At 42.9% G+C, this 72,089-nt stretch overlaps 3 protein-coding genes across 4 annotated transcripts in view; all 3 read left to right on the top strand.

Annotated features, from left to right (window-relative positions):
• Positions 1-4,070, top strand: part of dcp1a (decapping mRNA 1A) — a 13,193-nt gene extending 9,123 nt beyond the window's left edge. The window contains exon 9 of the mRNA XM_083974794.1: positions 1,906-4,070. Coding sequence (XP_083830920.1) covers positions 1,906-1,986 — 81 coding nt within the window. The 3' untranslated portion in view covers positions 1,987-4,070. The remainder of the gene's footprint in view (positions 1-1,905) is intronic.
• A 5,097-nt stretch (positions 4,071-9,167) lies between these two features.
• On the top strand, positions 9,168-58,188 carry LOC310989028 (galactose-specific lectin nattectin-like). The gene is made up of 7 exons (XM_083975880.1): positions 9,168-9,235; positions 9,369-9,436; positions 10,273-10,303; positions 10,630-10,715; positions 11,814-11,948; positions 57,306-57,417; positions 58,077-58,188. Exons 2-7 carry the CDS (start codon positions 9,371-9,373, stop codon positions 58,166-58,168), a joined length of 522 nt encoding a protein of 173 aa, XP_083832006.1. The 5' UTR covers positions 9,168-9,235; positions 9,369-9,370; the 3' UTR covers positions 58,169-58,188.
• Positions 58,189-67,299: 9,111 nt separating this feature from the next.
• Positions 67,300-72,089, top strand: part of LOC310989170 (rho-related GTP-binding protein RhoA-C) — a 7,331-nt gene continuing 2,541 nt past the window's right edge. Inside the window, exons 1-4 of one of the 2 annotated variants that reach the window (XM_083976127.1) lie at positions 67,300-67,354; positions 68,743-68,898; positions 71,363-71,483; positions 71,580-71,710. In XM_083976127.1, coding sequence (XP_083832253.1) covers positions 68,743-68,898; positions 71,363-71,483; positions 71,580-71,710 — 408 coding nt within the window. In that variant the 5' untranslated portion in view covers positions 67,300-67,354. Of the gene's footprint in view, positions 67,377-68,742; positions 68,899-71,362; positions 71,484-71,579; positions 71,711-72,089 lie in introns of both variants that reach the window. The other variant, XM_083976128.1, reaches the window with a different exon arrangement.

The raw sequence follows: 72,089 nt of genomic DNA on the forward strand, positions 1-72,089 counted from the left end.
CGCCGCTGCAGCCGCCCACCACACACACACACGAGCACTCACTCACTCACTCACTCACTCAAGGTGAGTTAGTAGTACACGTGTTCTCTCTTTTCTCTCTCTACCTGTCTTGTCCGTCATCAAGCGGCACCGGTGTAGCCCCCCACCGTCCCTCCCCCCCGCCGCCGCCACCACCGCCACCGCCACCGCTCCTCCCTCTCTCCCTCTCTCTCTCTCTCTCTCTGTGTGTCATTTTAAATGAGAAGCGATACTAGGAGCGGTACCGCCGCTCCACCGTTTTAAATCACGGACTGAAAAACAGCCGTTCGTCATTTAAAAATAAAACCGCGGACTTGTATTGGAACGTTACCGTGTCTGGTCACAGCGGTCCTGGTCACGTAATGAGCGCTCATCTTAACGAGGAAGTCTTCTATCCCGGCGTAAATCTACGTCAATATTTTTCGGTAGCTTCTCATCACAGTCCGCACCTTGCAGAGTTTGAGCTGCACCTCAGTTTCACTTGTTTTCATTTGACAGAGTTTCACACAGAACTTTGAGTCTTTCCATGTTTCTCCTTCTGTGACAGTAAAAAGGAACATTTACATTTCTTCAGACAAGACGATTGTCTTATAAACTATTCAATTTTTTTTTAACAGAACGACTATTATTTACACTGTGAGCACAAGTTATATTTGAATGATAGGCCTACCAAAACTTTATTATTGTGAATAATTCCTTAGTTTCAGGTGTCTACCTCATTTTATTTAAATGTAGCTATGTTTAATGCCAGAGACAAATGAAGGAAAGAAAAACCTAAAAAACCTTTAAGTATTTATTTTGGTGTTGTTTAGGCCAGTGCCTTATCCTTATTTTACTCAGCTGTTTGCACTTTATGCTACAGTTAAAGCTGCATATTTCATTAAAAGTTTAATGAACTATCATCTTAATTGTCTTTATTTTTTAGTTAGCATACCTTAAACACTTCAAGCTGAAAGCTATGGTATGAGAGCAGCTGCATGCTGGTGCGATAAACTGTATGTTTTACATTCAATTTACGTATGATTCGATTAGTCGACTAATCGAAAAAAATAGTCGGTGACTAGTCGACTATCAAAATAATCGTTTGTGGCAGCCCTACTTGTGGCCAATTGAAACCCATGAAATCTACATCTTTTTAATTCCTAGTTATTTACAGTATTGAATCATACAATTTAGGTAAAATTACTTTCTTTCTAAATTCAACACTTGGAAAGTCATTCATGTTTTCTACCAGATTGTGTCATTGGTCCATTTTTGGCCAAGGGAGCAATTTCATGTAATGTTCTTAGTTTCCAGTAGAGGGCGTATGATGGCTTACTGAATGATACATACATTACAAGCCTCAATTGAATCAGTTGCATGTAATGAAAACATTTATGGGGATTCCAAAAGTTATATTTTTGTCAGAACTGATAGTAATTTGAATCCTTAAGAGAAGTGCTTTTTTTTACAACGTGGACCTTATTTCTGGCATAAAATATGGTCATTTACTCAACCATATAACCTTTAGAATCCATTCGAGAGCGCGTATATCCATACAGTGGAAGTGATCGGGGCAACGAAATGCAGCCTCTAAATAACGCACTAGCGAATCATAACAAAATATTTGTGAAATGAATGAGTTTCGCGGCAAATAATGTGTTATTTAGAGGCTGCATTTTGGTGCCCTGATGACTCCAACTATATGGATATACGCGGCTCTCGAATGGATGTAAATATGGTAGGACTCCTGGTGAATCCAAAGTTATATGGGTGAGTAAACAACTGTATTTTATGCCAGAAATAAGGTCCAGTTTGTAAAAAAAAAAAAAAAGACACTGAAAACTGAACCATTGCCCTTGTGCAGTTTGTTGATGAATTCCCTTTCTTTCCTTCCTCTTTGTCTAGAACGACCCAGACTTCCTCGGTGCCATTCACGATGCTTACCTGCAGACTCTGTCCAAGGACTTCAACTCTATGAAGCTATAGTCCTGCTTCACCCATCGCCACTCTCACTTTTAGTGCCACAACCCCTTCATGACTTTTGAAAAGAACAGTGTTAATGGGGTTCAACAAAGTGCAGCAGGAAGGATTTTGACAGACTGTGCACTGCCAGTGTTCTATGGGGCATTCTAGCCATGCATGTGTTTCATCCTCTCTGTCCCTGCCTCACAACCTGGATTTTGAGTCTGTACCTGAACAGTGATGCTGGCCTGCTCCTCACACGTACTTTGACTTTTTGTCAGGGTACATCAAAGAGATACAACTTCAGATGCTGCTAGTTTTAATATCTAGAGGAGGGGGGCCAATGTGGGGCTTCATAGACCTCAGACCCTTTCGCTTCTGACCTTTGGACCGGTGAAACTGCAGCTCTGAACCACTGACACTGCTTTTCTCTTCGGAGTTCTTGCATTGCAGAATGGGAACACTTCAAACACCTAAAGTCCGACCACTTCTGAAGACAAAGACCTCGGTGTTTGAGACTCCAGAACTGTCTTGGGATTCCTCGCAGACCTCTGTAGCTTCACGAGGGGACCTCTCAACTTATTGAACTTTCTCCTTCAAAGTAATGAAATGAAATCGGCACTGGCAGCAGCACAGACTCTGATCAGCACCACAGCCGTTGTGGCATTTTGTGTTAGTCGTTTGCTCTCGACAGTGAGGATGCTGTTGGAAAATGGAGAACTTGCATTATTGTTTAGAGCAGCACCTGCAGCTAAGACTTGAGTCCAAGAATCAGTTTTTTGTTGTTGTTTTTTTAGTCGCAGTACTGCCTGTATCATGTTCTTCACACAAACTAGCCTCTTTGCTACCTTTCTCCACATTTCTCCTTTTTCCCCTTCTGTGTTGTTGAGCTGTCCTCCAGATGAGCTCGGAGCACCTGATGTTGGAGGGGAATGTGCACTAGATGGTTGCTGCAGTACCTTCAGGGATATCAGCATTTTGGAGCATGTAAGAACGGTACGGAGAGAGAGAGAAAAAGTTTATCTGAACATCCAACTTCTGCAAATGATATTTAATTTTAATATCACAAACAAAAATCATATTTCTCTTAAATTTGGACCCTTCTTTACACCCCTTTTTTAATATTGAATGGCTACAATGATAGGTGGAACTGATGCTTAACAGCTTGTAATGATCAGCTACCTCAGTTCCTGCTTCTTGGTGTATATTTTCAAGCCACAATTAAGTCAAAGACTTAAATACAAAACTAAGTTGTGGTAATTTGGCGTTCTTTGCAGTAAAATGCTACTGCAGCACAGAGACTTCAACTCAGTGCACTGTGCTTTGAACAGGAAGAAGCACATCTGTCCCCTCACTATTTGCAGTGCTGAGCAGCCTCACTCACCAAAGACAGACAGAAAATCGGCATTTGAAGATTTAGACGGGGGGGAAAAAAAGTTTATTATTGGAATGTGTGCATTTCTGACCACACAACGGGTACTAATAGGTTTCATTTCCCAATATGTTCAGCACAGAAACAAAGGATCAGGAAAACTGTCGAAGCTTGTGAAAGTATGAACATGTCTGTAAGGGCCCAGTGACACTTAGATGTCACAGATTATGGGACCTCTAAGGTTGGAAACTGGGAATCTTCTCCACCTTTATGATTCAAGGTATCTGAATGAGATTGAATGGGACTTGATGATTTTGTATTTGGTCCTGCTGTTTCAGTGGATGTGATGTTTACCCTCAGTAACACATGCCAGTCTCTTTCTCTCATTATCAGACATGTTGGAGTTGAGCTCAGTTCCAGACCGTTCGCCATGGGTTTTCTTTCCACTTTCATTTGGTAGGTTTTTACATTTAGAAGTAAATCAAATCCATTCCCCTTTTCATTTTTTCATTTAGGAGGTGGTTTCTTCTGGCATGTGATAATAAAATAAAGCCAGAAGAGCGAATGAAACACAGAGATTCTTTTTAATTCCTGTCACATATTTAAGATTTTTAGATTGTACATTTTGGTCAAACATCTTTTATTGACCAGATATGATTTTGGGAAAAAAGTCTTTGAAATTGCATTCATTTTCTAAAGTCATTCTGCATAATTTGGTTTCCTACTATTTTGTAATATTAAAGATTTGAAAATAGATATATATTGTTTTGTTTTGTTTTATGGCTGCCTGGAGAACCTGCTGTATTTTTGCTAAACTGTGAAAAAAACCTACAAAGATTAAACTGGAATATAATTTAGAATTATCACTGGATGATTTTGTATCAGTATTAAAATTATATCAAACGCCCTGTGAGAGTTTCCATGAAGATATCCCACTTTAACCTCGTGGAGGCAGACGGGGTGGGGGTGGGGGTGGGGGTGGTGGCTCAGTTTCAGAGAGTAGGTTTAGTGAAAACTCGCAGTTGGTCGACTCAGAGTTCTAGGAATCTCTTCAGTTCAGCTTTGATGATGATGAAATTCTTTATTCAGTCACATCACATAATAGCTACGAACATTTCATAATAGTTACAAACATTATCAACAAGGTAGTGACTGAAAAGGCACAGGCAGAAGCATAATGCTTATATATTAATGCCTGTCCTACATATGAAATTAAGCTACCCAGCATTCTTACTATATGAAAAACAAACAAGCAAACATACGTGAAAGCAAAACTAAACCAGAAAAGGACCAGAACCAATAAGGTTAACAGTATTTAAATCCAGTCTATGATTTAAATATGTAGTAGTAAAGATATTGTTAAATATCAGAGAAAAAACTAACAAAAAAAACATTAACATTTTCACTACATACCATTTTTTTGAAAACCGAAAAACACATTTGTAGATCCAGGTTAGCGTCATTCCGTAGTTTAACTCCAACAATAGATATACATCTCCTTTTAGTCTCTTTTCTAGCTTTTTGTCCAACAAATTTACAAACATCTCGCAAATTATATATTTGGACTCATGTATTGAGAAAAACCTTTGTACACAGACAGGGAGTAACTTTAATTTAGCTTTATACATTATTTTCACTATTTTATAATAAACCAAGTCATTACATTTGATAACATGGGATTTCATAAACAATGGATTCGTATGTTCATTGACTCTGTTGCTATGGCAGCATATTCAGTGAATCTAACCTGGTTACTGGCAGGTTTTCTTCAACTCACCCTGAGTTTCTCCTCTTCATCTGAAGTAGACTGAAAGCAGTGACAGACATGGTGTGGAAGAACCAAGTGATATCCAAGCACAAGGCAGGATTATTACACTAAGACCCTCACATCGACTGAGGGAAAACTCCCAGAAAACCCTTAACGGGGAAAAAACAGGAGAAACTTCAGGGTGAGTAAAAGTCCCTACTTAACATTAAAGAAGGATTTCAGCGTGAACCTGTCTCATACTTAGAGTTTCATACTAAATACTTTTAGAACTATGATCAACACACTTGTCTTGTGAAATATGACATGGCAGCAGTATGGCTCAGAGGAATGGCCAGAGGAATTTCAAAATAAAGTCTTGATATGTATGGATGTCTGATCAAACGGTTCACGCCTCCGCATCATTTCAAATACGGACTCACCAGAGACTAACATCACTGATTACAAAAGGTCCCAGCAAAGACTCCATAGCTGTGTCTCAATTCCAACACTTCCATGAGTACATTGTCATGTAATATAAGTACACGTACTTACTTCATTAGTGCTCAAATTTCGACAGTTAGTATTGTCTCAAATCCATTTCGGGGATGAAATTAAAAGGACGGACTGGCAAGAGATCATCTCCTCTAAAAATACAGAGGAAAACTGTAGGCTGTTCTTAAAGCTGTGGTAGATTGGTAATTATTATTAACATCGCCTATACGGTGATTATGGTCCTGTAGTCCGATCTACACAATATGAATAGCAAAAAGAACCAAAAAAATCCATCCAGTCTATCAGCCATAGGCCTGCATAGAAATTGACCAATGCTATCCATCCGTCACGGTAGGCTCGCATTGGCTCGTACCCTTCGTCCAATCCCCTCGTCTCCCCTGCTCCTCCTCGTCCCGACTCGACCCGCCTCGTCCCCACCCCTTTCCGCTTAGAAACTACAAGTAGTTTGTAACCGCCCTGAGCTACCCAGCCACAGACACACGAACCCATGAATTCAGCGCCTGGATTCAGAGAAGCACAGTACAGAAGCACAGAATGTGTTGCCGCCGTTATTACCGGTACCGGTGCCGCGTCAAGTCTCCCTGCTCCTCTCCCCGACACGCAGCCGCAGCTGCAGCTGCAGCCTGAGCGGGGTCGCTCTGCACACTGCACAGCCACACCGTGGCTCCGCTTGGCTACAGACCCCGGTCTTCCTGCTCCTCTCCCCCAGACACAGCACCCTGTGCTGGGCCGCGCGGCGAGCAGCCTCCCTCCAGCTCTGGAACTTTGCTCGGTGCCGCTAATGGCAGCGGTCCCCATACCGGTGGTCGCTGCGGTCCCGTTGCCGCCACCAGTTAGGCTATTGGTAGTTACGGCGACGACGGCAACTGGCACCGCCGTCATTACCGGCAGCTGGTTCACAGCGGCAGCAACAGGACCGCAGCAGGTACTGGCGCCACCGCCATTAGCGGCGCCGAGCAAAGCTCCAGAGCTGGAGGGAGACTGGTCGCGCCGGGCGACCGGGCACAGGGCGCTGTCTGTCGGGGAGAGAAGCAGGAAGACATGGGGGCTGGAGCACAGTGGAGCCGCGGAGCCGCAGTATGCAGAGCGACCCCGCTCAGGCTGCAGCGGCGGTGCTGATACAGCAGAGTTTATGTTGAACAGGTAATCTTTGGTTTTATTGTGGAAGTTGTGACTGTGAATCCGACATTTTACTCCACATTCAAAGCCGTGTTTGGTTTCTGCTGGCAGCAGGCTTGTTGCTCTGTTCTGCTCTGCTGAAGGGGGGCGTGCCGTCAGGAGGCTCCGAGGGGAGGGCCTACGAGCTCGGAGGGGGGTGCTCATCGTCTTTCAGATTGTAGACCATAGCTAATATAGTAATATATACAGTATATATATATATATATATAGTAAGATTGCTGAGATAAAATCTGCCTTTAGCAGAAGGGGGCGAAAGAGAGCAAAAAACACATGTCATCTTCCATGGTTAGATTCAAACTGTAGATCCACAAGGCTACTGAGATGTACTGGTCAGGGGGCGAAACATCCATTAACGGTGGCTCCAGCTGATGACCCTGCAGCTGACCCAAAGTGCACCGGAGGAGGTGCGACAGGCAGAGATGCCAAGCAGATACAACACCATCTGTACATCACAATTGAAAAAGGGGCTAAAGGGAATGGCAGAAAAGCCTGGCAACTTAACTATCTAATAAGTTACTAGGTAAAGATAACAAGCAGGATGACACTGCCCTAGAACTAAAAATGTATAATATCCTGGTGAAGGACTCCTCAGTGTTGGCCCAAACTTTTAATGAATACCAGAGGTGGGAGAAAGTCCCTATGTTGCAAGTCCAAGTAGAGTCTCAAGTCTTTGCTCTCAAGTCTCGAGTAGAGTCTCAAGTCTTTGCTCTCAAGTCCCAAGTCAAGTCCAAGTCCTAAGATTTTTTTTCAAGTCCCAAACAAATCGATTATAATTAATGATAAGTAAAGATCATGACCACGCCTCAATTGTTAAGTTGTTTATATTTTATTGTTAATGTTCTGCCACTTATTCATCTATTTATTTTTATTAATAGGTCTATTCTATTGTGATATGCTTTGTCAATATATAGGCACTGCCTTCTCATGCCAATAAAGCTATTTAAAATTGACGTACAGTAACACACCAGAAATCTTGTGTGATCAAACGTGATCTGACGTACTCTGTTGATGGTAGCCATGGTGCATGGATGTATTATATAGATCCATGCCATGGAGCCGTTAGCCACACTGGTTTGTTATGCTATGTGTGCTGCAGTCAGCTCGCTTCTTTATTGGTTACATTAAATTTCACGTCACATTCCACAGAGCCGGTGACTCGAGATGGTCGGCTTCCCCCACACACACGCTTCGACTTTTGATCCAAACGGTCACGATTGTTGCGACTAACAATCGTAAATACTGGACATGTTCAATATTTACGATTGTCGCCGCCGACCGTTTTACGAGCCGATCATTGGGAGAATTTAAATCTTAACACACCACACACTACAGGAGAATCTCATAAAATACTCTTAAGAGCCAAGATAATCAGGCGATTTTTGTCTTTGGTCCGAAGGGGGAAAATCGGGGCAAAATCAGTCAGATTATCTTTATGTGTGTGGTAGGAATTAGTGTGTTGGCATTAATTATAGCCTACACAGCCAAGACTGATAACAGGAGTGGGTTCTATATAGAATGTCTCTGGCTGGCTGCTACAGTATAACATTGATGTCAAGTCAAGTCTCAAGTCTCAAGTCCAAGTCCACACCTCTGATGAATACTTCCTAAACAGTGTAAAATACATAAAGCTCTTTGCCCCCTCCAATGTTCTGCCCAGACCGCTTATAAATGACCATCCTGCTTTTAAACTGAAGCAAATCACTGAATCAGAGGGCTACAAACGCACACACATTAAAGGGCGCCGGGGGGGGGCAAGGGGCCATTGCCCCCCCACACTTTACGCCCCTGCCCTGCTCTGAGTCCGGCTGCATCAGGTCCAGGCTTCAACACCTGCGGATCGGACCGGGTCGGGTCGTTGAGAACCTAGCAGTTTATAGAAACTGCTCAAACGGGCTTTTTAACTGGTGTATTCACAACATTTTATTTACTCAAGCCTGCAGCCAGACCAGCACAGGAGACCGGAGTACAGGGCGTTCTTTTTTTCTTTTTCTTTTGAGAATTACGGTAGGCATGACAGCCTGGGATTACGCAAAATGCTGGTATTACGCATCACGGCCGGACGCTACAATATGACTATTGCACCGACAGTGAGTGTGAAAATCTATGCCCCGTAACAACCCAACCTCTCCATGCCCCCCCCCCCCCCCCCCCCACCTCTAAAATGAATCCGGCGCCGCTTTCGTAACCCCCCCCCCCCCCCCCCCCAGTGACCTTCCCGAAACAGCACCTTCTTGGTGTTCCGGGACCTACACATGGACAATAAACACTTACCGTACATGCAGTTTGTTTAACAGTCTGACCAAAGGAAACTGAATCGATTAGAAAGTTGTTTCACAACACATCAAGACAAACAACAAGTTTCCCATTACACTTTGCTATAGGTATAAAAGGAATAGGACAGGATGAATATCCACCTCTCAACAACCTGCCTGTTCCTCCTCCTGTGTCAGATACCTCTACAGGTAAGTTTACCTATCAACTGAAATCCATAATAATAAATAGATTGTTCTCTTAAATCATTCAGGCTTACAATCACTGAGGTCACTACATTGCTGCAAAAGACTACACAGTCAGCTTGTTTTGTTGTCTTTCCAGAGATGGCGTCACATTTTCAGGTGGTTTTCCTCCTCTGTTTCACTGGTGGACTCTTGTTTGAAGGAGCTGTGAGTAAAACTCTCTGATCCTGCAGTTACAATGAAAACAAACAGTGCTAAAGAACATGACCCTGGCTTTACTTCCAGACAGCTGCATGTGTGGTAAACAGTGAGGTGAGAAAATCACTCACAGAATTAAACATTTTGAGTTTGGTGTAACTTTTGAGTTTCTTCAACAAATGCCAAATAAATGTCTATGGACACAATGAAGACATCTCTGAGTAGACCATGGCCTCCCTCAAATTAATACATGGAATGTATGTGGTCACACTTTTACTTGAGCTCTAATTACTTTTGCATTGGTTTAATGTAGTGAAATCATAATGTGGCAAAGTATAATACCTGAATCAAAGGAGCTGTTTGCCATACCAGGAGCTGCACCATACCATCCATCATCATTGTGTCATAAACGTCTAGTAGGCTACTTCTACCAAACAGGCATGGGCCCTTAGTCTCTTTGTAGAGACTAAGGGCCCATGCCTGTTTGGTCCAGACTCCAGAAAATAATTTAAATTATCATATTTCTCTGAAAATGGAAAGCAATTGATGTGTCAAAACAATTGACAAATGATGATAATTTCCATTTCCATATTTCCGTTAGCCCTAGATTAATGATGCCTGAATGCAACAGTAGAATTGCACAACTGCTCATCTCAATGAACCAGCTCCTAAACCAGATTCATTCAATTAGGTTAAAAATGACAACACACTGAGAAAAGCACTAAAACTGATCTTGTTGCTTTTCCTGAAGAAATGTTCACCAGTTAAACAGACATCATATTAGTCTCAGCACATTACAGAGGGACTGTTGACACTGATAATCAATCTGCTCTCTATGTTCTCAGATGTCCACCTCCAATCAAGTCAATATACCAGGTTTGTAGCTGCTTTTTCACTAGAGGTCTGGATTTACAATTATGCTACATGGCAGAAGTTTACTTTGTGTGTTTTGTTCATATTATTCATCACCTTATATTGTTTGTGTCACCTCTGTGATTATCTGTGAAATATTTACCATAAATAGACATTTACAGCCATGTAAAGTGGACTAGAGGCAGAGTCCAAGTGCACTTACATGTAGCCTATCACTGTACTTTACAGGTGCTCTGTCAACCATTAATGAGAGTTGTTAGCTTTTCTCTACCTCAATGAGATTTATTTTCGATTCACCATAATTATCTAACTATGTAACTGTGTTACAGTTCCTGGCTGTCCTCCTGGTTGGACTGTGTTTGGCTCTCGCTGTTTCATGTACCAAGCCGATGTCAAGGATGCAGCTGATGCAGAAGTAATGTTATTAGAACAATATGATCACACAGCGCCTCTGGTGTGGTTTTAAAACGGTTGATGTCATGACGACTACAATATCAGTGGGCTTTCTGGTTTACACCATGAAGCACTTTGTGAAGAGTTTTCTTTAGGATGTTGTTTGTTTTGTACCCGGCACCAGATCTAGGGTTACACAATGTAAGCAAGTAAGCACTGTGTTACCATGACAGCTTGAAGGATGTACTCAACAGCATATTATAGGAATTATAATTTCATATAATATAATATTATGTAATAATTATAAGTTCTTGTAATACATCCATGCTCCACAGAGACAGAGCTAGTACCCAGCTCTGCTTGTGCAATAGCGCCATCTACTGACATAAATGTGTATTTCTTCAATACAGAACAATGTGTAGTGTTGTGTGTCTGTGTACTATGTTAGAATGGTTCAAGTATTTCAGGGGAGCTGTTTACAGTGAGAAACCATGCGCAGCATTTTCCAACCCACTACAGTTTTCTGCTGGTTTAAGCAGGGTTCTTACCTTAAAAAGTCTTCAAAGGCATTGAATTCATTAATCTAAAAACAAGGCCTTAATTGGCATTAAAATGTCTTAAATCAATTTTTCAAAGGTCTTAAAAATGTTAACATTTGGTAAGTGGGATTTTATAATTGTAATTAGTCTCAAATCTCAAAATAATTGGTAACATTCTGACATAGAGAAGTTAGTGGCGGCCGTCAACGCTAAATTTCTCACCGCCACCAGCTCCCGAGTCAGTGTTTTTTTTTTTTCCAGACTTTTTATGCATTTATTTTGAAAGGACAGCTGGAAAGAGACACAATCCAATGTTCATGTAGCAGTCACTTTACCTTGGATCACATAGGAAAGTGGGTAAAATTGTCCCTAACCCTATGTAATTGATGTGGTGTTTTTTTTCTGCATTTGTGTTTATTATGAAGTCGGTCTTAAATTTCATTTCAAGTGGCTTTAAAAAAGTCTTAAAAAGTCTTAAATTTAACTTGGTTTAAGCTGTAGGAACCCTGTTAAGGCGATGCCTGTGTTTTTGCTGTTCAGACCCAGGTTGTATTTCTCTCATTTCATATCTTGGTCATCAGGTCACCTGCATCAGTCTTGGTGGGAACTTAGCCTCCATCCACAGCGCTGAGGAACACAAGTTTGTCAGGGACCTGATTCGGGAAAAGAGTGGCGCTGATACACGTTCCTGGATTGGAGGCCATGACAGCATGAAGGTGAGACATTTAAACACAGGATCTGATGTGCCCTGTGCTTATGGTAACCTGTGCTTTCTCTTCCAGGAGTCCATATGGATGTGGACTGATGGCTCAAAGTTTGACTACACAGACTGGAGCGGAGGGCAACCTGACAACAAACTACATTCAGATCAACGTTCAGAGCAGTGTTTGGAGACTAATTATCTTGGTATTTATGTTTTTATGCCATTTTACTGGTGATGTGTGTTCTCTGAAGGGAACTTGATTTCTGGAGCCTTGTAACAATGGACAGATCATAATTTAACATGTATTAAGAACAACCAGTAAGTTCATACAGAGTCAGATAATGACTGCTGACTCTGCCCTGTTCAGAGATCAGTCATGTTTGATGTCCAGGTGGATGCCAACAGATATCTGCAAGTGTGCACCACCTGAGTCTGATGTTGTCCCTGTGTCAGCATGGGTTCTCTCCAGGTTCAGTCCAAACACATGATGCACATTAGATTGACTGTTGGTCCACACCTCTCTCTCTCTGCTCTGTGTGGTGACCTGACCAGGGTGAACCTTGTCCTCAGCCTATGTTAGCTGGGATTGGCTCCAGCCCCACTCGACCCTGTACATATGGGCTGATTGAACACCTTTGTCAACAGCTCTCTCATGGCTGCATCTCCATGACAGCATAGCAAATGAATCCTAGGAAAATGCACCTATCAGTTCAATATGATTCATCTTTTGCTAACAGATACTTTAAAAAGAAAATTAATTATTTAAACTTAGATGTCCTAATGTCTGAGTGCATGTTTGGGAACATGTGTGTAGGAACTGTGCACGTCTCTTACATATTAGAAATATTTACTGTAAATAAACTCTCTCTTCTTACAGGTCCGCAATGGAATGATCAGCCATGCTCCGATACAAGACCTTTCGTCTGTGCCAAACGTTTGGCCCTGACAGTGTACTTCAGTACTAACTGATCATCACATCAGACTTCAGTGACTGCAGTGTGAACTCTCTCACACACACACACACACACACACACACACACACACACACACACACACACACACACACACACACACACACACACACACACACACACACACACACACACACACACACACACACACACACACACACACAGTGTCTTCTGAATTTATGATCAAACTAATCACAGCACAGTCTGTGTTCAGTAATTTTGTCAGGGGACATGAGGGATATAAAATCAATCTATAACTACAGGCAGGTCAGAGATTTGACCTGGTCTTGTCCTCTTTCTTCCCTTCATTTAATCGGTTCTTGTTCTTTGTTCCTCAGTGGTGGTGGAGTGTTGGATTTTGATCCTTCAGTATAAACTGTATTTCTGCTGAATCCAACAACTTTTGAAATAAACAGAGCATGAAGCAGTAGTCATGTCCATTTACTGTCACTGCATACACTTTGATACAAACAGGGAAGTGAAAACAACACAGAACTGAGCATGAACGGAGGAGAGAAAAAAATAGATACAATTATTAGCTTTATACATCCAGCTCCACTTAGGTTGGCACAGTGAGACACACACACAGTAATATAAAAAATAATAATTAAATAAAATGGCTGATAATATCATTAACTGAATGATAATTGAACTCGAAAGGGACATTATAGATTATAAAAGGAAAGTGGCCAAACGGGAAGATACCATCAAAGAAAAAGACGAAACAATCAAACACAAAGAATGGGAAATCGTTTCTTTAAGGAAAGGAAAGGCCGCTGTTGTGGAAGAGATGCTGAACGATAAAAAGAAAATCGCTCTTTTAACTGAGATGAAGAAGCTTATAGAGGCAGAACGTGAGGAGCTCCAACAGGAAGTCGAAGACCTTACTTCGTTTTTAGCAGAAACAAGGAAACAGTTAGATAACACCAAGCGTGTGAATGGACTCCTAAAGAAAGAACTTCAAAAACATAGGGACTACGCACGGTCCATTCAGCCTGAACGTGAACATATGAGGGATGACGTGTCTAAACATAAGACACTTCTGCTTCGTGTGAGGGAGGGTGTACAGACGTGTATGATTGATGTTGAAACCCCCACGGAACTAAGGCAAAGAGTGCTTGACCTGCAAAAACACATCATAGAAGAGGATGAAAGGACAACAGAGAACAGGGGCATGTGCCAAAAGGCTGTTGAACACCATAAGCAAAAACAGCAGCAAGCCGCTGAGTGTTGTAGGAAGAGCAGAGTCAGTCAGAGCCGCAAGAGGTTTCACTTAGAGGGGCAGCTGAATAAGGCTCACACGAATGTGTCGTCGGTGAAAAATCATTACATCAAATTAGTCAACCAATACATTGTGACAGAGCACGAGTTGAAGCAAGAGCTCAAAGACGTGAAAGAAAAGCTTCATAAGGCCGTTTTGATGGACTATCTCAACTAAAGTGTTCTCCTGCTGGGGTGTGAACATAAGTGTCCTCCAACCCCAGTTGGCAGTCTTGCAATTCTACAAAACGTGAACGCGCAGGTAACATTCTTATATACTATATATATACAGTATTTATACAACAGTTAGTTCCGACCGGTCCCAACCGAGCAATTTGATTGGACAACGAGACATTCCATAGTGCTGATATACAGTATAACAGCACTGGGACTTTTCACCAGTGTTGCCAACTTGGCGACTTTGTCGCTAAATCTGGCGACTTTCCAACCCCTCTTGGTGACTTTTTTTGTCAAAAGCGACTATCGACAAATCTAGCGACTTTTTCCCGTGATATTACAAACGTTTCTGGACCTGAAATCACGTTATCACAGCTGTTTTCAACGAGCGAACGCGGGCACTCACAGGTAGTCAGCATACACACAGTAATGTCACGGAGCTGCCTCCGCTGCATTCAGGGACGCTCTGCTCCACGCCACAGACATAAAGAGCGCCGCTGGCCGCTGCCGCCGACACCCCCCCCCCCCCGCTGAGATAATGACGTCATTTAGCGACTTTTAGCGACTTTTACGGCAGCCAATAGCGACTTTGCTTACTGAGGAGTTGGCAACACTGCTTTTCACAGACATAATCACTCCGCTGTTCAGCTGGACTGGACAGGAGCTAAGTCAGAGCCACGCTCCCCATACAGGAGCTGCCCCATCTCTCTGCTGCTGCTGCTGCTGCTGCTGCTGCTGCTGCTACAGTTATAAACGGACCTGAACATTAAAACCTGGACCTGACCTGGTCAGTCTAATTGGCGATAAATCTCTACTAAACCCGGCTGGGGAAAAAATCGCCGCGGGGGCAACTACGTTTTGACGGTGATGTGTTTTGATATTAGCGTTAGCTGTTGTTAGCCACGTAGCTCAGCTACTTAGCTTCAACTGTGTTTATATTGATTACATAGATGATAAACAAATGTAATACGGTATCGATAACGTCTCTGTGTGTCTTCATGCTGGTCCTGTTGCTGCGGTGCTAATCAGACACGGGCTCAGAACCAGAACCAGCACTGGAAGCAGCTCGGTGGAAAACCTAGTAGCTAGTAGCAAGCTAGTATAATGTTTATGTGTTGCCTGGCAACAGCCTTGTCTCCCTTCCAGTTGCGGAACTATTTCTGTTGGCGGAGCCAAATAAATGATTAAATAAACAAACAAATCATAATCTCTTGTAGTTTATTACTGTTCTAAAAATGCGCTGAGGTGCCGGATCTTGTTCCGGCAGGATCCGGCTCAAATTAACCCCTGCCTACTGTTTTTGAAAGTAATTGAAAGTTACTGTATGTTTGTGTACATATATGTGGCAAGGTGAAGAGGGCCCGGGCAGGCTTCAAACCCCAGACTCCCGGGTAATAGTCATCGCGCTAACCATTCAGCCAAAGGGACATTCCCTTGGCCAAGTCGCCAGGGCGCATGATCAACTGGAGGCATAGTTACAGGACTCGTCAACTGTCACATATATTTAAGCAATATCACACTCGAGGTCGTGCTGTTGTACTGTATATCAGCACGGTGTGATTATCTGCGGCACTCGGCCTGCGGCCTCGTGCCTACGACCGATTCACAGCCGTGCTGATATACAGTACAACAGCACTCCCTCTCGTGTGATATTGCTTAAATATATGTGACAGTTGACGAGTCCTGTAACTATGCCTCCAGTTGATCATGCGCCCTGGCGACTTGGCCAAGGGAATGTCCCTTTGGCTGAATGGTTAGCGCGATGACTATTACCCGGGAGTCTGGGGTTTGAAGCCTGCCCGGGCCCTCTTCACCTTGCCACATATATGTACACAAACATACAGTAACTTTCAATTACTTTCAAAAACAGTAGGCAGGGGTTAATTTGAGCCGGATCCTGCCGGAACAAGATCCGGCACCTCTTAATTTTGGCCTCCCTGTGTTCCGGTACCTATTTCGGCAGATCCGGCACTTCTCATAAAAAAAACACATAAAAAAATGTTTAAAATAAAATTAAAATAAAATAATAATATGCATGTATTAATTTACAGAACAAATCCCAAAAATTATATGTTTTTTAAGATTTAACGTCATTTGAAATCAACAAACCACGCCCCCGTCACTATTACAGAAAAAATATTAAACATTTGAAATTCGCCGCATCTCAGGAGAAGGAAGAGAGAAAAAACCGTTAGGCATTTCGCAAACATGTCAAAGAGACAGTTGAATTTACTGTCCTTTTTCAAGAAAAAAGAAGAGTTGCATGACTCAAAACGAGTCAGAAAAGCCGGCGACGAGGGCAGCTGCAGCGGTCACGTTGAAGGTAAAAACCGGCTGCAGCAGGAGGCTAGCTCCGCTAGCTGGGTTCACCCACAGCTAGCCAAGCCGGGGCAGGAGGCTGGCACCGTGGCAGCAGCTGGTCAGGTTCACCGCCAGCCGGAGCAGGAGCCAGCTACAGCGCTAGCAGTCAGCCAGGTGGACCACCAACAGCCGGAGCAACAGGCGGGTACCCTGGCATCAGCTAGCCCGGTACAACAGCCGGAGCAAGAGGCGGGAACCGCCGCCGTGACATCAGCTGGTTCACAGGAGGATGGAGAGGGAAGCGCACTGAGCGGAGATGGGACGTCCGGGGGGATGGGATGCACAGTTTGGACAGCTACTCAGTTCAAAGTTAAGCAGAGCTACTACCCCTGGCTTCTTATGAAAAATATAGGTTTTGGCTGCACAACGTGTAAGGCGGTGGGGACTTTGGGGGCAGAGAAGACGGGGGGGATGAAACTCGCAAAAGAGTGGGTTTTATGCACAGTAACCTCATCTGCTCCAGATATTAAAAAACAGCAACGCGCAATCAGAAAAAAAGTATTTGAACATGCCCGTACCAAGGCTCACCTAGCAGCAGCAAGCATTCTTGAAAAGGCAAAAGTGGACACTTTAGGACAGTCTATAATTAATAGTCAGTCTGAACAGATAACCACTACAGCTCGCGTATTTCGCACGGTGTACAAGGAGGCTAAACGCCACCGTCCCGCATATGGGTTCGAACATGAGATTGATTGCCAAGAATTAAATGGACTCGATATGGGGAGGATTTTACATTCCAATGTTGCGTGTGTAAACATACAGAAACATATTTCTCAAGAAATGAAAAGAAAACTGTTTGAAAAAATAGTACAGTGCACCCCCAAACTCAGTTTAATGCTGGATGAGTCAACCAGTTTAAGCAAAAAGAGCTGCTTAATAATATACCTTAGGGCTCAGTTGCCTGATATGGACAAGCCTACAAACATTTTTACTGAACTCGTAGAGCTAGATGATCTAACTGCTCATGGTATTGTCCACAAACTGTTGTCTGCGCTGGAGCGCCTGCATTTGACACAGGATTTTCTCTCTAAAACCCTCATTGGAGTAACTTGTGATGGTGCTTCTGTTATGTTAGGGCGTAAAAGCGGAGTGGCGAGTCGGCTCCAGGCCATTTTCCCTAACATTACTGTGTGGCACTGCTCAGCCCACAGGCTTGAACTTGCAGTCGCAGACGTAGTGAAAGAGATGGGCGCCATAAATCACTTTAAAATATTGATGGACAAGTTATACGCAGTGTATAGCACATCTAACAAAAACCGAATGGAGCTGAGAGAGTCTGCTGAGAGCCTGGATGTCCAGCTATGCAAAATAGGTCGTATTTTAGACACTAGATGCGTGGCATCGAGTTTTAGAACCGTTGAAGCAGTGTGGAAGAATTATCCAGCACTTTACAAGCATTTCAAAACTGCATCAGAAGATCCCTCCCGTGATAGTGTCACAAAGCAAACATACAGTGGGCTTGCTATTGTTTTGTATTGTGAAATGAGGAGGCTTAGCGTATTCATTGGCCTAGCTTTATTGTAGCCCACAACCAGAAAACAGTCAACACATGTCTGACTCCCGCTGGTAACTAACATTCTCAATTTCCTGTAATACTACAGCCTGTAGCGCCACCTGCTGGCAGAGTGTTCTCGTAACATCTCTCTTTACATAACAAATGAAGATGTCTAACCAAATTAGAAATGCATCACAGGTTATTACTAGAACACACCTGGTTAATATGAAACTGTAATCTGAAACTCACATTCCGGTAACCCTTTAATTTCCAGGCCGTTAATTACGTCATAATGTCAAGAAATTACCAAGAAATAATAATTAATTGCATAGTAATGTCAAGAAATAGCCTAGAAATAACGGTCAATTTCATAGTAATATTGAGAAATATAGCCAGGAAATAACTTTTAATTGTGTAGAAATAGCCCAGTAATAATGGTCAATTGTGTAGTAATGTTTAGAAATATAGCCCAGAAATTGCATGGTAATGTCAAGAAATATAGCAAAGAAATGGCAGTCTAGTAAAATAGACAAGTTGTAGTAGTAGAATTGCTGTGAATTACTGCTAAGTATTGGGTAATTACAGAGTAAATAGCCTGTCGTTTCCATGATATAGGCAAGTACTTTCAATGTGATTAACCTGATGTAATTGTAATTTCCACAGTTTTACCTTAAGGTTAGCTGCAATATCTGTTTCCCAAAAGCAAATGGTAGATGTGGCAACTGCTGGAAATGTCACCGTAGTTAACCCATAATTACCTTTCTGCTGCCTGCAAAGTGTAGTGGACTTTGTTCCTTAGAAACATATGTGTAGTTTCAGCATAACTAACATGGTTATGAGAACTTCCACTGTAATAGTCTTGCCCATAACCCATTTGGATGAAAGATGGTAGATGTGGCAACTGCTGGAAATGTCACCGTAGTTAACCCATAATTACCTTTCTACTGCCTGCAAACTGTAGTGGGCTTTGTTCCTTAGAAACGTATGGGTAGTTTCAACATAACTAACACGGTAATAAGATCTTACACTGTAATAGTCTTTCCCAGTAACCCATTTCAAATGTGTAAATATTTTCCAACAAAGATAAGCTACGTACCATGAAATGTCACACTTTTTAGGAACATAGAAGCCATTTCCAAATGATGGAGGAGATAATTACCTTCACATTTTATATCAAGTGTACAATATTCCTGCTATAACCTATCCACCTTTTTCTGAACTTCACAGAAGAAAGGCAAAGTAGATTAGACTACATGAATGGGATGTTGTCCTGTTAAATCTCAAAACTCATATTCACATGTTCCCATGAAGAAAATACAATGAAACTGTTTTAGGGCTGCCCCCGACCAAGGATTTTCTTGGTCGACCACTGGTCGTCATTTAGAGCGATTAGTCGACTAATCGACGCATATATATTGTTCCGCCCTTCGGCGTTTTGAGTTTAGTTCCTAGTCGGACCCGTTTTAGGGACGGACCGACTCAAGCAACAACAAGGAAATCAACACAAGGCTGGCTGCTTCAAACAGCGCTGGTAAAATCTTTGTCTGTGAGTAATTACACGAACACATCATAGTTATTGTGTAGTGTGTCTGTTTACTTTAATTAATACAGTGAATTACGTTTGTTACTGTATCAATTTGTACGAGTTTGACTCGCGGTGAATGTGTTTCGTTCTGCCGATGTAGTATCGAATTTGCCCAGCAGAGGGCCGTGGCGCTACACAGATTTATTTACATCTGTTGATTTTGTGAATGTATGTTCATATTTTATTGTCTATAAAGACAACAGACGTTACATTTTGTAATGTTTATTTTTCTGTTTGTTTACAGTCTTACAAAAAGTATGAGAAGAATTCTGTGAAATAAAACTGAGGAAAAAGAACGACAAAAGACCAAACCATCCTCAACAAGACTTCCAGAGTGACTCCATTATTGTTAACTATCTGTCTAGCTGTAGCTGACATATAGCGAGGGCAGAATAGTAAGAAGACAGTAATACACCAAGTTCTTCACGAAGCAGCTCAACACTGATTTCATCATTGCTTATCCAACGTCATCCAAGCAACCAAGATGGATGAACGGCGTAACTCAGAAGAAACACATCAGTCCTTGGCGACTAGATCCATCGCACAATCAAGTAGCAAATCATCAACAGCAAGCTCTGCTGCACTGAGGGCTCGAGCCAGAGCCGAAGCTGCTCGCACGCAGGCTTCATTCGCTAAGAAAGAAGCGGAGATGATGGTTGAACAGGCAACGTTAAAAGCAAAAATGCACATTCTACAAAAAGAAAAGGATGCAGCTACAGCCACCGCAGAAGAAGCAGTGTTTGTGGCTGCTGTGGACAATGCAGAGATAGACTCTCGTCATGACATTGACCTACCTCTCTCACCATCCAACGCTGCACAAAGGACAAGTGAGTACGTTTTGCAACACAGCTGTGGCTCATCAGGACACATGTCTATGCACACATGTTCACAACCTGCAGTAGAGAAAGTTAAACAAGAAATTAGCAACCTCAAAATTGAAAATGAAGATACTCACCTGCAAACAGCTCATAAAGATGTGAACATCCAACCAGCAGTGAACGCCACACAACATACTCCTGCAAACGTTCCTCCTGTGCAGAAAAAGAGACATTTAGATCCAACTGTAAATTCAACTTACCTGAGACAGCCTGCACAGCAGAGGTGGGATCCTGACAACTCCGTCAAGCAGACAGCACCCACACCAGATGTTGCAAAATACCTCATGCGAAGAGAAGTAGTCACATCTGGTCTAATGGAGTTCGATGAACACCCAGAGAACTATTGGGCGTGGAAAACCTCTTTTCAAAGCGTCATTGATGAACTCGCATTAACTCCAAGAGAAGAGTTAGACCTCCTGATTAAATGGCTCGGGCCAGCATCTAAGGAACAAGCAAAAAGAATCAGAGCCATACACAGCCACAACTCAGCTGCAGGGCTAGACATGGTCTGGCAAAGACTAGAAGAGACCTATGGAACCCCTGAGGCAGTTGAACATTCACTCCTGAAGAGGATCGAGGAGTTTCCCAGAATCACGAACAGAGACAATGTGAGATTAAGAGAGCTTGGAGATCTCTTGCTTGAACTTGAATATGCAAAGGAAGGAGGATTCCTCCCTGGACTAGCATACCTCGATACATCACGTGGAGTGAACCCCATATTAGAAAAGCTTCCATTTAGTCTTCAAGAAAAGTGGATTTCCCACGGGTCAAAGTATAAAGAATACAACCATGTTCCCTATCCACCCTTCTCCTTCTTCTCACAGTTTATTCGTTCTGAAGCTAAAACTAGAAATGATCCTAGCTTTATGATATCTCAAGCTCACTACACAGGTCCCGCCAAGACAGAGAGACCCACAAGATACAACAACAAGGTGCCTGTGTCTGTGAGGAAGACTGGTGTCCTTTCTGAAGCTACAGCAGCTCCTGCAGGCTCTGTCGAAAAAGGAGCTATAGATCCAGACCGTCTATGCCCTCTGCATAACAAGCCTCACGCACTCATAAAATGCCGCACCTTCCGCAGCAAGCCCATGGAGGAGCGTAAAACCTACCTCAAGGAGAAGAACATCTGCTTCAGGTGCTGCAGCTCGACCAAACATAGAGCAAAAGACTGTGATAAAGAAATATTCTGCAGAGAATGTGGCAGCAAGACTCACACATCAGCTTTACATCCTGGTCGCGCACCTTGGGTCTCAGAAGTCCCAGCAGATCAAGGCGAGGAGGAGGAGACCCACGAGAGTCCCCCAAGAGCTCCCCCTGCAGTAACATCAAAATGTACAGAGGTTTGTGGGGGAAACACCAACGCCAAATCCTGCTGCAAAATATGTTTAGTTAACATCTACCCTGAAGATCAACCAGAAAAGGTCATTCAGACATATGCAGTAATAGATGATCAGAGCAATCGTTCACTTGCTCGCCCTGAGTTCTTCAACCACTTTGGCCTCTATGAAAAAGCATCTCCCTACACATTAAAGACGTGCTCTGGTGTTATGGAAACTGCAGGAAGGAGAGCAACAGACTTTGTGGTGGAATCCTATGATGGAAAGATCAAGGTCAAGCTTCCAACTCTCATTGAGTGTGAAATGATTCCAGACGACAGAGATGAAATCCCCACACCTGAAATAGCCCGCTATTTCCCCCATCTGAGACATTTGACAGATAAGATACCACCTCTCAATGAAAAGGCTCAGATCTACATCCTGCTAGGAAGAGACATTTTACAAGTGCATAAAGTGAGGCAGCAGCACAACGGTAACCATGACGACCCCTACGCCCAACGTCTTGACCTCGGGTGGGTTATTGTAGGAGACGTCTGCCTGGACCGAGCTCACAAACCACCCAGTGTCAGAGTCTACAAGACACACACACTGCCTAATGGACGGACATCCATGTTAAGTCCTTGTCCTAACAAAATACAAGTGAAAGAGACACTGAACACAAAAAACACTCACCAACCAAGTACTGTGGACTGCACATTCCAAGGCGAGGAGACGGAAAAACTTGGAGCTACAGTCTTCGACAGCCACCCTGATGATGAAAAGATAGCTCTGTCAGTCGACGATCAAACATTCTTGGACATCATGGACAAACAGGTTTACATGGATCAAGCGAACAGCTGGGTAGCACCGCTGCCATTCTGCAAACCCCGCCGCCGTCTTCCAAACAACGGAGACATGGCTCTGCGACGACTCTTGTCTCTCAAACGAACATTAGACAGACGCACAGACATGAAAGAACACTTTCTGGAGTTCATGAAAAAAGTGTTTGAGAATGACCAAGCAGAGCTGGCACCAGAATTAGAGGAACATCAAGAAAGATGGTACGTACCTCTATTCGGAGTCTATCATCCTCAAAAACCCAATCAGATCAGAGTGGTTTTTGATTCAAGTGCCAAACATGACGGTGTATCACTGAATGACGTGCTGCTCAGCGGGCCAGACTTAAATAACGCCCTGCTGGGTGTCTTAATGCGCTTCAGGAGAGAGAACATTGCAGTCACCGCTGATATTCAGCAAATGTTTTACGCATTTGTTGTTCGAGAAGATCATCGTGACTATCTACGTTTCCTTTGGTATAAGGATAACAACTTCAACAATAACATCACAGAATACAGAATGAAGGTGCACATATTTGGCAACAGCCCCTCACCATCAGTTGCCATATATGGTCTAAAAAGAGCTGCACAAGAACATCAGGATGAATACGGCACAGACAGTAAGGAGTTCGTCATGAGGAACTTCTACGTGGACGACGGATTGGCGTCGGTTCCGACAGAGGAGGAAGCTATCGATCTGCTAAAGAGGACTCAAAAAATGTTAGCAGCATCTAACTTAAAGCTCCACAAAATCGCTTCCAATAGCAACAAAGTCATGACAGCATTTTCCCCCGAGGACCTTGCAAAAGACTTAAAAGACCTCAACTTGGGAGCAGATCCTCTCCCGCTTCAACGGAGCCTCGGACTGATATGGAATCTGGAGAGTGACAGTTTCAGTTTCCAAGTATCCCGCGAGGAGAAACCGTTCACAAAAAGAGGCATCTTATCAACAGTTCAGAGTCTCTATGATCCACTGGGCTTCGTGGCTCCCATCACAGTCCAGGGAAAAGCTCTGGTCAGAGAACTGTCGTCTAAAGAATATGACTGGGATGATCCTCTCCCATCAGACAAGCAAGTGTCCTGGAAGCTGTGGAAAGAGTCCCTCCTGGAATTAGAAAAGCTACACATCAAAAGAAGGTATGTGCCTATCCCTCTTGCATCATCTCAAAGTCGAGAGCTTTGTTTATTCTCCGACGCCTCCACACAGGCTATCGCCGCAGTAGCCTACCTACGTGTCACCAACAATGAAAACATGTGCCACGTAGGATTCATCATGGGAAAAGCGAAGTTGGTGCCGCATCCAGCCCACACAGTTCCACGTTTGGAGCTGTGTGCCGCTGTCCTGGCAGCTGAGATGGCAGACGCGATCTGCAGTGAGATGGACATTGAAATACAAGTCGTGAGATTTTTCACTGATAGCAGGATTGTTCTCGGCTACATCCATAACACCTCAAGAAGATTTCATGTGTATGTTGCCAACCGAGTCAATCGCATCAGGAAATCGAGTCAGCCTCAACAGTGGCAATATGTTGCCACCGAACAGAACCCGGCGGATCACGCCACCAGGCCCAAGTCTGTAGACATCCTCAGAGCCTCAAACTGGTTCTCAGGACCTGGATTCCTGAAAAACACAAGTGAGTCTCCACACAACAACAGTTTTGATCTTGTGGATCCTGAACATGATGTTGAAGTCCGGCCTCAGGTTGCTGTCAACTACACCAAAGCTACAGAAGGTCAGTTCAGCTCAGCACGCTTTGAACGATTTTCTAGCTGGAAGAGATTACTGCAAGCTATCACAAAACTTATTCAAGTAACAAGAACATTCTCAAAGACTCACAAAGCAGATGCTGTCGATGCACGGTGGCAAGCTAAAACAGTTGTCATTCGTTGTGTCCAGCAAGAATCCTATGGAGAACTGTTTGAGAGACAGGATTCAGCTCTCAAAGAAGAGTCCGCTGAGAAAGTTAAATCCTTTCATCGACGAGGATGGACTCCTTCGGATCGGAGGACGCCTTACCAACGCTGACTTACCAAGAGATGAGAGACATCCCGTCATACTGCCAAAAACACATCACATCACAACTCTCATAGTGAGACATTACCATGAAGACATCTTCCACCAGGGTCGTCACCTTACTGAAGGTGCCATCCGGTCAGCAGGAGTGTGGATAGTGGGAGGCAAACGGCTGGTGTCAAGTGTCCTCCATAACTGTGTGACCTGCAAAAAACTGAGAGGGAGGTTAATGGAGCAGAAAATGGCACCGTTACCAGCTGACAGGCTCACCTCAGAGCCACCTTTTACCCACGTCGGACTGGACGTCTTCGGGCCGTGGAGCATTGTCACTCGCCGCACTCGTGGAGGCAGCGCTGAAAGTAAGCGATGGGCAGTGTTATTCACATGCATGAGCACGAGAGCGACACACATCGAAGTGTTAGAGTCCATGTCCACTTCAAGTTTTATAAATGCTTTAAGACGATTCTTTGCAATTCGTGGACCATCAAAACAGCTTCGCTCTGACAGAGGCACAAACTTTATTGGAGCGTGCAGAGAATTAAAAATCAACACCAGTGATCCAGAGCTGACAAGTTACCTTGACAAACAGGGCTGCACGTGGACTTTCAACTCTCCCCATTCATCCCATATGGGAGGTTGTTGGGAAAGACTGATAGGAGTTGCACGTCGGATTCTGGAGGGGATGTTGCTGAGGTCGGACACCAAACACCTCACACACGAAGTGTTGACAACACTGATGGCAGAAGTCATGGCCATTCTAAATGCCAGGCCGTTGACTCCAGTGTCAACTGATCCCGACAATCCTACTATATTGACACCTGCAATGATTCTCACTCAAAAGATGACTCCAGTGACAGCTCCTCCAGGTGACTTTGATCAAAAGGATCTACACAAAAATCAGTGGAAACAGGTGCAGTGTCTGGCAGAGAGCTTCTGGAAGCGATGGAGGCAGGAATATCTGGTGACTCTCCAGAAACGTCACAAGTGGACTGATGACAAGCCAAGCATTCAAGTGGATGATGTAGTTCTGATGAAAGACAGTCAGGCTCAACGGAACGACTGGCCAATTGGACTTGTGGTAAAGACATTGCCTAGCAAAGACAACAAAGTCCGCAAGGTTGAAGTTAAAGTTGTGAGACAAGGGGCAACAAAAACCTACATCAGGCCCATCTCAGAACTTGTTTTTCTTATGTCTAAAGACTCATAAAGTGATGGACATTCTGATAAGTAACAGTAGTGTTCATAAATGGTGATTGATTGTATATTTGTTTGATCTAATCATTTGGTTGATTAACATTTGAGTAATTAAGATGTTTATAGTGGTATAATAATATACCAGGCGAGGAGTGTTCCGCCCTTCGGCGTTTTGAGTTTAGTTCCTAGTCGGACCCGTTTTAGGGACGGACCGACTCAAGCAACAACAAGGAAATCAACACAAGGCTGGCTGCTTCAAACAGCGCTGGTAAAATCTTTGTCTGTGAGTAATTACACAAACACATCATAGTTATTGTGTAGTGTGTCTGTTTACTTTAATTAATACAGTGAATTACGTTTGTTACTGTATCAATTTGTACGAGTTTGACTCGCGGTGAATGTGTTTCGTTCTGCCGATGTAGTATCGAATTTGCCCAGCAGAGGGCCGTGGCGCTACACAGATTTATTTACATCTGTTGATTTTGTGAATGTATGTTCATATTTTATTGTCTATAAAGACAACAGACGTTACATTTTGTAATGTTTATTTTTCTGTTTGTTTACAGTCTTACAAAAAGTATGAGAAGAATTCTGTGAAATAAAACTGAGGAAAAAGAACGACAAAAGACCAAACCATCCTCAACAAGACTTCCAGAGTGACTCCATTATTGTTAACTATCTGTCTAGCTGTAGCTGACATATAGCGAGGGCAGAATATATATATATATATATATATATATATATATATATATTTTTTTTTTTTCTTTTTCTCCCCAAATTAGCCTGAGCCACTGAATAAATAATTAACCATTAATTTTACAAGTGCGCACAGCTGCGCGCTTTCAGTCTGCCGCCTGTTAATGACACTGGCAGATTATTTCAGATTCTAATTATTAATGTGTCAGAAAAAATCAGCAAGGGGACTGTCGGAACATTCTGAATATTTATTTAAACACGTCACACACACACGCACATCGTTGATGTAACAACATAATTGTAACAAACAAATAATACAGCCTTGAAAACTAAATTAAACAATATTTTCGTTTCTTTTGAAAATGTAGATAACGAAAAAAATATATAGGCTGTCAGATTCGAAAGATAAATATAACTAGAAAAAGCATTTCCAAGAATGGAAATGGTGTGAATGCTGAAAGCAGCTGAACGCTGTTGCAGAATTAGCAAATAGTGCAAGCAGTGACTGATCACCATACAAATGTTTGACCGAGGTAGGAATCGAACCCACAACCTCATGGTCAGTAGACTTTCACTCTGCCTCTAGGCCACAGTGTACACACAGTTGCAGAGACTGTTGTCTGTTGATGAACTGCACTCTGTCTCACTCTGAAGTTAACGAGCCCAAAGCTGTAGTTCCAGTGCAAATCAATCTTAGTGCAGTGGTAACAAGAAACATGTTAACACAAACCAAGATTGAAAGAGGTAAAGAGAATAGGTGGGGGCGTATATGCATTATCAAGTTTGATCATGTGACCAGACCAAGTGGTATTGGTTAAAGTTCAACGTGGCTGACACACTAACAAGACTGCACAGGTGGGATTTGAACCTGTGACCTCATGGTTGGATGGCAGGAACCTTATCCTCTAGGCCATTCCAACACTTCCAATGAAGTAGAGGTTGAGACTTCGATGAATGTGAGATTTTTCAATGATGCTTAAAAAAGCATCATAAATGAGCCATTAGAAGTTTGTCTACAAATCAGAATTTGAATGAAGTCTCTAGCAGAAAGTACGACATGAATGAGGCAGGAATCGAACCCATGACCTCATGATCAATAAACCTTTACTCTGCCACTTCGCCACAGAGAGCACAGACATAAGCATGTTGCCATTTCAATCTGATGATGTGCTGCAAACGGTGGCAGAAGCAATTAATGCGTCACTTAACGAACACCTGTAACCAATTGAGGGTGGGGGAGGGGAGCAGAATTCAACATCACATAACAAGATTGCTCAGCCTGGATTCGAACTAGTGACCTTGGGGTTGGCAAGCGGCCACCTTACCAACTGGACTACAGACAGAGTTGTGAAGAAGTTACAAAGTTGAGCTCCTTCTCCTGCTGCTGTGAAAAAAATGCATTGGGCTGAACGAGAGCAGAGAGCTCCCTGGCTGCATTTAAAAAATATTTTAAATTATTATCTAAGTCTCTTTGCATTTTTGACCAGAGTTTTAGCCAGAAGACAAGTGTGGCTACAAAACTGGAGAAAATAATTTGTCTAGAGTTTAATTTGCAGAAAAAGTTAAATATTTTAAAAAGTATAAATAGTTAAAAAGAGAAAAGTAATGCCGATTAAGTTCAAAAAAAGCTGCACGTTTTGATATATGAATTGTTGAAATAGCACAAAGTATGAAGGACTAGAAGAAGACCGTAAAAAGGCGGAAGAAAATGGCCGAACAGAAGAACAATAGTGTGAATGCTTTCAGCATTCACACTAATAAGAATTCAAATAAAAATGAATAAATAACCATTCGGCAAAACTGAAACACTTAGGATAACTAGAAAAAGCATTTCCAAGAATGGAAATGGTGTGACTGCTGATAGCAACTGAACGCTGTTGCAGAATTAGCAAATAGTGCAAGCAGTGATCACCATACAAATTTTTTACCAAGGTCGGAATCGAACCCAGAACCTCATGGTCATTAGACTTCCACTCTGCCTCTGGAGAAAACTGGAGAAAATAATTTGTCTAGAGTTTAATTTGTGGCCGTGCTGACAGTTTAGCCAGAAAAACTCTAGAATGTTTTTTTGCCTCTATCCACTCTGACACCACTCTGGCTCTGCTCGTTAGACGCAATACACACCCATTATAAAGCTGAAAAAAATCAGAAAAAGTTAAATATTTTAAAAAGTATAAAGAGTTAAAAAGAGAAAAGTAATGCCAATAAAGTCCAGAAAAAGCTGCACGTTTTGATATATGAATTGTTGAAATAGCACAAAGTATGAAGGACTAGAAGAAGACCGTAAAAAGGCGGAAGAAAATGGCCAAACAGAAGAACAATAGTGTGACTGCTCAGCAGTCACACTAATTAGTGCAAATACACAGACCAACGGTGAGGTATAGCCTAAGCTTACATGAAATAAAAACTCAATGAATATAAAATAGGCAAAAATCGTGAATAAACGGACTAAATATGTATTAAGCAAACTGAAACAGTGCAAATAAACGGAAAAGTAGCCCAAACAACTTTCTACATTTCCCTTAAGTCAGTAGCCAGCACAAATGAAAGTAAATCACACATTTCGTTTTGCACAAGCAATTAACTCACAGTTATATCCCCTCGGCTCTCAGTTTCCTCATATTATGAGAAAGGAACACAAGTTTGTCCACATTGTCGGGGAGAAGTGAGCTCCGCGTCTTGCTCACAATGAAGCCGGCCTTGGAGAAGATGCGCTCCGATGGTGTGGACGTGGATGGGATGGAGTGGACACGCTTAGCTGCTCTGGCCAGCTTCGGGTAGCGGTCCTCGTTTTTTTGCCACCATGGGAGCGGTCCTGATTCAACTTTTGTTTTGTCCTCCAAGTATCGTTTCATCTCACTGTTCTGCTCTTCTGTCGGCTGCCCTTCATCTGTAGCCATCAACATGGATATTTCCTCCTGCTTTTCCCTCTTCTTTTTTGGTGCAGGGCCGGGTTCGCTGTCATGCCCACTGTGCTCTCCCTGAGCAGGTTCTTCTGCTGGAGCTAAACTCTCAGCCAAGTCCAACACCGTTGTGTATGCCTCGTCCCGTTTCTCCACCTCGAGGAATGACAGGCTTTTAAATCGTGGATCCAAGACAGAAGCTTGGATGTATATGCTGGTCTCGAAATTCCCTTTGAGCTCCCATCTCTTGTCAATTTCTTCAGTGAGCGTTTTCTTCATTGCGGTCACAGCCGCGCTGTCATCATCGCGCAGCAACAGGTGGCGTCTTTTCATGTTTATGAGCATGGGCAGCGTGGCAGAGAGAGATGCATTAACATCCTGCGAAAGCAACTCGGTGAGTGTGACCATCGGCTTCAGCACCGAGACGATGTCCTCCGCTATCCTCCAATGGGCTGTGGTGAGATCGAGATCGCGGTCAGATCTGTTGGTGGTAACAGGGTCGGAAAGCACAGCTGTGACCGGCCACCTCTGTTCTAGGAGACGCTCCAGCATGTAGTGAGTTGAGTTCCATCGCGTGGAGACGTCCTGAATGAGTTTATGTTCCACAACTTGCTGTTGTTTTTGTTTGTCGGTCAGAGCTGCTGTAGCCTTGGCACTTTTTTTAAAATGTCCAACGAGACGTCTGGCAGCTGCAGTGACTCGGCAGATCGGGTCTTTTTTAAGAGCCGCATTGATGCACAGCTGCAAAGTGTGCCCTGCACAACGAACTCCCTGGACATTACCCCAGGACGGGTTATAAGACAGCTGATCCGCGCACAACACCATGTTCGCGGCATTGTCGTGTACGATAGCGGCCCTTTTTTCTGCAGGGATGTTAAAGTCCGCCATTACGTCACTGAGTCGCTCTGCTATGTTAGCAGCTGTGTGGCTCACCTCCAACACTTTTGTTTCCAGCACGAATGAGTGCAGTCGCCAGTCATCGGAAATGAAATGTGCTGTGACTGTCATGTAACTGTCCATCTGGTTAGATGTCCATATATCCGTTGTGAGGCTGAGTGCTGTACAGCTTTTAATCTTGTCCAGAAGTGTTTCTCTTGTAGTGTTGTATTTGCTTGTTATCGCGTGCATTACAGTGTCCCGTTTAGGGAGACTGTATCCTGGCTCCAGGAATTCAACCAGTTGTTTGAATCCTTCACCACTGATAATGTTAACAGGTCGCATGTCCAATGCAATAAAGTCGGCTATTTTCTCAGTGATGTCTCTTTTCCTTTTGTCGGAAAGAGGGGGTTTCAGAATTAGCTTTTGCTGCGTCATGGATGCAGTGGAGGATGCCGTGGAGGTGGATGGCGCGGTGTCTTTTCCGCAGTAAAGTGGATGCGCCTGTAGAGAGATAAAACACGGTGAGCTGGATAATTTAGCTTCCGTATAACAGTAATAATTTTTATTTTTATTTATTTATCTGCTTTCAAACTTCGGCCGCCATGGACAGGTAGCTAGGCTAGCCTTAGGCTACTTACATGTTTCAGGTGGTAGGTCATGTTCGTCGTGGACGAGTGATAGGCAAAGTTTTTCTTGCAAAGTTTGCATGTGACCTTCTTGGGGTCATCCTTGTTCTTTTCGAAGTGATCCCATATTTTAGACGTCTTTCCCGACATGATTGGCTATTAATTGTTAACTGTCTAACCGCGATGTCGAAGGAACCTGCCGTGTTGAAAAAAAAAACCACTGACAGTGAGCGAGTGTCACGACTTCCTATATCTGGCCCTTCAAATTAAAAGCCCTCCAGCCTTTTAGGCCAGCCGCCAGTCACATAGATTTAGATTTTCACTTAATTTTGAAAAGACACGGCTCCAAATGTTTTTTTTTTCTTTCCTGCGACCAATCGACCAATGAAATTTTGGTCGGCTAATGATTTTTTGGTCGACCAGTGCTTGGTCGACTATTTGGGGGCAGCCCTAAACTGTTTTCAGTTGTTTTTAATAATTTCCCTGCTTATGTTAGCGTATTGGAACATTCCCAGTAGAGTTATTCCGTTTCCGATAGCAGTATTGGAAATGCCTCCGATACCACCGAAAATGTTGGCATCGGTATCAGCAGTCGGCTACTGAGTCCAGGTGTAGCCGGGACGGTCTGCAGGCTCCCACTACTGCGTTGTGTTCTGTGCACAATAACACGGGACGCAGGGCTGGGTTCACACTCAGGTTTATTCCTGTATGATGGCGACATAAAACAAAAAGGATGTGAATTAAATGGTCATCTTCACCGTAAAAGTCCTCTCTCAGTCAGGAACAGCACAGACTGACAAATGCAGCACTATTTCTCCCAAAAAACTATCACATCTCTTCACATGGTAAAACACACAAGTAAACATCTCTAACATAACAATGGAGGCTGAGCAACCACACACATACCTGTATGATGGCGACATAAAACAAAATGGATGTGAATGAAATGGTCATCTTCTCCATAAAAGTCCTACCACACAAAAAATAATTTAATTTAACATGTAGGCTAGTACATGGAGGACGCATTGGCACATGCACACCACACACACACGCGCGCACACACACACGCGCACACACACACGCACACACACACTCACGCACACACACAGGAAAAAATCGCGGCAAAATAACTGTCTCTCTCTTGCTCAAAACAGCTCTTAAAACACACTACACGACAGAAAACACCATTCCAAACAGTTTTAGATTAACATTTGTTCATTAAATTGGCAATAAAACTCAACAAATATAACTTTTCGGTCCCGGAGCCTCAACAACATACCTCTCTCAGTCAGGAACAGCGCAGACTGACGAGAGAGAAGGGAGCGACGTACGTCATATCCGCAGACTTTCAAAATAAAAGATCGGTTTTGTAAAGATAAAAGAAATACAAAAATAAAACCACAAAAATTGAATTATATTAACAATAATCCATATTTAACGTAAAAAAGAACCTAAAACACATCATCTGATGGATTTTGGTGAAATTAATAACAATAAAATGTGTTGTTTCCTTTTTCTATCTGTTACACAGGCACCGATCCGATACCACGTGTGTTTATCTGTGGGTTATAAATACAACATGCAGCTAGAATAGAATAATAATATATATATTGTGGATTTATTTTTGTATTTCTTTCATTTTTACAAAACCGATCTTTTATTTTGAAAGTCTGCGGATATGACGCACGTCGCGTCATATCCGCAGACTTTCAAAATAAAAGATCGGTTTTGTAAAGATAAAAGAAATACAAAAACAAAACCACAAAAATTGAATTATATTAACAATAATCCATATTTAACGTAAAAAAGAACCTAAAACACATCCTCTGATGGATTTTGGTGAAATTAATAACAATAAAATGTGTTGTTTCCTTATTCTATCTGTTACACAGGCACCGATCCGATACCACGTGTGTTTATCTGTGGGTTATAAATACAACATGCAGCTAGAATAGAATAATAATATATATATTGTGGATTTATTTTTGTATTTCTTTCATTTTTACAAAACCGATCTTTTATTTTGAAAGTCTGCGGATATGACGCACGTCGCTCCCTTCTCTCTCTCGTCAGTCTGCGCTGTTCCTGACTGAGAGAGGTATGTTGTTGAGGCTCCGGGACCGAAAAGTTATATTTGTTGAGTTTATTGCCAATTTAATGAACAAATGTTAATCTAAAACTGTTTGGAAAGGTGTTTTCTGTCGTGTAGTGTGTTTTAAGAGCTGTTTTGAGCAAGAGAGAGACAGTTATTTTGCCGCGATTTTTTCCTGTGTGTGTGTGTGTGCGTGCGTGTGTGTGTGTGTGTGGTGTGCATGTGCCAATGCGTCCTCCATGTACTAGCCTACATGTTAAATTAAATTATTTTTTGTGTGGTAGGACTTTTATGGAGAAGATGACCATTTCATTCACATCCATTTTGTTTTATGTCGCCATCATACAGGTATGTGTGTGGTTGCTCAGCCTCCATTGTTATGTTAGAGATGTTTACTTGTGTGTTTTACCATGTGAAGAGATGTGATAGTTTTTTGGGAGAAATAGTGCTGCATTTGTCAGTCTGTGCTGTTCCTGACTGAGAGAGGACTTTTACGGAGAAGATGACCATTTAATTCACATCCTTTTTGTTTTATGTCGCCATCATACAGGAATAAACCTGAGTGTGAACCCAGCCCTGCGTCCCGTGTTATTGTGCACAGAACACAACGCAGTAGTGGGAGCCTGCAGACCGTCCCGGCTACACCTGGACTCAGTAGCCGACTGCTGATACCGATGCCAACATTTTCGGTGGTATCGGAGGCATTTCCAATACTGCTATCGGAAACGGAATAACTCTACTGGGAATGTTCCAATACGCTAACATAAGCAGGGAAATTATTAAAAACAACTGAAAACAGTTTCATTGTATTTTCTTCATGGGAACATGTTTGTTTGTTTGTTTGTTTGTTTGTTTTATTAGATCCCCATTAGCTGCTGTACAAGACAGCAGCTATTCTTCCTGGGGTCAAAACATCTTACAAACATTTCTGTTTCAGAATTTAACACAGAACATTCAACATAGATCATCATCATTCATACAATGGACAACAGCAACACAAAACATAAAAAAAAGCTCACATCTCATTTACAAACTGTTCTTAAAGTACAAAGAAACAGAAATCATGCGTTGTTTGTGACATGCAACTGTCTCAAATGGTCAGAGAGTCACTCCCTCTTGTAAAAACAAATACATCTTTAGTCCCTGTTTAAAAGAGGCAGCACTACCTTCTCGCATCAGAAATCGTTAAGTATGTGAATATGAGTTTTGAGATTTAACAGGACAACATCCCATTCATGTAGTCTAATCTACTTTGCCTTTCTTCTGTGAAGTTCAGAAAAAGGTGGATAGGTTATAGCAGGAATATTGTACACTTGATATAAAATGTGAAGGTAATTATCTCCTCCATCATTTGGAAATGGCTTCTATGTTCCTAAAAAGTGTGACATTTCATGGTACGTAGCTTATCTTTGTTGGAAAATATTTACACATTTGAAATGGGTTACTGGGAAAGACTATTACAGTGTAAGATCTTATTACCGTGTTAGTTATGTTGAAACTACCCATACGTTTCTAAGGAACAAAGCTCACTACACTTTGCAGGCAGCAGAACGGTAATTATGGGTTAACTACGGTGACATTTCCAGCAGTTGCCACATCTACCATCTTTCATCCAAATGGGTTATGGGCAAGACTATTACAGTGGAAGTTCTCATAACCATGTTAGTTATGCTGAAACTACCTATACGTTTCTAAGGAACAAAGTCCACTACACTTTGCAGGCGGTGGAAAGGTAATTATGGGTTAACTACGGTGACATTTCCACTGGGCAAGACTATTACAGTGGAAGTTCTCATAACCATGTTAGTTATGCTGAAACTACACATATGTTTCTAAGGAACAAAGTCCACTACACTTTGCAGGCAGCAGAAAGGTAATTATGGGTTAACTACGGTGACATTTCCAGCAGTTGCCACATCTACCATTTGCTTTTGGGAAACAGATATTGCAGCTAACCTTAAGGTAAAACTGTGGAAATTACAATTACATCAGGTTAATCACACTGAAAGTACTTGCCTATATCATGGAAACGACAGGCTATTTACTCTGTAATTACCCAATACTTAGCAGTAATTCACAGCAATTCTACTACTACAACTTGTCTATTTTACTAGACTGCCATTTCTTTGCTATATTTCTTGACATTACCATGCAATTTCTGGGCTATATTTCTAAACATTACTACACAATTGACCATTATTACTGGGCTATTTCTACACAATTAAAAGTTATTTCCTGGCTATATTTCTCAACATTACTATGAAATTGACCGTTATTTCTAGGCTATTTCTTGACATTACTATGCAATTAATTATTATTTCTTGGTAATTTCTTGACATTATGACGTAATTAACGGCCTGGAAATTAAAGGGTTACCCACATTCCTAATATAACAAGTCATGTGTTTTATATTGGTGTAACTTTTCACACAAGAATAGTGGCACAGTCTATTTACTGAACTGCTTTTCAACATTCAACTTTCCTCTCTCAGTGCCCAAACACATACTGTAGTCCTCAGGGCACGTAGTCTTTGTATCTTGACGGTTTCTGTATATTTGATCTGGTCCTAGTGTGCAGTCCTCCTGTGCCCTGTGAACTTTCAGGTGCCGCCGCCTCTTCAGTGATTGGTTGCTCTGTTTCAGCGGCAGGTTCTGGATACCAGTCACTGTCCATTGTGTCGTGTTCTGTTGGAGATATGTCAAGCTTTTCTGGCACTGGACGAATGTCCCTTCGGTTCCTACGATATGTCTTTCCATTAACCAGAATTACATAGGAACGATCACCAAGTTGGTCGATGCACATTCCCAGGGACCATCGTGTGTCTTGGTCCTTGGGATGAAGTAGGACTCTCACCGTCTGTCCTTGGATGAGAGTAGGCATGTCCTTTGCCCGAGCATCATAGTGTTGTTTTATTTCCTGCCCTCTTGCCCGTTTTCTCTCAGTGACATCTTGTATCACTTTGGGTATTAGTTGTGTGTCTCTGATGGGCAGTAGTGTGCGCGTTCGTCGGGACATGAGCCTTTGCACTGGGGAGCTATCAAGTCCTTCTGTTGGAGTGTTCCTCCATGCTAGAACAGCTTTCCATGGGTCACTTCCCTCCAGCGAAGCCTTTTTTAGCAGAGTTTTGGCGATTTTGACAGCTGATTCAATTTTACCATTGCTCTGGCTGTGGTAGGGGGATGACGTGTCATGTTTAAAGTCCCAGTCCTTGGCAAATAGCTGAAAGTCCATTCCTGAAAATGGTGGGCCATTGTCAGTGAAGACAATGTGCGGAGTTCCATGTCTACTGAACTGTCTCTTGCAACAGTCCATAATGGTGGGTGCGGTGTAGTCTTTCAGTTCTTCTAGCTCCCAATAGTCAGAATAATAATCAACCATGATGAGGTATGTGTTCCTGTGTAGAGAGAACAAATCCATTCCCACTTTAGACCATGGGATACGAGGAATTTGATGTGGCATGAGTGTTTCTTTCTGTTGTCGTCGCTGAACTGTGTTACAGGTGGAACAGCCGTTGATGAAGTCCTTTATATCTTTTGTCATGCCCGGCCAGAATACAGTCTCGTGAGTTTTCCGGAGGCTGGCCTCTACTCCTGAATGTCCAGTGTGAATTTTCGTCAAGAACTCAGAGCGTAGCGTTGCAGGTATGAGTACCCTGTTCCCTTTGAAAATGAGACCGTTATCTATCATGAGTTCTTCTTTGTATGTCCAGAAAGGTTGTAGTGCATGTCCTATATCTTTCTTATTCTCAGGCCAGCCTCTCTTGATGTTCGCCTGAAGCGTCTGAAGTACTGGGTCCTGTGTCGTGTGCGTTCTGACAGTCTCTAGCGTCTGTGTGGTGAAGTTTATGTGATGGGCATGACTCACTTGTTCCAGGTCTGGCTGGGTGAGACCTATGGCATAGACTGTGGCTGGGGTTTGCATTTGGGCGTGTTCAGTACTTGCTAGAGGTGCTCTGGACAGGAAGTCTGCAATGTGTAGGTCCTTGCCCGGCTTGTAGATCACTCGCAGCTGGTATCTTTGTAGCCTGAGCATCATCCGCTGTAGCCTCTTTGGTGCTGAGAACAAAGATTTTTTAAAGATAGTTTCCAGTGGCTTATGGTCTGTATGTACAGTCACATATTCTCTGCCATGTAAATATTGGTCAAATTTATCACATGCAAAAACAATGGCTAGGCATTCTTTTTCAATTTGGGCGTACCTTTGTTCTGTGTCCGTTAGTGTTCTAGATGCGTACGCCACTGGTTGTCCATTCTGTAGAAGGACCACCCCTAGGCCTGTCTCACTAGCATCACCTTGCAGAGTGACTTCTTCATGGAGATTGTAGTATTTTAGGACTGGGTGGTGTGTGGTTAGGCGTTTAATGGTCTCCAGCGCTGCGTCGTGTGCCGGCAGCCATTTCCAGTCCATGTCTTTATCAGTCAGACGTCTGAGAGGCTCACACACATCTGATAGGCTAGGGAGGAACTTTGATAAATAGTTCACAAATCCTAACAGTCTCTGAAGAGACTTAACATCTGTCGGTGTCTGCATGTTCTGTATGGCTGTAATCTTGTCAGGATCTGGACACAGGCCTTCTGATGTGAGGCGATGACCCATGTATGTGACACTGGGCAGTTTGAGCTTCAGTTTTTTTTTGTTGAGCTTCAAGTTGACTTCTCTGGCTCTTTGCAACAGAGCTGCAAGATTGCTGTCATGGTCAGCCATGGCTTCGTCGTTGGTATCTCCACATCCATATACCAAGATGTCATCTGCTATCACGCTCACACCTTTCAGTCCCTGAAGTGCCTCGTGTTGTCGCCTCTGATATTCCTCTGCCGCTGGTTTTATGCCGAATGGCATTCTAACCCATCTGTATCGTCCTTCAGGGGTCCAGAATGTGGTCAAATAGCTGCTTGCTTGATCCAGTCGCACTTGCCAATATCCATCTTTTGCATCTAATACTGAGAACACCTTGGCTTTTGCTAAGTCTGGTAGTATTTCTTCTATTGTGGGCATCTGGTAGTGTGATCTCAGTAGGGCCTTGTTTAGTGGACCCGGGTCCAGACATATACGGAGCTTGTCCTTCTTTTCCGTCACCACCATGTTGCTGATCCAGGGCGTCGGCTCTGTTACCTTGGCTATGATCCCTTTCTGTTCCATTTCCTTTAAGGCTGTGATTACCTTGTCTTTTATTGGGATTGGTGTCCTCCGTGGCAGCTGCTGTATGGGCCTCACATTGGGATCTATCTCCAGGTGTAATTCTCCTTTGAGGCATCCCAGTCCGTCAAAAACATCCTCATATGCTGAGATGATTTTTTCTGCCGTTTTGGATGCAACTGTGTCTGGGGGCTTTTGGGTGTTGACACTGTGTATGACATGCTCGGGGTCTATGTGGATTAGGTCTAGCCTCTGGCAGGTGTCAGCTGAGAGTAGGGGTACCTGTGATGTTTCCAATATTTGAAACTTGAGGACGTGTGTTCTGCCATTATGTTCTGCAGAGAGATCATATTCTCCTCTGGGTCGTATTGTGGTGGCATTTTTCTATGGGAAATGACATAAAAGTTTGATCACAAAAGGACCAGTGAACAGAGTGTTATGCCACCTTTAAAGATCACGTATGAACTGTATTATTATTTCAATAATGACTACATTACATTTAATGTCATTTTGTGTGGGTTTGAACAGTTAAAGTATAGTTATTTTGTGTTCTTACATTGCTTCATTTCAACATTGCATTATCACTACTGGCAGCCATTTTGATCTCCAAAATTACAACATGCTCCTTAGCACCACCTATGTGCACTTCTACAGGATCTGAGGGAGTGCAAGGCTTGGTGGTGAACGGGGATGGATGTGGAGTGCAAGGTGTTAGTGGTGAACGGGGATGGATGTGGAGTGCAAGGTGTTAGTGGTGAACGGGGATGGATGTGAACTATATATGACCCTTATAATACTTTCTGCTGAGCTAGTAGTTTTGGCTTCCGGCGCACTTACATAGAATGGCCACCAGGCAAGGATCGAGAAGGTGCGCTTAGTGCATGGAAGTCTATGGTAACAGTCCAAATAAGGCTAGTAAAGTGGGACACATCCGGAGAAAAGTATCAGGGTGAAACCAAGGTCACAGAATAAAGTGCACAGTCAGCAGATCAGACCTCAACAGGTGGGAGTGAGAAATACTGAGATCAGCACATGCCCACCAGTATATAAACCACACTTTGATGATATGAAGGGAGTCACTTCGTTTGGTTTGTTCCTGTCGAAACTCTTTTTCCTGTACTTTGTATTTTGTAAGTGACTCGGGGTGTATGCTTTTACTTTACTTCTGTTCAAGAGTAAATAAAAGACAACTCTATGTCGGATCCATCTTTGGTCAGCGTTTAATTGGAGTCTTTGAAGTAAATGTCGGACAAGTTCACGGCCCAAAGGACGAGCTTTTTTATCACGACAGTATTAGTGTGCCATCGTACAATTTGAGCATCGCTTTACTGGGTAACAGAGTTGGGTCTCCGTCTTGTAGTACACGTTGTAGGTCAACAAAGCCCATAACATTGACCGTAGATCCCGTGTCCAGTTGACATTTTATGGTCTGCCCTCGATCATAAGCCAGTGATTCTTCATTGTGTGAGGCTAGCTTGAGATTCACAAACCATTTGTTTGGCACATCATCTAGACAGTTCACTTGAGAGACATACCACATCGTGTCCGACTCTTCTGATTGGCTGTTGTCCTCTATTAGATTTATCTGAGGCTTGTTTTGTGCACTCCTACACACACGGGCGAAATGATTTCTTTTCCCACATGCTTTGCATGTGACTCCATATGCAGGGCATTTGGCTCTTGCGTGCACCGATCCACAGTATTGACAGACTGATTCTTTATCTTGCCTCTGTTTGTTGTTACTGGTTACATTGTGTTGATTGGGTCCTTTCTGGGTGCGTGGTTCTGACTGACCTTCACGGGATCCATATCTGTGGTTTGACCCTGACTTCTGCGTCTGGGACGCGTAATGTATTGACTCTTGTTCCCCTCCTATTTTCTTAATTTGAATTAATGTTTGTTCACTGGAGCGACACATGTTAACAGCTTTCGTCAGGGTGAGATCGGGTTCTCTAAGCATGCGTGCCTGTGCGCTTGAATCCTTCGTGCCAATGACGAGCCTGTCCCTAATGAGATCTTCTTTTAGCATGCCAAAGTCACATGTGTCTGCTAGCTTTCTCAGCTTGGCCACATATTGCTCCGTTGTTTCACATTGGCTTTGTTTACAGTCATTAAATATAAATCTTTCATATATCACATTCCTGTTTGGTTCAAAATGTTTCTCCAGTGCGTCTAATATCTTCGTCGGATCCTCCCTATCTGCAGCGTTTTCCATATGTAGGTGTCTTTGAAGCTGGTGACATTCCTTACCCATGATCGTGAGTAGCGTTGCCACTCTTATTTTCTTGTCCTTTTTGTCTAGTCCTGTCGCGATCTCGTAATTTTCCCATTGTGCACGGAAAAAAGTCCAGTTGTTGTAGACATCACCTTTCATATCCATTGGCTCCGGTGCCGGAATGTTGTATGCCATGTTGATAGTCTGTTGTTTAGCTGTCCGTGCGGCTCGGGTTTTGCTTGCGGCTGTGCCCGCTAAATCCACTCATAGACTCTTCCACTCACGCCACGAATCTTCCTTCAGGTTCGGACTTCTGACACCATGTTTTGTATTGTGAAATGAGGAGGCTTAGCGTATTCATTGGCCTAGCTTTATTGTAGCCCACAACCAGAAAACAGTCAACACATGTCTGACTCCCGCTGGTAACTAACATTCTCAATTTCCTGTAATACTACAGCCTGTAGCGCCACCTGCTGGCAGAGTGTTCTCGTAACAGCTATGCGCATATCATCGCATGCGTTTGTTAACAACTTAGGCATAATGTGCGATGCATTGCAAGAATTATCCGAGCTCTCAGTCGAGCTTCAAAAACGAGACATTACCATCATTTCAGCACACAAGACAATTTGTCGGGAAATCAGGGTACTTGAGGCCATGTCGGATCGGCCAGGGCGCTACACTGAACTGAGCCAAAGGGGAATTGGGGAAAACTCTTTCCATGGCATCACGCTGAATGGAGGAAAATCAAGCGAGAAAACACTCGACCCCAAGCAGTTTTTCCTAACTGTGGCCAAGAACTTGGAGAATCGCATGTTATCTCAAGGAGGCCGGATGCCAGATAAAACTGGATATAACAAGTTCATTGAGGAGTTGAAGGTGCTTTACGCACAGTACTGGCCCGAGGACGCAGGTGCGCTGTATGGAGAGACTGAGGTTGAGTCACTGTGTCAGCGCTTCAACATTAACAACCCGCGCGCAGTCATACGGGCCTACAGAAAGTACAGAGACTCAGATGGAAAAGACACCCCCGATGAGCTGATGGAGTTACTTGTTGCTGTCAACAGCATCCCCATTGCAAGTGCTGAATGTGAGCGCGGATTTTCTCAAATGAACTTGATTTGCACTGCCAACCGTGCCTCACTGCTCACATCCACCATATCATCTTTACTCTTCCTAAATCTTGTTGGACCCCCCCTCGCTAAATTCAATCCAGTCCCGTACGTGAGGTCGTGGATGGCCAAAGGACACAGAACTGCCACAGACACGCGCAGCAAAGCCCGAAAAAAAGAGGAGGAGGAGAATCCGGACATGCTCGTGATGTGGGGTGTTTTGGACAACTAAATGGTGAGCATACTTTATATTAATAGGCCGCCGTGCCAATCTTTGAATAATAATAATAATGGAAGATTTGTGTGATTTATAAAAAGCTCTTTTTTTTTTGACCTGTTGAGAAATTAATTGCTGACTGTAGATACTGTAAGTCCCACCTGTGGTGATGTGGGCATTTGCCTGTGCTGTGCGGAGTATAGCCTGAAATAATTGTAAATTATCGTCATAACATTTATACCATGGATATTATTTGAAATTGAGTCTTGTAAGTCCCACGGCGTGGCAAGTGGGCATTTGCATGTTGTTTTCAACACGTTTTGTGTATACGTTCTGGGACCTGTGCCCGTCTCGTCATCCCGAGCTGTTATATGTGACCCGATCCATCGAAATGAGTCACAGTGACCCAAATTTCAAAGTTGAGATTTTGGTATCAATGGAAAGATTAGAAAACAAGCTTTAAAATGACACCCTAGTCAGAGTCATACATTTGATGGTTTTCGAGATGTGGCCATTTGAATTACGATCTCCTACTCTCTTATTCTGTTCTAAAACCTGAGAAAATAGCAGTTAAAGTTTTTGCCAGTGACTCTGGCATCTGTTCCTGTGTCACGTGATTACACGCACCCTATACGGTCCCTTGTTGTCATAGATGCAGCATTCAATGACCCTCGGAAAGCAGAGAGTCTCACAATTCAGATGCTTTTTATAGCTCGTTTCTATCCTAAACGGTTCAGAAGTTGTCATGTTTTGTTGACATTTTGTAAAACATGTGCAAGCGTGTACGTTCGGGTTAGCATCGATGCTACGTTCGAATTAGCATCGATGCTACGCTCTGTTAGTGTCGATGCTACGCTCTGTTAGCGTCGATGCTACTCGGTTTAGCATCTGTTTCTGTACCCGTCCCTGCTCGTCATAGATGCAACATTCAATGACCCTCGGAAAGCGGAGAATCCCGCGATTCAGATGCAGTTTACAGCTCGTCTCTATCACGAACGGTTCAGAAGATATTTCATGTTTTGCACCGAAGCAACACTCATTTTCAGAGGGTTTAAGTTGCAGGTCAACTTTAATCATCATTTACGTGCCTTTTCTCAATTATCTGGACTGTGAAACTTTGGGAGATTGTTTTTGAATGTCATTGCTTTGAAATTAGGGTAAAAAAATTTTTTTGATTTTCTATGGGTTTTCCACGTTATCAGCTGATTATCTAAAAATAGAACGTTGTGACTTCCGACTCATTTTGATAGAACGGGTCACATATGTACTTTGCGTTCCGGCACCTTATGATTTACAAATTAAGCACTGACAGTAGGCTACAGTAAAGTAGACTGTATCTGTTTGTAAGAACGGCCACAATCACTGCTGGATGACACAACAACAAGAAGAAGACTTAGGCAGGGTTGTTGAGTGTCACAGATAGCTCTTTTATTGTCACATCTTGTAACAGCCAGAGTATAACAGTGCACTACCAGTTAACGCCACACGGTGGCGCCTCCTTTTGTTTGGTCACTTGGTATCACCTTTCTCCTCTAGTCGACTTCCTTGACTTCAGTAATGTGGACGCTGGTGAAGGCTGCAGGCCAAGAACTACTTTGTCCTCCGTTTATTGTTTTGCTGAGGGTAATAGTTTATGCCGTGAGACCTGGCTTGTATGGTCTGTATCTGTGAATAAATGTACAGTGCGGAAATCCCTCCACTTCGTCTCCGGGCTCTCAACTTTATTTCGTGCTGGAGCTGAGCTATTAGCATCCGTGGCTAAGCTTCTCGCCAACCCCACGTTACAATCTTCAACTCATGGCAAGTTTTCTCCACATCAACTAGCAACAACCAACAATAATGGTGCCTAGCTAGTGTCTAGCCAATTGAATGAGGAAGAATCCATTTACATTCTTCTGACACACGTTTCTCTTTTATAGTTATCCATCCATCCATCCATCCATTCTCTTACGCTTCATCCGGAGTCGGGCCCCCGGGGCAGCAGTCGGAGCAGGGATCATGCCCGAAATAAACAAATTGATTGATTGATTGATCCCCAGATTTCCCTCTCCCTGGACACTTCCTCCAGCTCTTCCGGGGGGACCCCAAGGCGTTCCCAGGCCAGCCGAGTGACGTAATCACTCCAGTGTGAATTGTGAATCCCGAGGGAGGCGTCCAGGGGGCATCCGATACAGATGCCCGAGCCACCTCAGCTGGCTCCTCTCGATGTGGAGGAGCAGCGGCTCTACTCCGAGCTCCTCCCGGGTGACAGAGCTCCTCACCCCATCTCTAAGGGAGCGCCCCGCCACCCTGCGGAGGAAACTCATTTCGGCCGCTTGTATCCGGGATCCCGTTCTTTCGGTCATGACCCAGAGTTCATGACCATAGGTGAGGGTGGGAACGTAGATCGACCGGTAAATCGAGAGCTTCGCCTTTCGGCTCAGCTCCTTCTTCACCACGATGGACCGCATTACTGCGGCCGCTGCACCGATCCGCCTGTCAATCTCGCATTCCATCCTTCCCTCATTCGTGAACAAGACCCCAAGATACTTAAACTCCTGCACCTGAGGCAGGAACTCTCCCCCGACCTGGAGGGTGCAAACCACTTTTTTTCTGGTTGAGAACCATGGCCTCGGAGGTCAAGAGGTCAATGACAACTGATTCTCATCCCAGCTGCTTCACACTCGGCCTCTCCAACAGAGTAGAAGAAAAGAGAGAGAGTTTCGGCGGTCCCGGTGCTGAAGGTCCTGGCTCGAGGGAGCCAACAAGACAACATCATCCGCAAAAAGCAGAGATGAAATCAGGTGGCTCCCGAACCGTACCCCCTCTGGCCCTTGGCTCCCCGACTTCCACGTGATGCTGCAGAGGCGTGTCAGCCACGACAGCCCCACAACATCCAGAGACTTGAGGTACTCAGGGCGGATTTCATCCACCCCCGGTGCCTTGCCACTGAGGAGCTTCCGGACTACCTCAGTGACTTCAGCTATGAATGAATCAACCTGAATCAGTCCTCAGCCTTCCTCGACGGAAGGCCTGTCAGTAGGATTGAGGAGATCCTCAAAGTATTCCTTCGACTGCCCAACGATATCCCCAGTCAAGGTCAACAGCTCCCTTCCTCCACTGTAAACAGTGTTGGCGGAGCACTGCTTCCCCCTCCTGAGGCGTTGAATGGTTTGCCAGAATTTCCTCGAGGCCGACCGGTAGTCCTCCTCCATGGCCTCCCCGAACTTTTCCCAGACCCGAGTTTTTGCTTCCGCGACCGCTGCCGTCCGCTTGGCCTGCCGGTACCCGTCGGCTGCCTCGGGTGTCCCCCGAGCCAGCCAAGCTCAGTAGGACTTCTTCTTCAGCTTGACGGCATCCCTTACTACCGGTGTCCACCACCGGGTTCGGGGATTGCTGCCGCGACAGGCACCAGAGACCTTACGGCCACAGCTTCGGACGGCTGCGTCAACAATGGAAGTGGAGAACATGGTCCATTCGGACTCAATGTCCAACTCCAATTTCTCCAATCTCCCTCGGAATCTGGTCAAAGCTCTCCCGGAGGTGGGAGTTGAAGACCTCCCTGACAGGGGATTCTGCCAAACGTTCCCAGCAGACCCTCACGATACGCTTGGGTCTGCCAAGTCTGTCCAGCTTCCTCCCCTGCCAGCGGATCCAACTCACCACCAGGTGGTAATCAGTTGACAGCTCAGTCCCTCTCTTCACCCGAGTGTCCAAGACATACGGCCGGAGATCAAATGACACAACTACAAAGTTGATCATTGACCTCCGGCCTAGGGTGTCCTGGTGCCACGTGCACTGGTGGACACCCTTATGCATTTCCATTCCTATAGGAGTTTATGAAGTTGGACATTGGTAGCCTGACAAGCCAGACTATATCACTAAAATGTATAGTCTGGAAACGACCGGTAGACCTCGGGTCAATCCAGGGGGCAGGATGAAGGCTGTCTTTCAAACTGCCTCTGCACGCAATAGGGTAGCGCTACGACCAATCAGAGCGAAGAGCAGGATGTCGTTAGCCTGACAAGCCAATTAAAATGTATGTCGCCATCGCATTAAGCCCGCCCAACGACTCTCTAAACAGATAGAGCGCTGTGATTGGTGAACACAATCGGTGTTTGAGACCATAGATAGACTGTAAAAAGAATGGACGTAGCACCCGTGACGTCACCCATTGTTTTTTTTTCTTTATTAAACATGTAAACATGAAGAACAAATACAATGACATACTCATTTCTGTCCATATGTACAAATCAAATCACAGTGAAAGAAAAATCACACCTCCTGCATTACATAGGAAATCAAAATATTTTCTATAAAGGCTGAGTACCAGAGCCTATAAAGAGTATACAAATGAATACATGAAATAAATAAAATAAGTAGGCTAATCAAAAGGAAAAAATAAATAAATAAATAAAATACAAATAAAAGATACAAGGGGTTCATCACAATTGAAGCATTTCCATAAGTGTATACAGTTTCTTAGCTTGGGCATTATCTATTTTTTTCAGACATCTTTGAAACAGAGAGAGCTCATTTTTAAGAGCCGACCATGAGGGGAAGGACTTAGCAAACCGACATTTATGTATTTTGTTGCTATAAATAAGTTATTTACCAAAAATTCAGTTTTTTTATTTTTGAGAATTACACCCATTTGAATATCTTGATAAGAGAAGAAATCTATTTCTATAGATTTGGAGGAAAGCAGATTGTGAAGATCCCTCCATACATTCTAAACCACTCCACACCCATAAAATAAGTGCTCTGTAGTTTCAACATTTGTATTACATGTATGACAATTCTCTACCTTAAATTTAAATATTTTCTTTATGAATCCATTAGAGGGATATATGTTATTTATTGTTTTGAAGTTAATTTCTTTATATTTAGGGGGAATTGGAAATTTTAAGAATTTAGTTCTAATGGTTGATATATCATATTTGTTATAGTCTTGAAGAATAAGTGTACTTCTGGTTCTACCTGGGTAAACAGTGTTTACAAAGTATTGTCTCAGAAATGTATTATTACACTTTTCATTCACAAGGTCTACACCATCAATTTTAAGCTTGGGGAATCTTGGTGTTGTGATGTTCAGTAAATTGTTCTTCACTAAATGAATGAGGGCACTTGGGATATTCTGTGTTACTTTCTTGTAATTTTCAATGGAGCAGTCAATATTATATTTATTCTTAAATTCCTCCAGTGCAAGTATATTTCCACAACCATCTATTAAATGTACAATTGACCATATTTGTTTTTCCATCCAGTCTTCCATAAAAATAGATTTCCTTCTACACAATAAAACTCTGTTATTCCACAATGGAACATTATGAGGGGTAAAGTTGTGTTTGAATATAATTTTCCACTGTAACAATACCTGTTGATGGAACGTAGAGAGTTTTATAGGTAATTTGGGTATTTCAAAGTCACATGTTAGTAAAAAATCAATACCTCCCACTTTATTAAATATAAATGAAGGTAATGAGAACCATACCTCTTCTCCATTCTTTAAGAAGGATTGTAGCCATTTAATTTTTAATATCCCATTCATAATTTCAAAGTCGATTGCCTTAAGTCCTCCGTCCTCATAACTTTTTAGCAAATCTCCTTTTCTGATGTAGTGATGTTTATTTTTCCAAATAAAATTAAAGTTTATTCTATTAATTTCTTTAATTAACCTTGGAGAAATGGCTAGAGAGTATGCAGGATAGATTAGTCTAGAAAGAGATTCAGTTTTAGTTAACATTATTCTTCCAAACAATGTTAGATCCCTTTGTAGCCAATTATTTAATGTTTTTCGACATTTATCAACATTGGCTTGGATATTCTTTTTATCACTAGTGTCTGACCCTTTAGAAATCCAAATACCTAGATATTTAATGTCCTTTTTGACTGGTATGTTATATAGTGAGGAATCAGAGCAGTTACAGTATGAATACTCAGGAGTTCGCATTTGCTCAAATTCAAGAACAAACCCGATGCTTGGGAAAATTGCTCTATTGTTTCTAAAGCCAGTGGTATTTGTTCCTTGTTTTTTAGGAAGAGTGTTGTATCGTCAGCAAGCTGACTTATAATTAACTTGTTGTTATTAATGACTAAACCTTCAATGTTTTAATTTTTAACAGCTATAGCTAATAATTCTGTGACTGCAATAAAGAGAAGCGGTGAAATACTGCATCCTTGTCTTATTCCCCTTTCTATTTTAAATCTGGGACATGTACCTTCTGAAAGGGAAACACAACTATTAATATCTGTATATAACATGGTAATTATATCAAGAAATGTATTTCCAAAACCAAAGTGTTTCAAAGTATTAATGATAAATGTATGTTCCACCGAATCAAATGCTTTTTGGAAATCCAAAAATAATACATGAGCGTCTTCCTCAATTAAGTGATTATAGTCAATAAGATCCAGAACCAGGCGGATAGAATGGATCTACCTTTAAGAAAACCGGATTGTGTAGAACTAATTAATTTAGATATACCAGTCTTTAATCTTGTAGCCAAAACTGTTGTGAGAATCTTGTAGTCTGTGTTTAAGAGTGTAATAGGTCTTAAAGCAATAGGCTACTTACCTTTCTGGAACTTTTGCACATTTCTTTGTCTAAGTTAAAATGCTATTAATAATCTGATGATACATTAAAATGTAAGAGAAACCCAACAGGGTTAAAAACTCATCATTTTTTCATTCTCATATAATTCTGAGAAAAGTCTGACCAATAATATTATTCGGTCCGATTAATAAGATTTGACGAGCGACCGAACCTACTTAATATGTAATCACTTTGCGCACCCCTCTCCTCCTCTCCCCCCTCCCGACCAGGAAGAACGCTTATTGACAGAGCAGAGTAGCAGGACACAGAGAGCAGAGGAGACTAGAGTCACAACACACTAGAAAGAAGGTTTTTGGAAATAAATAGTTTTTTAAAAGACCAATGACTGCAGCCGCAGCTGGTCGTGGAGTTTCATGTCTGATATTGTAACGTTGATAGTGATCAGCCCCGAGTGATACGTAAACACAGGAAGTCACATGTGTCTATAAAGCATCCAGTGCTAACGGCTAGGCTACTGTTAGCTCCCTTAGCTCTGTGAGTTCTCAACAGTCCGGACCCGGTTGAAGTCCGGACCGGCGCGGCTCGACTCGGCTCGGTCTGGATTTATTTTCGGCCTGAACCAGCGCATCAGGTGGCGCTGGTCCGGCCGCCAGCCCGGCTCGTTGAGAACTGTAATCTGTAACAATCCCTTCCCCTGCGTCTCCAGTAGCAGTAGGCTAACAACAGTTTATTATAAAACTCATCAGTCATCATCACTGAGTCCGTTTATACGGTTTAAAACTCCGGTGTTGTGTTTGTATGTGTTGTTCCCGTTTCACTCGCGTTCCTGTTCTGTTTACCGTTGCCATGCCAACGCATGCAGCAGGGAGGGAGGGGGCTCGTGGAGATGCGGCAGGAGTGAGAGGTGGGTGGGACTTGTGAGGGAGGTGGAGCTGTTGATTTTCAAATGTTTGTGCTGTGCTGAGTGAAATGCCAGATCGGTAAGTATTGCTTTAAGTTGCTTAAAATAACAACTCTAAAGCCAAGGACATACACGGGCTCGACACCAGTTTCTTGAAATCACATAAGGAGGCCATAGCTCCCCCACTTGTGCATCTGGTTAATTTATCGATCAAAAACTCAACTGTACCTAAGGCATGGAAAATGGCCTCAGTTACTCTGCTGGCAACAAGTCTGATTTAAATTATTACAGACCTATTAGTATTGTGCCCGTAGTCTCTAAAGTTATTGAAAAATGGGTCGCCAAACAAGTTATTGATTTCCTTGGCAATAGCCTTACTCCCTTACATCCCATGCAGTTTGGGTTTCGACCTTACCATTCCACCGAGACCGCATTGACCATGTTCATGGAGAGAACTAAGTATTATTTGGATGCTCATGGATGTGTTGGTGCTGTCTTTTTAGATTTAAAAAGAGCGTTTGATACCGTCAATCACAAGGTACTTTTATCCAAACTGTCTCATTTTAATTTTTCTTTTCAATCTATCAAATGGTTTGACTCATACTTGTCACATAGAGAACAACGAACTGTGGTGGCCGGTGCTAGCTCCTCTTTTATGGGTTGTCCAGTAGGGGTCCCCCAAGGGTCCATACTGGGGCCCATTTTATTCACATTGTATATTAATGATTTACCTGATTTTTGTCTAAATGTGGATGTTCAGCTTTACGCTGATGATGCGGTAATTTTTACTAAAGCTAAAAATCCTGAGGAGGCAGCACGGGTGCTTTCTACAGCACTTACACACATACAAACATGGCTTACAAGTTCGTGTCTTATTTTGAATGCAAAAAAAACTGTTTGTCTTTTTCTGTCGAAGCAATCTGCTTCTTCTATGCCTTCTCGCTCAGGTGTTTTTTTGGGTGCTGACGAGTTGGAGGTTGTTAGTGAATTCAAATATTTAGGTGTGATTATAGACTCTAAACTTTCATTTAAAAATCATGTTAAAACGTTATAAAAAAAAATTAAATATCACCTTTGCAACTTTAAGCAAATCAGAGGATCGTTGTCAGAAGCTGCCGCTTTGATGTTTCTGCACTCTATGATTTTTTCTCATTTAAGCTACTGTATTACCAGCTGGTCTATGACCGGCTCTACTATCGTGAAACCAGTTGAGCTTCTGTACAAAAAAGCACTCAACATTTTAGACAAAAAAACGTTATCTTACCATCATTGTAATATTCTAGTGAAATATAATTTGCTGAGTTTTCCTAATTTTTGTAAATTCTCCTCTGTATGCTTAATATATAAAGTACTTCATGGCCTGGCGTCATCTCCACTTAAAGAGTTTATTGCACTTAAACAAACAAGGACCACCAGGTCAATCACTAACATAGCCTGGTCGCGCCCACACTAGTGACGTCACGCCTCGCAAAAGCGCTGCTGACTTCTAGTCTGGCCAACCGTGCTATTAACTGGATTTCTGTCTCAGAATTTTCGGGAACTCCACCCTCTTTTTCGAGAGCCAATCAACGTCGAGCCTCTCCAACGGCTCTGGGTAGAGGCGTGTTGCAGTAGAGCAGCGACCGCAACCTCATTGTAAACAGCAGCATGGAGCAGCGGACAAGAGCGGTGTGATTGGTTTAAGCTTCGACACCGCCTATTCTGGCTTCGACCAATAGCAGACTGAGGCATTTGAGGGGGGCGGGTAAACCAGGTTTGAAGGATGCGCTTTGAGAAATGGATTCTCTTAAAGGGCCCATATTATGCAAAATCCACTTTCTACAGGTTTTGTAGTGGTCCTATGTGTTCCTGTGGCCTTTCTATGACGCCTGGAGGTGAAAAAAGTCTGTTCACTCCCTTAATTGATTTCTACACTTTTTTGAGATCGTGTCTCCAAACGGGCGAATTGGAAGTGCTGGCAGACTTGACGTCAGGATGCGCTGAACTCAGGTGACTCCACCTCCCGGTACTTCCTTATACTCCCCTTGGGCCAGTCTGGAAAAACGTGAGCTCCGCCCGCTGACACTTTTCCGGAACAGCGAACCTCTCTCTCCCCGTCCGCCGTCCGTCATTTGACATGAAGCGGTCGACCTACGGGAGGAGCGGTCCGTACCGCGGCGGCCAGATGATCATTTTGAATCATTGACTGAAAAACCGCCGCCTGTCATTAAAAATGAAATCGCGGATCAGAGAATATTGGGATGATACCGCTTCTCATCAGCGCAGCGGTCCTCATCACGGAATGAGAGACAACTGAAAGAGGAAGTCTCATCTCCCGGCGCAAAACCACGTCAATATTCTCCGGTAACTTCTCATCAGTCCATACAACAGTGCACAGTTTGTGCTGCGCTCCTCAGTTTCACTACACGTTTTTTTTATTTGACAGTTTCACACAGAACTTTCTGGTAGGAGTCTCTCCATGTTTCTCCTTCTGCCACAGTAAAAAGAAAAAAGGAACATTTACATTTTTTCAGACAAGATGCCAGTCTCAGATTTTTTTTTTTTTTTTTTTTTCGGAAATCAATGCCCGACCCCTGTCCCAATGTCAACACTGGCACATGTACCTGTAGTGAAAACCACACCCTCTGCCCGTGACAGCTGTGGAGTGGACGTGGTTTGCACATCTTATTTGCATTTCAAGGTGCAGACACAGAAATGGCTCGTTCTCAGGAGAGCTCTGGAGAGCCACTTTTAGATTACTGAGATGTAGAGCTGCAGATTGATTTGGAGACAATACACTAGGAATACAATATGGTTGGACAACTTAGAACCATGTGAAATAGTTGAAAAACAGCATAATATGGGACCTTTAACGTCTTGGCCAGACCCAATGCTGAGTATCAACATTGGAAAGTCGTGCCAACCAGGCTATCACTAACAGGGACTGTGTGGTTCCTTACAGGAAGACCTCTTTCGGTCGAAATGCCCTGTCTACGAAGGGAGCTATGGTTTGGAACACACTACCTTTGCCCATAAAGGAGTGCCCTACTCTGTCTACTTTTAAGGGCCGCCTGAAGGTATGGCTTAGAGCCAACCAGGCATGTGATCACTTTTAATGTACTGATACTGTGGTACTGTGTACTGATACGTGTTAATATATAGTTGTATCAGTAATGTGTTATATGTGCGTATGTGCGTGTGGGTGGGAGGGGTGGGGGTTAGGGTGTATTATTGTTGTGTAGTGATTTGTGTTATTTTGTCTTAATGTAACTTTTTATATACCTTTGTTTTATGTTTCATTGCCAGGCTCCATCAGGCAGGGGGACTGCCAACGGAAATTAGCCTATGGGCTACAATTGGGTGCATTTACATTTTATTCTTTTAAAATGTTCATTAATGTACACTGTCCCTCTTAAACAAATAAAGGAAATTAAATTAAATTAAATTTGACCGTTAGGTTTATGCCAAGTAAATTGTTAAACCTCTTTGTGTAAAACTCTCCAGATATCTATCAAGTTGTTGTTGTTAACAAAATCTTGAAAAAGATTGGATTTTTATGTTCACTTAATAGCTTTGAAGGCCATCTATCTATCCATTCATCAGGAGTTAAATTGAAATCACCTCCAACCACTATGTGATCTGTATGGAAATTTGCATTGAGTTCTGTTATAACTACTGATATCTGATGCAACAGATTTCTATTTTTTTGATCGCTTTTATTTCCATAAATGTTGATCAAAATAATGAGGATATTGTCAATTTCCAAAACACAGGCTAATGGCCATCTTTATCTGCTTTTTCACATAAAATCTTACCAGGACATCTATTGAAACATATGGCAGTTCCAGCCGAAAGATTTGTCCCATGGCTGAAGAGGATTTTGTCTCCCCATTGTTGTGTCCAAAACTTCACATCAGATGAATCAGAATGAGTCTCTTGTAGAAACATGCAGTGTGCTTGTTGACGTCACCCATTGGTTTGGGGGAGTCTGTTTTGTGCCGCTACTACGGGGGTTTGAACTGCACCATGTTGGATTTGACTTGCCATATTTGGAGAGGTGCGGCCGTTAGCCGGCCGAGAGCCCGCCCACTGGCCTCGAAGCAGCGGTCTCCGGACCTGTCACTCAACGTTTCTGCGCCCTAATTGGCCAGAATTTTAACCTAATAACAGTAAAACGGTAGAGTTTTAAAAAAATTCACCCCCCTCAGAGTGTGTGCGGGGGTAGAAACTATCGGTTGAGACCAAAAAAATGAAATGTACCAGGCTGTAAATAGGTTTTTTTAAGCTGTAAAGTCGGCTATTTTAACATGGGGCTCAACTGGAGTTGCTCCCTTCTGGAGCCAGCCCCCAGAGGAAGCTGAGGGGATTGCAGTTTTTTGAACGCGGAAGTGAGCTTCACTTCTCAGACCGACAACTGCCCCCTTGTTCGAGACTCAAAAAGTTCCTATGGCTCATTTCTAGACCCACCTGCGGAGCAAATATTTTTGCTGCCGCTAGGGTTCGTTTAGATTTCTAGGCTAGGACATTGGCTTATTTCTATAATATTGTCCATGTCCATTAGTAACAAAGCACTAAGTGTCAGTCTTTTGTGTGAATTGTATTTCCATATATTTCTAGTGTGTTTTAGTGATGAAATTCACTAGGCTACTTATTGTTTTTAGAGGTGGTAACGAGCATTTTTATACCTGTGCTACAACCTTTCCAGCCTGTGCCACAAAATTATCACCCTCTGTAGCACCAGTGCTAAAAGTTAACATACAGCCCTGTAGGCTATAGCCTACAGGACTTTTTTTTTTTTTTGCTGCAAAATATGACTGAAGGCATGCGTGGTAGTTGGCATGTGTCGACACGCCCCTATGAGTTAACCGCTAGTATTACAGTAATCAAAGTTATTGTTATTGGTTAAAGGTTAATCGTGTGCCACGGAAAAATTGGAGGGGGGGGGGGCCTCTAAGATGATCTTGTCCCGGGCCCAGGCAAGACTGTCAGCTGGCCTGCATTGGCCTATCGTAACCCTCCTCAGTGACCTTCCCGAAACAGCACCCTCTTGGTGTTCCGGGACCTACATGGACAAATTAATAATTGTTTAATAGGTTTAATAGGTTTCACAACACATGAAACAAGTTTCCCATTAGACTTTGCTATCTGAGTAGGTATAAAAGGAATAGGACAGGATGGATATCCACCTCTCAACAACCTGCCTGTTCCTCCTCCTGTGTCAGATACCTCTACAGGTAAGTGATTTGGAAGTTTACCTATCCTTACTGAAATCCGTAATAATAAATAGATTGTTCTCTTGAATCATTCAGACTTACAATCACTGAAGTCACTACATTGCTGCAAAAGACTACAGTCAGCTTGTTTTGTTGTCTTTCCAGAGATGGCGTCACATTTTCAGGTGGTCTTCCTCCTCTGTTTCACTGGTGGACTGTTGTTTGAAGGAGCTGTGAGTAAAACTCTCTGATCCCCAGTTACAATGAAAACAAACAGTGCTAAAGAATATGACCCTGACTTTACTTCCAGTTGCATGTGTAGTGAACAGAGAGGTGAGAAAATCACTTCCAGAATTAAAAATGTTAAGGTTTTGAGTTTGGTGTAACTTTTGAGTTTCTTCAACAATGCTAAATAGATGTCTACGGACACAATGAAGACATTGTCTCTGAGTAGACCATGTCCTCCCTCAAATTGATGAATGTATGTGGTCACACTTTTACTTGAGCTCTAATTACTTTTGCATTGGTTTAATGTAGTGAAATCATAATGTGGCAAAGTATAATACCTGAATCAAATGAGCTGTTTGCCATGGTATGGATGGTATGCCATGCCATACCAGGAGCTGCACCATACCATCCATCATCATTGTGTCATAAATGTCTAGTAGGCTACTTCTACCAAACAGGCATGGGCCCTTAGTCTCTACAAAGAGACTAGGGCCCATGCCTGTTTGGTCCAGACTCCAGAAAATAATTTAAACTATCATATTTCATTAAAAATGAAAAGCAAATATAACAATTGACAAATGATGATGATTTCCATTTCCATATTTCCGTTAGCCCTAGATTAATGATGCCTGAATGCAACAGTAGAATTGCACAACTGCTCATCTCAATGAACCAGCTCCTAAACCAGATTCATTCAATTAGGTTAAAAATGACAACACACTGAGAAAAGCACTAAAACTGATCTTGTTGCTTTTCCTGAAGAAATGCTCACCAGTTAAACAGACATCATATTAGTCTCAGCCCATTACAGAGGGACTGCTGACACTGATATTATCAATCTGCTCTCTATGTTCTCAGACGTCCATCTCCAATCAAGTCAATGTACCAGGTTTGTAGCTGCTTTTTCTACACTGGAGGTCTTTGGGTGGATTCGCAATATTGCTACATGGCAGAAGTTTTACTTTGTGTGTTTTGTTCATATTATTCATCACCTTATATTGTTTGTGTCATGTGCTTAATGATGTTAACCTAATGTTGGGGTTTCCTAAAGAGACACTGGGCCACATTTGGCACAGAGAGCAAGGCTGTCAGAAACATCATCATACTGTACATACAGACTTTACTCTTGGTGTTAAATGTAAATGTCTAAATGAAAGCTGAAACATTTTAATCACAGTAGTAGCAGTATTTTGTATTTCTAAAAATCACCTCTGTTATAATCTGTGAAATGTTTACTAGACTAGACTTTTAATAGACATTTACAGCAGTTACCCGCAGCCATGTAAAGTGGACTAGAGGCAGAGTCCAAGTGCACTGGGACAAGTAACTGCATGTAGCCTATATCACTGTACTTTACAGGTGCTCTGTCAACCATTAATGAGAGTTGTTAGCTTTTCTCTACCTCAATGAGATTTATTTTCGATCCACCATAATTATCTAACTATCTAACTGTGTTACAGTTCCTGGCTGTCCTCCTGGTTGGACTGTGTTTGGCTCTCGCTGTTTCATGTACCGAGCCGATGTCAAGGATGCGGCTGATGCAGAGGTAACGTTACAGGTCAATGGCCTCCAAAACAACCCGCTTCAGAAACAGTTTCATCCCCACTGCAATAAATATCTTGAACTCTGTACACTGTGGAACAAGCATGGCCCTATAAGTTGTAATTGTATGTTTGTCTATACATGTTATATGTTTGGAACCTGTACCAATTAAGCTGTACTGGAAGCAAATTCCACCAGCCTGGCTGTGTGGTCATTAAAAGAATCAATCAATCAATTAGAACAATATGATCACAAAGTAACTCTGGTGTGGTTTTAAAACTGTTGATGTCATGACAACTACTATGTCACTGGGCTTTGCTTAAAATTTCTGGTTTACACCATGAAGCACTTTGTGAACAGTTTTCTTGGGATGTTGTTTGTTTTGTACCCTGCACCAGATCTAGGGTTACACAATGTAAGCAAGTAAGCACTGTGTTACCATGAGAGCTTGAAGGATGTACCCAACAGCATGTATTATAGGAATTATAATTTCATATTATAAGTTCTTCTAATACATCCATGCCCCACAGAGACAGAGCTAGTACCCAGCTCTGTTTGTGCAAAATAGCACCATCTACTGACATAAATGTGTATTTCTTCAATACAGAACAATGTGTAATGTTGTGTGTTTGTGTGCTATGTTAGAATGGTTCAAGTACTTCAGGGGAGCTGTTTACATTAAGAAACCATACGCAGCATTTTCCAACCCACTACAGTTTCATCATTTTCTGCTGGTTTAAGGTGATGCCTGTGTGTTTGCTGTTCAGACCCAGGTTGTATTTCTCTCATTTCATTATCTTGGTCATCAGCTCACCTGCATCAGACTTGGTGGGAACTTAGCCTCCATCCACAGCGCTAAGGAACACACGTTTGTCAGGGACCTGATTCGGAAAAACAGTGGCTTAGATACAGTTACCTGGATTGGAGGCTATGACAGCACGAAGGTGAGACATTTAAACACAAAGGATCTGATGTGCCCTGTGCTTATGGTAACCTGTGCTTTCTCTTCCAGGAGTCCATATGGATGTGGACTGATGGCTCAAAGTTTGACTACACAGACTGGAGCAGAACGCAACCTGACAACCATAGAGGTTTAGAACACTGTTTGGAGACTAATCATCATGGTATTTATGATTTTTTTTTACCTTTTACTGGTGATTTGTGTTCTCTGGATGGGACTTGATTTCTGGAGCCTTGTAACAATGGACAGATCATAATTTAACATGTATTAAGAACAACCAGTAAGTTCATACAGAGTCAGATAATGACTGCTGACTCTGCCCTGTTCAGAGACCAGTCATGTTTGATGTCCAGGTGGATGCCAACAGATATCTGCAAGTGTGCACCACCTGAGTCTGATGTTGTCCCTGTGTCAGCATGGGTTCTCTCCAGGTTCAGTCCAAACACATGATGCACATTAGATTGACTGTTGGTCCACACCTCTCTCTCTCTGCTCTGTGTGGTGACCTGACCAGGGTGAACTCCGTCCTCAGCCTATGTTAGCTGGGATTGGCTCCAGCCCCACCCAACCCTGCACATATGGGCTGATTGAACACCTTTGTCAACAGCTCTCCATGCATCTCCATGACAGCACGGCAAATGAATGCTAGGAAAATGCATCAATCAGTTCAATATGATCCATCTTTTGCTAATAGATACTTTAAAAAGAAAATTAATTATTTAAACTTAGATGTCCTAACAACTGAGTGCATGTTTGGGAACATGTGTGTAGGAACTGTGCACGTCTCATGTGTTACTGTAAATAAACTCTCTCTTCTTACAGGTCCGCAATGGAATGATCAGCCATGCTCCGATACAAGAGCTTTCGTCTGTGCCAAACATTTGGCACTGACAGTGTACCTCAGTACTAACTGATTATCACATCAGACTTCAGTGACTGCAGTGTGAACTCACGCACACACAGTGTCTTCTGAATTTATGATCAAATGAGTTCAGTTAATCACAACTAATCACAGCACAGTCTGTGTTCAGTAATTTTGTCAGGGGACATGAGGGACATAAAATCAATCTATAACTACAGGCAGGTCAGAGATTTGACCTGATCTTGGATTTTGATCCTTCACTATAAACTGTATTTCTGTTGAATCCAACAACTTTTGAAATAAACAGACAGAGCATGAAACAGTAGTCATGTCCATTTACTGTCATTGCATACACTTTGATTCAAACGGGGAAGTGAAAACACAACACAGAACTGAGCATGAATGGAGGAGAAAAAAAAACAGCCACAGTCATTACACAGACAAAACCTTTCTGAATCAAATAAGCAGCTGCACTTTGTTTAACATTAGATACAATTATCTTTATACATCCAGCTCCACTTAGGTTGGCACAGTGAGACACACACAGTAATATAAAAAATAATAATTGAATAAAATTACAGGTTTTTAACAAAGGAAAGACTAGACTAGGGAAGACTAGAAACCTTTAAAGGCCCAAATCAGCTCAAAGTTCAGATGGTTAGCAGATTCAGTGAGCTCCAGTATGGGGAATGGTTTGTTGGTTCAGCCTCTCAGAACAGGCAGAATCCGGGAATCAGACATAGATTAATGTTGGGGAAAATCATAACTTTTATCCACAGTCAGAATACAAGAGCAAAACAGGACATTTATCTATTTAAGGACAAGTTCTATTACATTCTATAATATCAAATGTCATAGCTGCTGCGCAGCAATGGTCGGGGCCGGGGATTTTTTTAATAGATAAAATTTGGCATTTTATTTATGTATCTCGATGCCTGGCCGAGTGTCCTCTTTTTTGGAAATCAAAATATGGTCAACCTACTCCAGACTCTACCTTTAAGTGTTAGGCTACTGTAATATGGCGGCCCTCCTCCTGCAGACAGTCACCACCACACATGAGTAAAAGCCCATGGGTGGATTTCTTTTGTATAAGTCTATATGTAGGTTTTTTTTTTTTTTTTTTTTTTAACTATCCAGACTCTACCTTTAAAAAGGTGTGGACCAAACTAGGCTACTTTCAAAGTGTTGAATTTAACTCTGTTGTTATTGTTGGCTGGTTGGTGAAATTGACAGTGGTGATTTTGCTGTGTGAGGAGAGCATAGGCCTACACACCAAACCACAAATGTGCTGAATGAATCAGTAGAGTCACGTAATAAGAAGAAGTCTTTGCAAACTGTAGCAAAAGAATCAAAAGGAGAAAAAAACCTCAAATGTTTAAATATTTCGTTTTGAGATGGTTGCTAGGTGACAGGAGCTACTGTAGTGACCATCTAATTCCAGACCACTGTGTAGTTCACTTGGTCAGTGTGCTTCAGCTCTTCTGTCTGTCTTGTGTGTGTGTGTAGCTGTGTCCCAATTCAGGGGCTGCAGCCTTCGGAGGGTGCATTTGAAGGCCGATTACGTCACAGCGCTGCGCGAAGGCTGTCCCAATTCGTCCAAATTCGAAGGGTCCTCCAAATGCAGCCTCCAAATGCGTCCTCCTTTCCCCTGCATTCGGAGGATGCACCGCTTGTATCCTTCGCGGCCTCCCGTATCCCAAGATGCTTTGCTGCACCGTTGTTGTTATTAGCAACCTAGCCGCTAGCTATCGAACGGTAGCAGCTCTGTGCTGTAGCCATGGTAACCCGGCTCTGTGGCCGGCTCGGAGGTGTGGCTGCCTGCTGCTGAGCTGAGCTCTGCTCTGCTCTGGCTGCACAGGTGAGGAGCGGAGGCAAAGCATCTTGTTTGTGACAACTTTTAATAAGAAAGCTATGAAAACACATCACTTGTGCTCTTTATTCTCTATTCACTTAATAGCCTGCCCCCCTGGTTGCTGTTCAATGGTTTGTTTATTAGTATATTAATGATAACTGCCCTTGTATTGATTCTACTTATTGAAAAAAAAAAAAAAAAAAAGGAGGAGGAGGAGCGGAGGAGCGGTAGAGCCGTTGCAAGCGCCACTTTTAAATGTTTAACGTCCGGCCGTTGTTTACGTTCGGCCGTTGTTTACGTTCGGATCAGGAAAGGCTCTGAAGGCTAGACCGTCTCATTTACCGACCGTTGATGCGGCTGACGGAGGAGTCTCCGAAGCCGTTGCCTCCGGAGACCGCGTAGGCTGGGTCCTCCGAAGGCTGCAGCCCCTGAATTGAGACACAGCTTGTGTGTGCGCGTGTGTGGTTACAAAAGAATGTCATCGAGTCACAGCCACATGTGATGTCACACACTGTGACGTCATCAGACATGATGTCACAACTTCTTGTGCCTTTTATGTCTGATGGGATGCTGGTCACAAAAGACATATAGGTAGCCTACTACAGTGTTGACAGACACACACGTGTTATCGACGGGCACAGTCAAGTGTTAACAGTTAAAATGGAGAAAGACAACAATTCACAGAAATTTCTCCTGTGGAGAATCGACAGACTCAATGAGAAAATTCAGGGCTCAGAGCAGCTTCTGAGAGAGACAATTGAAGCTCACGGCCAGGAAAAAGACTCTCTTGAGAATAAAATCAAGGTTCTTACAGAGGAGCGCCAAGCTTCCAAAAAGATAATAGAAAAGCAGAAAGACCAGTTAGAGACATACCGTGGAAAAAATAATCAGCTTGACTTTGAGGTAACACAGTTGAAAAATGAGAGCAGGATTGAGGAAAAAAAACTGCAAAAAACAATAGATGAACTAGAAGAGACGATAAAGACAGATCAGAAGGGTTTTTTGAAGACTTTGGAACAACATGAAAAACTGGAAAATGTGAAAGTGTCACATTTAAAAGAAGAATGTGATAAGAAAGTGAAGGAGGTGAAACACAACAGAATCGAAGAGCTGCGAATGCAAAAAAATAGAATGCAGGAAATCATTGACCATGAGATGTTGAAGGTGTCAGTGCTCCAGAAAAGACTCACTGAGACAGAGCTGGAAAACAAAAAGACAGTGGAAATGATGGAAAAGAAAATGGCAGAAAAAGTGAAAGAGAATGCACATCTTCGGGAACAGCTGGATGCGGAGGAATGTAAAGTCGTACAGCTGAATAATTCCTTCGCAAATAGAACAGCTGATATGGCAGAAAAGATAATTGAACTCGAAAGGGACATTATCGATTATAAAAGGAAAGTGGCCAAACGGGAAGATACCATCAAAGAAAAAGACGAAACAATCAAACACAAAGAATGGGAAATCGTTTCTTTAAGGAAAGGAAAGGCCGCTGTTGTGGAAGAGATGCTGAACGATAAAAAGAAAATCGCTCTTTTAACTGAGATGAAGAAGCTTATAGAGGCAGAACGTGAGGAGCTCCAACAGGAAGTCGAAGACCTTTCTTCGTTTTTAGCAGAAACAAGGAAACAGTTAGATAACACCAAGCGTGTGAATGGACTCCTAAAGAAAGAACTTCAAAAACATAGGGACTACGCACGGTCCATTCAGCCTGAACGTGAACATATGAGGGATGACGTGTCTAAACATAAGACACTTCTGCTTCGTGTGAGGGAGGATGTACAGTCGTGTGTGATTGATGTTGAAAACCCCACAAAACTAAGGCAAAGAGTGCTTGACCTGCAAAAACACATCATAGAAGAGGATGAAAGGACAACAGAGAACAGGGGCATGTGCCAAAAGGCTGTTGAACACCATAAGGAAAAACAGCAGCAAGCCGCTGAGTGTTGTAGGAAGAGCAGAGTCAGTCAGAGCCGCGAGAGGTTTCACTTAGAGGGGCAGCTGAATAAGGCTCACAAGAATGTGTCGTCGGTGAAAAATCATTACATCAAATTAGTCAACCAATACATTGTGACAGAGCACAAGTTGAGACAAGAGCTCAAAGACGTGAAAGAAAAGCTTCATAAGGCCACAAAACCCGCTTCACAGAAGGTTAAGTCCTCAGTCAGTAAGAAAGTTCTCAGGTCTACACCGCCACCCAGACATGAAGAAGTGGAAGAGCCAGTTCTCTACGCAGAAGACGAGATGCCACTGAATCCCCCTCATGTCACCCACATCCCATCACAGGGCTACCACATCACTGGTGTCAAACCTGTGCAGCGTGTGGTGGAAACATTACCACCAACTGACATTTAAAACACCTCAACGACACCTGGTGCTCTCGTGCTAGACATGAATGGATTCCGTGTTGAGGGTGGGTTTCCTCCAGGTGCTCTGGTTTCTCCCAGTTATTCTGCAACAACAAAAAAACATCTCTTCTGTTCATTTTGTTCTTCCTCCCTCCCTCCCTTTTTCCTTCGTTCCCTCCCTCTCTCTCTCCCTCTCGCCTAAATAATAAAAGTTTAAGTTCAAGTTGAAATCTCTCTCTCTCTATTTCTTGTCAGATATTGCACTAATTGTAACTCTTGAAAATTCATTGATTAGTTTTTCATTCCATTTCAATATAGAATTTAGTAATATACACATACTCATCACAGCCCTTCATCAACATCACATGCTTCATTTGTCTATTTACACTTCTCAGAGTGTAATGGCATCGTTTTGATGGACTATCTCAACTAAAGTGTTCTCCTGCTGGAGTGTGAACATAAGTGTCCTCCAACCCCAGTTGGCAGTCTTGCAATTCTACAAAAAGTGAACGCGCAGGTAACATTCTGAAAAAAAAAAAAATATATATGTGACAGTTGACAAGCCCTGTCACTATGCCTCCAGCTGATCATGCGCCCTTACTTGGCCAAGGGGATGTCCCTTTGGCCGAATGGTTAGCGCGCATGACTATTTCCGGGAGTCTGGGGTTCGAAGCCCGCCTGGGCCCTCTTCACCTTGCCACATATATGTACACACACATACAGTAACTTTCAATGACTTTCAAAAACAGTAGGCTACAGTAAAGTAGACTGTATCTGTTTGTAAGAACGGCCACAATCACTGCTGGATGATACAACAAAAAGAAGAAGACTTAGGCAGGGTTGTTGAGTGTCACAGATTAGGTCTTTATTGTCACATCTTCAACTCATGGCAAATTTTCTCCACGTCAACCAGCAACAACCAACATTAATGGCGCCTAGCTAGTGTCTAGCCAATTGAATGAGGAAGAATCCATTTACATTCTTCTGACACACGTTTCTCATAGTCATCCATCCATCCATCCATCCATCCATCCATCCATCCATCCATCCATCCATCCATCCATCCATCCATCCATCCATTCTCTTGCGCTTCATCCGTAGTCGGGTCGCGGGGGCAGCAGTCGGAGCAGAGATCCCCAGATTTCCCTCTCCCCGGACACTTCCTCCAGCTCTTCCGGGGGGACCCCAAGGCGTTCCCAGGCCAGCCGAGTGACATAGTCACTCCAGTGTGCCCTGAACACCTCCCGAGGGAGGCGTCCAGGGGGCATCCGATACAGATGCCCAAGCCACCTCAGCTGGCTCCTCTCGATGTGGAGGAGCAGCGGCTCTACTCCGAGCTCCTCCCGGGTGACAGAGCTCCTCACCCTATCTCTAAGGGAGCGCCCCGCCACCCTGCGGAGGAAGCTCATTTCGGCCGCTTGTATCCGGGATCCCGTTCTTTCGGTCATGACCCAGAGTTCATGACCATAGGTGAGGGTGGGAACGTAGATCGACCGGTAAATCGAGAGCTTCGCCTTTCGGCTCAGCTCCTTCTTCACCACGATGGACCAATACAAAGACCGCATTACTGCGGCCGCTGCACCGATCCGCCTGTAAATCTTGCGCTCCATCCTTCCCTCACTCGTGAACAAGACCCCAAGATACTTTAACTCCTGCACCTGAGGAAGGCACTCTCCCCCGACCTGGAGGGTGCAAACCACTTTTTTTCTGGTCGAGAACCATGGCCTCGGAGGTCAAGAGGTCAGTGACAACTGATTCTCATCCCAGCTGCTTCACACTCGGCTACAAACCACCCCAGTGCATGCTGAAGGTCCTGGCTCGAGGGAGCCAACAAGACAACAACATCCGCAAAAAGCAGAGATGAAATCAGGTGGCTCCCGAACCGTACCCCCTCCGGCCCTTGGCTGCGCCTAGAAATTCTGTCCATAAAAATAATGAACAGAACCGGTGACAAAGGGCAGCCCTGCCGGAGTCCAACACGCACCGGGAACAGGTCTGACTTACTGCCGGCCATGCGAACCAGGCTCCTGCTCCGGTCATACAGGGACCGTACAGCCCTCAGCAGAGGGCCTCCGACCCCATACTCTCGGAGCACCTCCCACAGGATGCCACGTGGGACACGGTCGAAAGCCTTCTCCAAGTCCACAAAACATATGTGGGCTGGTTGGGCAAACTCCCATGCGTCCTAGTAAATTTAGGTGAGATGGGCTGTGTACGATGGATAAAATGGATGGAGATGCAACAATGCAAGACCAGAACAGTGAATGATTTAGATAACTGGTGCACTGTGCACTTTATATGCTGGTGCTTGATAGCCGACACAGTATCTCTTTATCTGTGTGGGCAAATCAGTTGATCTGAATCAGTTTTATGTGATCACCTATTTTTTTGTCCGATTCTAATAGGCTAATTAAATCATTGTGAATTCTCTTGCGTCAAATTTATACTATAGCCTACTTTTGCTTGCCCTTATGTAGCCGATGTCATATCTGGCCCTCTGCGTTGTGTTTCTCACGGCCTGCCCTAGGTGGGGTTCGATCCCACAACCTCCCGCACCGGAGGCGACGATGCTAACCTCTTCGCCAAGAGGTTGACAACCACTTTGCGGATTGGTTAGCACGTCTTTTATGGGTGGAGTGAGTGCACATCCGTTACACTTACATAGAAAAAAATAGGACATACAATTTAAAAAGGTGGACATAATACATTATTTTTGTAATTGAGAAGAAAACGCTGGCTTGCGTTTGGAGCAGTCATACCAAATAGATGTAAGGAACAAGAAAGAGTGCTAGATGATTTTTTTTTGAGTCACAGATGCTTTGAATATAGGCTACTGTTCCGTTTCCCTTTGGAATGCCACAAAACAGGGGTTTGAGTAACCAAATTTAGCTGATTTGTGTATGTGGTATTTCCCTAATATTATTATTAAATTTATGACATACAGTTCTTTCTGTTTTTTACTTTTGACATCATGGACACCAAAAAGTATATTGTTCCAATCTAAGTCAATCTTCAATGTGATATAACATATTACTTCTTTCCAGAAGGTGGCAGTGGAGGGACAGTGCCGGAACAGGTACATCACCGTTTCGGGCTCAGACTCACGCAGACAGCAATTTTAATAATGTTTGGCAGAGTAATATGAATTAGTTTGTAAGACATTTCTCTCACTTTATTTGTAATTAAGTATCTGTATGGGAGGTTCCATAAATGGATCCAGTTCAAACCATCAACCATAGACCAGTAGGCTACTAAACAACAGATGGGGTAGTGGTGATATCTGTTTGAAACAATGACCTTATGGGACATTTTTTCTTTTAGTTTTGAAAGAGAAGCATATATGACCCTCTGGTGTTAATGTGGGGTCTAAAGGAAGACAAACACCTCTTAATAGAGTTAGGATATCAGAGGGAACGACATCCATTACAATTGCAGATTATTTTGGGGTAACAGGAACTATCATATATTTGAAGGAATTCTGTGTAATTTAGCAGATTTACATTGTCATTGAGTAGCTAGGTAACAAAAATGATGTTATTATCAAACCAAGAATTAGGATTTTTTTTAATTTAACCTTTATTTAACCAGGCAGAATCAATTAAGAACAAGTTCTTATTTACAATGATGGCCTGACAAGAGGCATAAGCTTCTTGAGGGGGAGGGGGAGGGGGGCTGTGAGGGAGAAAAGATAGGTTAAAAGACAATAGCAAATATGCACAACTATACAAACATTCAGCAGAAAATAAGGCATAAAAGTTAATAAGGATATTCAAGCATAAAAAGACAAGATTTTTACAAGCATAAAAGAGTAAATAGCCAAGATTTTTACAAGCATAAAAGAGTAAATAGCCAAGGTTTTTACAAGCATAAAAGAGTAAATAGCCAAGGTTTTTACAAACATTACAGGATTCTTTAGAGAGCCTAAAAGTTGAGAGAGAGAGAGGGTAAGGAACAGGGTTATCAGTAACGATTATTTACAAACATAGAAACACTAAAAGACAGTTAGTTTCAGTAATTAACAGTGTGTCACAGAAAGTGGCCTAGGCCGACGGCGGCAGGTATGGGCATGCAACAAGCAGAAAACTGAGGAAAAGGGTTAAATAGTTAAATAGTTAAATAGTAGGGAAGCAGCTGCAAGAATCTGTAAAAAGGTGTGAGATGGCGTCTTTGAAGGCCGCGATGGAGATGAAGTTATCCAGTTTAAGGTGTTTTTGTAATGCATTCCAGTCAGAGACAGCAGCTGACTGGAAAGATGCAAGGCCGGATGTAGATCTGGTTTTAGGAGTCTGGACTAAATAGAGATTTATTTTTATATTATGTGTTGATTGTTGCAAATAAAGCATTTGCTTCTGGAGGTTTGACAGAATTAGGGGAAGTTTTTCTATTTTATAATCACATATATATTCAAGGCCTCCAATGATAGAAAAAATATATTTGGGTATAAAGTTGCAAGTGGATGTAAGATTATGTAAGAAATGCTTTATCCACTTAATTTTTAAGGAATTGTTAAGGGTAGTAAAAAAAAGTTTAGACCACCTGTATCACAGGTGTTCATAATAACAGATCTGTTTCAAATAATGCCTCTTGTTTTTCCATATGAAATTAAATGATAACTAATCAATGGCACTACAGAGCTGTTTGTCGACAGACAGGGGAATAGAGCAAATGTGAGATGAGACAACCCTTCTGCCTTTGTTATTCGTCCCTTCAGAGATAAATCTCTCTGAAGCCATTGGTTCAGTTTTCTCCTTGTCTTGTCAATTATCAGATTTACATTTTCAGAGCATCTACCTGAGTTTTGATTTTTTTTTTTTTTTTAACAATAGTAATTCCAAGGTATGTGAGTTTGTTTTTGAGGTATATTGTAAATCGTGGTATCTGTCGCAGAACCTATTTTATGATTCATAATGGTTGGCTCAGTTACGCGTCGTCATGGTTCCGCCGTGCCCCATTGGCTGGAAGTGCCTCAGATGGGCGGCTCGAATCTTCGTGGCACTGTCGGGGGCGGGGCTGTTGCGTCCGACAGGAAAACGAAAGAAAGGCGAGTATCTCTAAATAAAACGGTACATTTTCGCAAATATGACCTCTCTTATTTGGTCTCTGCTTCGTATCTTAGTGTTGAAGGTTAGCCGCTAGATTCGGACGATATACTTCGGTCTCAAAACACCCTGTGTCCGGCTTTACCACAGGCCAGCTGTCCCGAAAAACTAAGCAAAGTTAGCAAGCTAACAGCTAAAGCTTCCTCAGAGGGAATATGACCTGCTGCTGCTGCTGCTGCTAGCGACAAGTTAGCTAACGTTACCACTGATTCACACAGGCCACAGGGCAGGGATGGTTAAAAATAAGGTAACATCGGGACAGCAAGTTTGTATCGTGAAGCAGTCGACCAGAGGTTAAGATGACAGGTACAGCGGCTCTTTACAACGGAGCTAAACGGCAGTGAGGAAGTGAAGCGCTAATGCAACGTAAACTTGCCAAATAGTCGAGATCCGCCAGGCAGCTGTAGCTAACCATCACATATACAGTGTGTTACAGTGTGTCATGTTAGCTCACTTCACTTCCCGATGCGGTGACAGACCATAATAGGTGTCTGCACCACTCACTATGAATCTGTGCTGTTTAATTTTGCCCGATAAAAGTAATAGGTTCCTCCTATTGACTGCCATGTTATAGTGTGATTTAGTAGGTTCAGTGACTTGACTATTTACAACAACCTATAAACTAAACAGAATGAAGCCCTATTCCGTATTTCTGCTGTTTGGCCCCACATAGAAAATGGCTTTGTTTTGTGGATTGTGTATTATTTACAGGGGCTCTTCAGTAAACTCTATGGGAGGGAAAGTCTTCCAAAAGATGCTGAAGGATGACTCATCTGTCTGTGTCCCGTTTCTGTAGATCGGTGCCCATTGCTTTTTGCATTTGTCCTTCAAAGGCACTTGGATCTTTTCCTCTTGACAGAAAATCAGAATCAGTGACTTTGTGCCACTCGCAATGGAGCATGATGGGAAATTCACTGCTTAATTGTACCATGTAGTGAACCTGTAATGAAACCACACCATTTGTTATGCCTGTCCACTCATTCATTCAGTTTATCCCATAAACTGTCACCTGTTTGTATATTGTTTTTCGCCAGAATAATATATAATAATAATTCAAATTGAGTAATAGACTTAATTGTTGTCACATGAGCAGTGTAACCCCACAGTTTATCTTACAATAGCTACAACAGAAGATGAATTTATATGACACATTACCTTTTATAAAGTATGTTCTCATAGTGTTCAAAGCATTGTTTTGTCAAATCATTTTTTCAAGTGTCTGATGAACCCACTAACTCAAACCACCCTGGATCCTGATTTTTAGCACCAATGAAAACTGTGACCACAGACTCGTAACAGACTCGTAACAGATCTTTCCTCGTTCTTTCAGATGGCTGCAATCCGAAAGAAACTGGTGATAGTCGGTGATGGAGCCTGCGGCAAAACCTGCCTCCTCATCGTGTTCAGCAAAGATCAGTTCCCTGAGGTTTATGTGCCCACTGTGTTTGAAAACTACGTGGCCGATATTGAGGTGGATGGTAAACAGGTAGGGTCATTATCATTCATCCTTACCACCAGGGTTATTATAGTCAGGGCCGTTGTATAGGGGAGAAAGGTGATGATAATTCTAGGGGCCCAGCGCCCAGTAGGGCCCACAAAAGTCCAATCTTTGTACTGATTTATTCTGCATAAGACCCTGACTAATGACTCATAGTAATACTGCATTAGCATCAAAACACAGTAGGCTAAATAAAAAAATGATAATACATATGTAGTCTAAGAAAAAAAAGTGGAAAAGTCTGGGGGTAGGGCCCCACTTTAGTATTCTTTCAGGGGCCCCAGAATTCCTAGCAACGGCCCTGATTATAGTCAAAGTGGCCAAATTGGGGCCCTGAGCAGAATTTTATTTGGAGGCCCTCCCCCGGCCGACCTCACCCAATTCCAAATGTATAATAGTTACAAAATGACTGTACTGTATAATGATGTACGATTTAATTTGACAACATAGTGAGGATGGGACGAACTTAGCCTCTTGGACACATGGACACTGTTTGTTTTTCCTGTCTTGATTTCTAATCGGCTCGTTTCAGTTTTTGCTGGTGGGCAAACATGAAATCTGGTGTTTCTATTGCGCTCATTCTCTTTCACACTCCTTCACTTGCCCTCGATCCGCATATGAATGAATGTTATATGAAAACAAGAACTGGTGAGGAAAATAACAGATGCACAGACACAACAAAAATGAAACACTGAAATAATTCCTGTGACAGTGACCACAGCTGGCCACAGCTGGCCATGCTCGTCCAGGTCAGCCCCACGCGCCAATACAGAGGTTCAGCTAAACGTGTGGGCACGGGAATTAAAGGGCCCATATTATGCAAAATCCACTTTCTACAGGTTTTGTAGCGGTTCTATGTGTTCCTGTGGCTTTCTGTGACGCCTGGAGGTGAAAAAATTGATTGCTTCACTTTTTTGAGATCGTGCCTCCAAACGGGCGAATTGAAATTGCTGTGCAGCTCGACGTCATGAAGCACTGAACTCAAGTGACTCCACCTCCCGGTAGGCTACTTCCTTATCCTCCCCCTGGGCCAGTCTGGAAAACCGTGAGCTCCGCCCGGTGAGACATTTCCATAACAGTGACAGTCGCGACCCCCCCCCCCCTCTCCTCCCGTCCGTCATTTCACATGAAGCCGTGCGGGAGGAGCGGTCGGTACCACGGCCCCCAGATGATCATTTTGAATTATTGACTGAAAAACAGCCGCCCGTCATTAAAAATGAAATCGCGGAGCGGAGAATATTGGAACGGTACCGCTTCTCATCAGCGCATCACGGAATGAGAGACATCTGAACGAGGAAGTCTCGTCTCCCGGCGCAAAACCACCTCAATATTCTCCGGTAGCTTCTCATCAGTCGCTCAGTGCACAGTTTGTGCTGCTGCTCAGTTTCACTTGTTTTTTTTATTTGACAGTTTCACACAGAACTTTCTGATGGCTGTAGGAGTCTCTCCATGTATCTCCTTCTGCCACAGTAAAAAAGGAACATTGACATTTTTTCAGACCAGATGAGAGTCTCAGAAACTTTTTATTTTTGTTTTTTTTTTCTGTCCCAATGTCAACATTAGCACATGTACCTGTAGCGAAAACCACACCCTCTCCCCTTGACGGGTGTGGAGTGGACGTGGTTTACACATCTTATTTGCATTTGAAGGTCATTTCTGGAGAGCCACTTTTAGATTGCTGAGATGCAGAGCTGCAGATTGATTTGGGGACAATACACTATGAATACAATATGGTTGGGCAACTTAGACCCATGTGAAATGGTTGAAAAACAGCATAATATGGGACCTTTAATGAATATTATCATTGATGACGCATTGCCAGGAAAGATCTGATCTGTCTGTTTAGACTGCAGACACATTGGCGCATTGTATCTGATTTGTTTCCACATATGATGGGGGCCTGAATCTGATCTGACAATATCCGATATCATGCATTTTTTCCTGTTTTCATGTTACAGATCTGATCTGTGCCACTTGAGAGCAAAAAAAAATTTGTAGTGTAAAGAAAGCCTGAGTAACTCCTCATAAGAACACATCAGTTTTTGGGATGTACTGCAGGTACTGTAGCTGTGTTTTTTTTAGACTTTAGTCAAAGCCAGCGGTCTCCTCCTGTTCTTGCAGCCTTTACGCTAAGCGAGGCCGACCACACCCTGACACAGACTCAGGGTTGAGATCCATCTGAACACCTGGCTCTCAGACAGGAAGATAATATTTTATAATAACGTTTTTTCCTCTTACAAGTTCACTGACGTCTTCATGCACTGTTTGCTCAGTATGCTCAGTCATAAACAAGTTGAGCCTTAATCTCAAAAATTCAGAATCTCATGAACAAGCTTGAACTAAACTGTAAATGTAGAGACTTTACAGTGTGTTTCCTCTGTCACATCCAGTCGTGACGAAGATCCAGTGTTGTATGGATGTGTGTCTGTAGTTACATCCTCCTCTCTTGCAGGTGGAGCTGGCCCTGTGGGACACGGCCGGTCAGGAGGACTACGACCGACTGAGACCCCTCTCGTACCCAGACACAGACGTCATCCTCATGTGTTTCTCCATCGACAGCCCCGACAGTTTAGGTGAGGTTTCTTCTATGCAGGTTTTTTTTTTTTTTTACAAACATTATTGTGTCTGTGTGCTCCGTATTCAACATGTCCACCTTGAACCCGACACAGAGAATATTCCAGAGAAGTGGACTCCTGAGGTCAAACACTTCTGTCCCAACGTGCCCATTATTCTGGTGGGGAACAAGAAAGACCTGCGGAACGATGAGCACACACGCAGAGAGCTGGCCAAGATGAAACAGGTCAGTGAGGTTGTTGGAGGGGTGAACCTGTGGGAGCTCTGTTCGCACTGATGTTCTTTGTCCCGCTCTTTCATTGTAATTATCAGCAATTTTATTTTCTTATTTTATGATCAGTATATGTGTGGTAATGTACCTTTATTGAAAAAAAATAGAGAAAAAACATTAACTAATTTGATGGGAAGTTCTCAACCTCAGTATCCCACTCTCCCCCACTATATGTAGCCCTCTCTATCAACCCCAAAACCATTGGCAAGAAAATGATTTAACTCAATTGGAAAGACAGAACAAAACTATTAATAAAACACTGGTACAGTCTGCTAACCCAACACTCAAAAGTGGACAAACTTACATTCACCATAAAAGATAATATCACTGCTTT

The sequence above is a fragment of the Trachurus trachurus genome, assembly GCF_905171665.1.
Source record: "Trachurus trachurus genome assembly, chromosome: 7".
NCBI lineage: Eukaryota > Metazoa > Chordata > Actinopteri > Carangiformes > Carangidae > Trachurus > Trachurus trachurus.

Coding starts and splice junctions, on each gene's coding strand:
- LOC310989028 (XM_083975880.1), top strand. CDS start 9,371: ATGGCGTCACATTTTCAGGTGGTTTTCCTCCTCTGTTTCACTGGTGGA. Junction 9,437..10,272: donor GACTCTTGTTTGAAGGAGCT/GTGAGTAAAACT, acceptor CTATGTTCTCAG/ATGTCCACCTCCAATCAAGT. Junction 10,716..11,813: donor AGGATGCAGCTGATGCAGAA/GTAATGTTATTA, acceptor CTTGGTCATCAG/GTCACCTGCATCAGTCTTGG.